Here is a 72089-nt window from a genome sequence, read left to right on the forward strand (position 1 = left end):
CAGTACCTTGGAATAGCAAAGTTTTCAGAGCTTTCTAGAATTGTAGATTATTTACTACAGCTCTAAGGCCAGAGGGCAGCCCATTCCATAGTCTACTGGCAGCATGTGAAAATGACCACCCTGCTACATGGGCCCGGCGAACCTTTGGGACAACCACTAAGTTGGCATCTCTGGAACGCAGCGGCCATCCTGGAACATATGGGAGAAATGTGTTCTGCAGATATTCAGGTCCCTGCTTAAAAAAGGCACAGTGTACTAAGCATAGGGCCTTGGAATTTAACCTTGTGTCCACTGGAAGCCAGTGGAGTGCCCGAAGTACCAGACTTAAATGAGCTTCATAGGGAGAGTTGGTTGCCACCCAAGCATCCAAGTTCTGCAACAGCTGTAGGCGGTGTAACAACCCAAGAGGTTGCCCCAGATAAAGTGCATTACAATAGTCGATCCGACTAGTGATCAGGGAGGACACCACTAAGGGCCGCAGACATTCAGGAAGAAAAGGCAGGACTCTGTGCAAAACCCTGAGCAAGAATTGACCAGTCTTACAGACCACACTGCCCTGCAGTGTTATTGATAGATCAGATGACAGTAAGACCCCTAAATTCCTAACCACCTTCACCGGAGGGGAAAAGTCACCCAAAGTTGAAGGCCAAAAAGAACCAGACCATTCAGCAGAAGCCAAAGAAGAACCCACCACCAAAAATTTGGTCTTGTCCCCGTTCAGCTTCAGCCAATTCACACTCATCCAATTTCCCACTGCTGACAGACATTCCAGAAATTCAAGGACCACTGTGCCCAGATCCTGATCCAAATGGACCAGGATCTGAGTATCGTCGGCATAGGAAAGTAGCAAAAACCATAGGAATGGATGAGACAAATCAGCGGCTGAATTTAGACATTAAAAGGCATAGGGGACAAGGCCGATCATCAGGTAAGTAAAGTCTATGAGCCTGGCGCCTATGGCGCCAGGACTGATTTCTATGATGAGCCTGGCGCCTAAGGCGCCAGGACTGGACCCAGACAGCCCCTAGCCGGGGCTGCTGAGGTTTAAACAAATGTCTGGATGCCTGCTCCCGGAGCTGAGGGCCTTGGTCCTGATGCCCGGGGGTAGGCATCATGACAACTCCATCCTATGAGCTGATCGACAAGACGGCCAAGGAGGAGGAGTTGCCAGAGTCTCCCAGTCTATGAACTCTTACTTATCAAGATTTAATCTTTCCACCAAACCACCATCAACATAATACTCCTATACCACCGGCCTTCCCATACTGGTTCACCTGACACTGACACTGATTTCAATCTAGGCTCCAAAGACCCTGCCGAACAGAAGGTCACCACCATCACTACAACCCTCGAAGAGATGAACCTTACCCAAATGGTCTTCTCCCCGACGCACAACAAAGGAAGGATCTTTGACTGGAAAACTCTCATGTAGCACAACTCTCCAAGTTGCCTCCATTGTCCCCCTCCCATGGACAGATCATTCACTAATCTGTTTCACTCTAGCCACCATCACCAAAACCTCACCTACTACTGAGGACCCCCCGGCATCACCGCCAGACACACACGCAAACTCACTGCTGAACAACTAGCCCCTTCTATCCTAGCCTCACCTTGAAGTCACCACATATGTGTTCTGATCCTAGTCTGACTATTTTCTCTTTTCTTAAATAGAAAATAGTCAGTCTAGGATCAGGAACATACGTGATGTAATTGAAACACTGTGGTAATTGCCCTGACTAAATAAGGTTAATGGTTGTACATGTACATATATGCATCTTGGCTGAATCCCTATTATTAAATTCACTTCTGTTTTCAAAGATTTATTTTGCAAATAAAAAGTTTGTTTGCCACACCTCTAAATAGACTCCACTGAAGAAATCCTCGCACAGTTTACACAGCTTAGACAGCAGACCACCTCTGCTCCACTGCTCCCCTCCGCATTCTGAAGTGGAAGGGGGTTGTAAAACGCCCGCCAGAAGCGCAACTTTTTTGCCACACCTCTTCACAGGTGCCATTGAAGAAATCCTCACGCAGCTTACACAGCTTAGACAGCAGACCACCTCTGCTCCACCTCTCCGCTCCGCGTTCCAAAGTGGAAGGGGGTTTTAGAAGGCACGCCGGAAGACTAACATTCTTGCCACACCTCTTCACAGGTGGCACTTGAGAAATCCTTGCAAAGCTTACACAGCTTAGACAGCAGACCACCTCTGCTCCACCTCTCTGAAGAAAAGTATTGATCATCCATTCTGTGCACAGATAAAATTAGATCTACAATCAGGCATTTCATCTGCAACGTACCTATTAACCTGTTTGTCTGCATGCCAATACTACATGACTATAGAGAGAATTCATTAAAATATGTATTCATCCTAATAGCTATTGCTAGCGCTCTTTCTGTGCCTAAGTAGAGTGATATTGATCCTCCATTCTGAGCACAGATCAAATTAGATCTACAATCTGATAGAAGTAAATGTGTGTGGATGTGCCAGAGATTAGTTGACTATTGTTTTAATGACCCTGTTCAAGAATATTAGATCTTGCAGAGGGATTGTTGCTCTTTCTCTGCCAACTGGCACTATGAAAATCTCTGTTTTCATTCTCTATAACAATATATTTTATATTATTGTTTAAACTCTTTATCAGTCAGTCAAAGCACTTTATTCAGCAATATGCCTTAAAAGTATGCCTCACAAATAGCCAAAACGATACAAATAAAGAAATACATCATTAAAGCATAACGCAGTAAAATATTCAATTTTGAAGTATGAGAAAGTACATTGTATAAGCATTTCATAAATTAAAATTCCTCTACTCAACCATAACTACCAGAGTACATTCCATTAAAAGGATAATAACATCAACAACCGCACAAGTTCAAATGCAAACACGGGAAAGAAATTTGGGCCTCATTAAAAGTTTGATGGTATCACGGTGGTAGATCCATCAAGATAACACCATACTGTATTACTGTTACCACCACTTGGTCCAGCGGTATTACTGCCGATTACAAGTATTACTGCTGATTACAAGTGGCGGTAGGCGGTGTTAGTCCTGAGGTACTGCCACATTTTACCTCCACCACCCAACTAGTAATGATTCCATTCATGTAGATTCAGCTTCATTAGAAATATATTTAATAAAGAATTAATACATTTAATACAACTAATACATAATGGCACAATAAGTGGTCCATATTAAAATGTTTAACAAGGGGGAAAAATTAAGAATCAAAGGTGTATTCAGGCTGTTTTATAGGTGAATATTTAAAGTGAGAGTTTTCTCTTTTTTTTGCTTTTCTTTGAGTAACATTTGAATGAAAGTATACCATCAATAATCTCTAATACTCAAGTTTTGCCACTGCACAGTCAGCTTATGCTATGGGTCCTGGTATGGGTAGAGAAAAAGGGCACCCTTAGTTTAGCCCATTTAGTGTTTCCTGGGGGTAACTAGCAGCTGATGTTGCCCTTATTCAGGCCCATGTGTCAGTGTTTAGTAGAATAATGCAATCAAGAAGATCTCTTGGGTTTCACCATTTCTAATGTGCTGCCCATAGTTTGTTATTATTCTCGCCAGTAATGTAAGAGGTAGTAATTTGTCATGCATTTCCAAAGACAAGGCTGATGCTTTCTTATATTATGTTTTGAGTTCCCATATTCTGCTATAATTAGACATGTTTTGATTTTGTATTCTACCTTTTAGTTTGTGTACACATCTAATAATATTGACTTAGTGTTTATCTTTGGAAAGGGCAATCGGAGAGTTGAGCGTCATCCACTTGCATTTCATTTAGAGATGTTCATGCCATGCAGATCTGATGATCATGCCATCTACTATTTAGATTTAAATACTATGGCACTCTAGATCCAATGGAGCTACCAACAAAGAACAATCCCTAAGCGATTTCAGTACTATTTACTCAAAGTTCAAAATATTGTATTACATATATTTTGATGTAATCGGCCAATTGCACTCCTGTCCTCTGCCTTCTATGTGGAGTGGACAGGATGTAGGAAGACACATCCTACCGTCATCTGTCAAAAAACAGGCCCAGTTATGTGGCATGAATTCCTGCCCCAGGCAACTGGTTAAAACTCATTCAAAGCAGTAGTATTTTGATAATTGATAATAGTTGGATCATCTTATCCTGTTGTTCAGTTTTCCATGTAACAATGCTTGTATTTTTGTCTGACACCTTCACCTTAACCAAAATTTCATGGTGTGAGCTAAGCAATCTGTGGTCAGCATCCTTATTTGCAGCACAGTCAGGTAACTTGCAGATATCAAACAACTCTTCAGGACTCAGCAAATAGTCCAGTAGGAATTGACTTTTTGAGTCAACAAGCTTCTGATTCAAATCCTCAATTGGTGCATCTTGAGTTATTCTCCTGGTGCATCTTGAGTTATTCTCCTGATGCATCTTGAGTTATTCTCATAGTTCATCTTAAATTATTCTCGTGGTGTATCTTGAGTTATTCTCATGGGGCATCTTGATTTATTCTCGGGGTGCATCTTGAGTTATTCTCGTGGTGTATCTTGAGATTTTCTCGTGGTGCATCTTGAGTTATTCTCATTTTAATTTGTAAGTCTATTATGAGATGCCCATATCCCAGTAATATGTGTCATAAATAATTGTCATTGGTGTATTAATGACCTGTGGCACTAATATCGACACCTCTCTATTGGGCCTTTCTTTGATCACATTAGTTGCCTGTAGATAAACCATATTGTATTGGTGCAGTGTATCCACCACAAGTTTATTTAGCCATTCCCAATCCTCAACACTATATTTAAGAACACAATTGTTACATCAGCATTTATAACCGTCCTGATTAGTAATATACCTACTTTTATATGTTTTAAAAAAAAAGACTTCCTTGATCCCATATTTTTCCTTGATATCATATATTTCACTTCCATTATCTCCAGAGAAAAACTATTGGCCACATGTTACAGAGGAAGAAAGCAGTGTCACACAGGAGGCCCTTGGGGCATACCAGAGGGATAGATAGGCAAAGAACTATTTAAAATTTGAATTGTGTTGTCAATGCAACCAGCCCCGATGTGAAGCTAGTTCCTGGAGCATGAAGACAATCTATTTACACTAGTGATTGGGGACCATACCTACAATGGTGCATGGAAATGGGAAAAACCTATGAAATGCTAAGCCTAGGAAAGACCAAGTGTCTTATTATGATGAAAAGGTACAGACAACAATAGGTCACATTGGCTTTACCTGGAAATCATACAATTGCTACAAACAAGGGTGGTTTAGACCTTTCCTATTGACTAGAAGCATATGGCATATCCACACTGCCTTCAACACGTGCCATAGACAGGATTATAACCACGCTGTTGTTGATCAGCTAGTTAGCTATCATTAGCTTATTTAAGCTTCAAAAGAAATGCCAGCTGGTGCATTCCTGTTGAACTTTTATACAGGAGCATAACAGGAAAGGGAATAAATTGTATGTTAGGTGAGAGGAAAGTTTTGGGGGTATCCCCTGTTACAAAATACATCAGCAATGCCATGCCCAGCATTTAGATATAGGGCCAATTAATAACCTCTTGAGAGTGTAGGCCACTAGACAGTTCCTACTTTTTTTGAACAAGGGGTAGAACAGATTGATCTAAGCTTGTATATCCAAATATGGGCAAATGCCCAGATGGCAATAATGTGGGAATGATTTGAAATGGAGATGGTTTTCAATTTTATATAATTTCGTTATAGAATGTAATATCTATTAGTACCCAGCAGGGGGGTGGGTGGCCTCCCAGCCAACAAGGAGGTCAGAATGGGCTCTTTACCTCATGGTAAAGCACCCCACTCCAAGCCACATCGGAGGCTGGAGGCCACAATCTTCATCACTGAAATTGAGGTAAGTATGCCCCAAAGGGTTTCCTGCTGCTTCCCCTCCTTCCCCCCAATACCTGTCCCCAAATTAAACATCCCTCACCAAACCCCACCGCCCTCTCCGCCCACTTACCTTGTGCTCCTTTGTCCTCTGCTGGTGCTGGGAACACTCAGTGTTCCCGACGCTTCTCGTTCACGGCAATGACCACTATGGAAAAGGAGAAGGGAGTACGTGTAGTTTCCTTCTCCCTAATCGGCATCAGTGTCGTTTCTCAACTTAAAAATACCACCTATTAGGATCTGAGTAAACATGCCGTGTTGCTAATAGCAACACATATATGTCCACAAGGCCCAAAAGCTGATACTCTACAGAATAACAAAAGCATCATATTGAATTTTATGTTTAAAGGTTTTTACTTGTTTTTCTTTCACGATATAAAAAACATTTAAGCATCTGTGTCCTCTTCAACAAGTGAAATATTTGTTGTTTGTGTTTTAAATTTCAGACTGTCTTCACAGTTCCACAGTTTCTAGTTCCTCTTTTTGTGACTTTTCTACTGGTTTACCTAATTACAGTAGCTGGGAACATTCTGATAATGACAGTCATTTACACCAGCCCTCGTCTGTACACCCCCATGTACCTCTTCCTCACAAATTTGTCATTTATCGACATCAGCTTCATCTCACTCATCTTCCCACAGATGCTGGCCCACTTCTTTATGGAAGGTGAACAAGTTTGTCTCGCTGAATGTCTGGTGCAGGTGTACTTCTTTATGCTTTTGGTGACCGCAGAATTCCTTCTCCTGACAGCCATGGCTTATGATCGCTATGTGGCCATCTGCAATCCCTTGCGTTACCTGACCATTGGAGTATTACCCTTTGCATTAATAATAATGTCTTATGTCAAGATCCTCTCGGCGATCCTGAGACTCCAATCTACACAGGGGAGGCGGAAGGCTTTCTCCACCTGTGCCTCCCACCTCATTTTGGTTATTTTGTTCTGCCTCTCGATATGTTCTACATGCCGGTCAAGTGGCACAGCGAGTAGAGCGCTCGCTTTGACACCCGTGCAGAGCCTGTTAACGCAGGTTCGAATCCCGGCGGGGCCAAACTCAGCCTTTCATCCTTCCGAGGTCGATAAATGAGCACCACACACCGTGGGTAATAATAAGCAGCGCTCAGATACCTGAGGGTTTGTAGCGCTATATAAATGCCTAATTATTATTATTATTATTATTATTATTATTATTATTATTATTATTATTATTATATATGCAACCAGCATCAGCACATCCAGTGAAAGGCAGCAAGATATTTGCTTTGTCGTACACAGCAATTACTCCACTTTGCAACCCCATTATATACAGTCTGAAAAACACAGAGATTAAAAATGCTCTAAAGAAGAAAAAGAATGCAAAATAGACTACGGGAACAAACAAAAACTATTATTCTTAGGGTGCAACATTCTAACTTTAAAAGTACAAGCACAACTCTTTCAAGCATTGTGTGTGGCCTAACACCCATCGTACACATTACAGGATTTGTCAGCATTATTTGTATGGTTGACATTTTACCGCTATAGAGCCCAACCTATTAAGAGTGTGACACTACGAATCCAATAACAGCCCATAGGGGTCGTAAACTCAATTGGGATTAAATTGAAGAGTACAGAAGACGGCAAAGGTGAAATGGCAGGAGGGCAAGAGATGGCAAGGTGAACTTGGCAAGTTGGGCCACTGAGTTACGCATGTTTCTGGTGTCCAGAATGATACATCCAGGCAGCTGTTTCTTGCCGACAGTCTCCCGGCAAGCATCACATAGGACCATTATACATGTCAGACATGTCACATACATTGGACATATGAGTCACATAACTCTATGTGATTTCATCCCCAAAAATGTGAAAGGGTTACATTTTATCCAAATAAGTTTCATCATAACGTTTGATGTTTCTTTTAATGGGTGAGTGTCTCCACTTCCCCCCACATTCCCACTCTTTTGCCCATCCCCTCCCCCACCTTTTCCCAACAATGAATAGCTCTTCTCACTCTCGAACCACATATGAATCTAATTTACCGCCACAATGAAATCTACAGGGATGAAACCTATCACTTTATAGTTTTTGAGGATCAAACCATTGAATATGAAATGGTATCTATTATATAAAGAGGTCACATCCTCCAATGTGGTCTTCTTTATCACATGCTTTGCTCTACAGCATAACATGTCTGACATTCACTGTGGGGTTGGCTGCCTGGGAGACAGCTTAACTTTCATTACTCTCACCCACCCCTTGCTACACAACTAATTGTCCTGGGGAATTTGAGCCACAGCAGCATTTCTTTAAACCGGTTCTTCTGATTGTCCTCCTGATGCAGGGCCTGCTTGTAGAAATAGCGGTAGAACCTGCCACATGCGCAAGTTATTGTATAGCTCAAAGTTCAATCTGTGGTACATTGCGCTCTCTTAGCTCTGCATCAGTCAGACCATGTTCCATCTATCCATTTCCTTTATTTTCAGATCATATTTCCAATATTTAGGGATCAATTTGATTCCCACAGCAAGAAGAATCTTTACTAATTAGGACCTCAGTCCAGGACCAATTTCTGGGATTGCCACACCACCGGCAGGTACAATAAAACTGGAGAGGAGGACCTCAATATTCTGAACTTTGCAAATAACTGTCCAAATAGTACTCCAACAGAATTGTAAGCGGATGCAAGAGTGCAACATGATGTAGGGTGCCTGATGCATTAGAACAGAACCAGGATAAGCCTTCTGCTGCAGTTAATTTGCATTTAATCAGCTTCCTGAGATGGGGTCCACATGGCCATGGACCTCACTCAAAACAAAAGGTTTGCATGAGCGCAGATAATGTGCTAATAGACTGCCAGCTATTCGAGAACTTTCCCCATCTATGAGGGTGAGCCTCAATTCCTCAATCAGGCTCCCATGTTTACTCCAGAGAGGATGTTGCTGGTGCCTTATCTGAAGTTCAACAACTGCACCAGTGGAATGCCTTGAGAGGAGAGTTGGACACATTGCTCAGGGGAGGGAGTTAGATTTAAATTTTTGTTAAGGCTTTTTGCCTGGCACACCTCAGTTGCACATACTGCAGAAACATCCCATCAGTTCTCATCCCATTGAAGGATTTGATCTTCTGAGACTGTTAATATGCACTGAATAACATACAATACGCCCTTTCCTACCAAGGAGAGCTAGCAATATCTGTTCCTCCTACTTCAATGATTGTATTATGCTATAGGAATGCCTGAGAATACTGAAGGCACCAACTGCACAGCGGAACACTTTATTCTGAAGAAGGGCCCAGGATAAGAACGAAAATATACAGGCTTTTGGCGGGTGTGAGTGGCCAAAGTCTACTTCACTATTTAGTATGGGGGCTGCACTGAGGAGCAGGGTCCAATGTACATCTGGCTGCCAGGCATAGAGAAACGCTGACTGATAGACTGGGGAATTGGAGACTGTCTTGTCTCTTATCCATCTGGAGTTGTGTATGTTTTCGCCCAGGTTTGTGCCCAGCCCACAGGAACCTGGACAGGACTTTGTTGGGGGACTAAGATGACAGCCTCGTGCTGTTATGCGTGAAACCCTTAATATATACTGCTTGTTGGGAAGTAGTAACGTCTCGATGGAGTCAAGGCGACCGCACCGCCAGATGTGAATGAAGGGTCACGTGTAAATCAGGGATTCAGTCTGTTCAGCATTATGAGCAACATTTAGGGTAATTGCCTCCTCAGTAGTTGGAGAAATTGGTACCCTTAAATATTTGATCTACTTATTTTTCCAAGTGACAGGCAACACATATTTAAAGTGAGGGCATCTGTAATATCCCAAATAGGCTTGGAGAAATGGAGCTGTAATCCTGGATAGCTCCAGAATCAAAGCTACAGGGTCCATTATATAAACAAGTGTGTCCAGAGAGAATGCTGAGATTGTATGATGATGCTCTTTTAGGAGAAAAACCTGGGTATCAGATGACCCTCTTAACTTCATCAGAAGGGTCTCCATGGTGAATACAAAGAGGACCAGCGATAAGGACACGTTCAGTGTCCAGCTAAAATTAGGAAAAAACCCTGGGTATCAGATGACCCTCTTAACTTCATCAGAAGGGTCTCCAAGGTGAATAGAAAGAGGACCAGAGGTAAGGGACACATTCCCCAGTAAAGCAGAAGTACTGAGGGGAGGGGCCATTGCCCTACAAGGAGCAGCTAGGATTAGAGTACAGGCCTTCCACCTTTCCTCATGATCTGGAACCAATTCCCCCAAAAGCAACATTTGCATTATGAAACTCAGTTGTATGATGATGTGTTCATGGGTAAACGTATTTGTTGATGGTATTAAATAAAAAGGCAAATGTTGTGATACATTTCCAGTTGATAATGTGGCATTTTGGGAGTATCAAAATGTAATCATTCAGAACCAGTAGCCATTAAGAGGGATATGAGGCTGATGGGGAGCAATTGGGTGCTAAAGGGTTAACTGACAGACTGAGTATCGGAGGGGGAATTACTCCTGGTGGGAATTTTTTGCGGGCAATTTGCCATCATCATTAACAAATGTACAGTGTGTTGACAGCTTTACACAAAGCAACCATGTGTACTCTCCTTTAATTGGAAACATCAATAAAAGTACAAGATAAAAAATAAATGTAAGGTAAGAAAAAAAAAACTTCATGAAATACCAATTAACATGTGAGTCATACTTGTAACATTCTGATTGGTGACACATATGATCATTATTAAAGCTATAATGGTCAGTTTTGTGAGTTCAGTTCAACATAAGTTATTTTGGACATTGTCGATAAAAACATGTCAATAAAAGTAGCAATAGCAAATCGTCCATAGAGCAGGACATATGCAAAGGGCCCCTCTGAATGCACTTTCTTTGCATGAGGTACGAACCCAATGCAGTAGTCAATTCAGCACTCCCAGTAGTGTGGCCTACAATTCCCTACCTGGCGGGTAACATTATGGTGCTGTTTCCACCAGGGCCATTTCGTCATATATACCATGGGCAATTGTTGCTGGACAACAGCCCTCTTTCCAAGAGCCTTAAAGCAACATCCCTCACCAGAAACCCAAATAAGCAAAAGTAAAGTTATTAAACTAAACATCACACAAAACCCATTTGGAATTGTGTGAGGTAATGTCTAGAGGTTCCCCATGTATCGAGATGGGAACATCTCTGAATTGAGCAGGGGTTTCTCTTGTCAGTAAGAGTTGAAAGAGTCTGACCACCATTTGCCTAAGCAGTTACACCTCATGCGCTTCAGCAGGAAGAACCACTGGCCTGGTTGGAAGGTGTTGGAGGGTGCAGTTGGACTCTGTGCACGGCTTCATACACATACTTATAGACAGAGCAAACAGTTTTAATTAAACCCTTACAGTATTCAAGAACAGTGGCATCCACCAACTGCACCTTGCCCGCCCTGAGAATCACTGGCAGAGTCTCCAGCAAATGCACATGTCTACCTGCGAGCCCTGTTACCCAGCTGGAAGTTCCCCTAATATTCATTAGAGGTAAGGGTAGTGCGTCCGTCCACCTCAAACTGGTGTCTGTACATATCTTGGCTATTTTCCATGAAGGGTACCATTTTGGCATTCTGCTAGCCCTGCTGATTGTCGGTGGTATGAACAGGGGAGTTTCTGTTCTATATTCAGTAGTTTTCACAGTTCTTGAATGCGTTTTCTCATAATATGGGCCCCTCTATCAGTTGATGCTCACTAGCCCCCAAACTCTAGGAATTATATTGCCAACCAATTCTTTAGGAACTGCATGTGTATCTGCATTGCTAGTGGGGTATGCTGCCACCCATTTAGAAAAGGTGTCTACTATAACCAATACCAACTCGGGCACGCCTCTTTCAGGAACTGAATAAAGTCACACCTGATTTCCATAAAAGGGGACAATGGTTCAGGGTGTGCTCCTTGTTAAAGTCACACCGGATTTGCATAAAAGGGGGCAATGGGGCAGGGGGTGCCCCTTGTTATACAGTTGATGATGATCCTGTAGGCTTATTCTGGCTTATGAAGTATTTATGAATCAACTGTTCTACAATTCTGTTTAACGTACCCCCATTTGAAATGTGTGCTACACCATGGAGCATTCATGTGAAATATGTTTGTAATGCTTTTGGAGCAACTAATTGTCATTCAGAATGCCTCTACTTCCCACTGTGAAAAGAACGTCCTGTTTGTTATGGAGGTTTTCTGACCTCACTTGCTGTTGTGTCGTTACACTTTCAATAGGGGAAGGGCAGTTCCTCTCCCTGTCTCGTCAGTGAGCGCATTTCCTTTGCTGACGTCATCTTGTAATGGCAGGTGGGCAGTGCATTTCATGAGCAGCGCTTCCTTTAGGGTTTTATCAATTCTGAGAATGTACATAGAAGCAATTTGCAATGGGTTTTCCGAATACAGTACAATACCTCAGCTGTTTCCACAAGTGACCGGAATTGCGCAGCATTCCAAAGGCATAGCGAGAATCAGTGTACATATGAACAAGCTTATGTAAAAAAGGAGCTGAGTAACATTGGCCAGGCACCCTGATTTATACGCAACTGAACTGGATTCCAAGAAATCATAAGATCTTCTTCAATGATAAAAATGTCTTCTTACAATAAACACAGAGGGAAGAGCTCTTTTTGGAGAAATACACCATAAGATGATGTCTCTTTCTAAAGACCACATTTTCACGTGCACTTCTAACCACATTTAGTTTTAACACTTTGCCATTAAAAGATGTCATAAGAATGTGGGAACATGGCTTGATAGAATGAGCCTCATCCACTTCCATTTTGGCTATGCCTGAGGACTTAATGGGCCTCATTACAACTGTGCCCATACGGAAATAGCGTTGCCGGTAGATCCGTACTGGCACCTTTTTCTGGACCTGCATAGTCTGAGTTGTGATGCCGGTAAAACCAGCACCGCAAGTGACCCACCGCATCCAGCAACACCGTTGCCGAAATCTGCAGAGAGACTCTGCAGCCGTGCCTGAGTTACCGGCATGGCATTAGTAAGTGCACATTCTGAGCTGCATGGACACGCAATTACTGGCATGTAAATTCTGGTAGCTACGTGAAAATGGTCCCGGAAACACCAGCATCATGGACCAGGCATTAAGTAGATTCAAGTGTGCAGAAACATGCCCTAGTTGGTCCCAATGAGCAGTGCTACAGCACAAAAGGACTACTCGCAAACCCCACACCCCTTACACTACCATGCTAGCAGTAGCAGTGCTGGACCTGGAGGCCGTGCCTGCAGGCCTACTACTTGAAGAGGCAGGGAGGCAGAGGATGCAGCGGAGGCGATGGCGGTGAAGGAGGCCATCAATGCCCAGCAAAACCCCAATATCCACCAGGTTGCATCCCGCAGGCAGCAACCAATTCCATGCTTAAGGGACACACGTTTCAACATGAGCCAACACCATGACCATGACAATTTAGTCAGCCTCATAAATATCCACACAGACATTCCACCTTGCTCAATGTAGTGCCTGTGCTACACCTCCTAGCCCCAGGCACATACCAACATACTGCGGGTGAGCTTGTTAGGCAGAATCATATGCAGTACCCTTTGGGAACACCACACACAATGAAGACAGTACAATTTCACATTTGGTACAAGCCTATACTACACAGTTATAGTGGTAGCGATGGCTGAGAAGCCAGACTTATCTCAAGAGTAAAGTGAGGATTATCAATAGTTACACAAAGGACAGCAATTTACTATTGTTCAAGCAAACACTGACTCAAGGTTTCTAAGTAAAGAATATACATTTATTTACATATCATTTGTAAAACAATTCACTAAAGTAAAGCATCAGAAAATCACACTCTTAATATACTACACACCACCCAATAGATTCTGGACAAGTTAAGCTCAAAATTAACTGTGAGCAAAATGGCACTCCATTAATTTAAACTGGAGGGAAAGACAAGATTAGACAAACACTAAGCAGCACCAACAAATAAGTAAGCAGGGCATTCTAAAAAAGGCAACTACGGTGAGGAAATCAAAGCAAGGGGCCTGAGCCAAAGTCAATGGACCAGAGTCTTTGCAGAGGATCACACAGTGCAGAGTAGTTTGTGGTTAAGTCTTTGCCAAGAGTTTGAAACGAAGTTGGTCAGAAGAAAAGTTGCACAGCAGGGTGGCTGTCCTGGCAGGACAGTCACCGCAGCCAATCATACAGAGTGCGACATGGGTCTTCAATGAGACCCTGTGCAGGGAGTCTCAAACCCCTCCCTCACATCCTCTCCTCCTCAGACACACAGGCGCCTAAGGAGGGCTTCTGTGCAGAAGCCTGCCAAAGGACGGCGAACAAAGAAACCAAACCTCGTGTGACGCACAGAGTAAAACACGAGAAAGGCCTTTACAAAAGGAAATGGCGAATAAACTCAGCCGGAACCGAAATAAAATAAAAGGGGTCCAGCGGGTTTTAGTTTGAGGCTATTAACTTAGCCTAAAACAGTACCAAGGCTATTTTCATAGACCGCTGTAGGGAAAAAATTATAGATACCATTGCCACCAGCCAAATCTTAAAGAAAGGGGAATGGCATAATGCTCCATCAAAAACAGACAAAAAGGGATAACTATTAACCCTTTCCAGTACTCTATGTAAGATAGTTTGTACCTGGCCTGTGAATTTAAAATGACTAATAAAGTCAATGGCAACTTTACATGTTCTGGGAGACAGGAGTCAGTCCCAGAAAATGGAGTTCAGAGTGGGAAGTCTGAAAAAGACAACCCTGTTTCACTGCACTAAAGGTGCTGTGTGACACACAGTAAATCAATGATGCCTGTGAAGTAGGTGAAGCTCCACAGTCCATGAACACATAACAATGTGAACACATAGCCAAAAACACATGTAAGAATGGGAAAAAGCAGGCTCACACTCTTACCAGGTGAAAAAATAAATCCTAGAAATCCAGCAAAGCTGCTGAGGGACTCAGTAGGTAAGGGAAATTCTGGAGAATTCTCCCTAACACTGCATAGGATATTGCAACGCTGTTTTTCGCGTGTCCTGTTCCAGGTCATTGATGCACGCCTGCGTCACCTTGGAGGCCACAAGGTGGCGCATGCATGGAAGGCACAAAATAGCCTTCCATGCATGTGCAGGCCTGCCAAACGTCATTGGTACTTTGGACTGCACACATGTGGAGCTGTTGGCCAGGCGTGCTGTGAAGACAGTGTACCGCAACAGAAAATGTTATTATTCACTGAACGTGCAGATGGTGTGTGAGAAATAACATAACTTACCTGGCTGCTGGGTGAGTCTAACTAGAAGGGCATGTGCACTGTTAGATTATGGGCACGCATAACACCCATCAGCAATGGCTGTGCGCAGTGAATGCATCACTTCAGGATTTCCCCTACTTTAATGCACTCATACAATTACAAAAACACCATGAAAGCGCACAGAGGCCAGATAGGGTGTTTAGAGGGGAAGGTAGACCATGAATAAGAGCAGGGATCTGTAATTGCGACACTGGTACAACAAGTACAAATAAAACATGTAAGGGGAGGCAAACCTACTTTGTGTTGTGAGTGCATTATAGGTGCAACTGTACAGGTTTTATGCAAGGTGCAACACAGTAACAGCATGCCTGAGTGCAAGGCCTTGACAGGCATTTCTCAATTTAAGAAAATGATCCAGTGCATGCATAACAACAATTCTGTACAGCAATAAAAAAATAAAAGAACTACATGTACCAGAATGCTCCACACCAAAGTGACAAAAAGAAGCACAAACACAGTCAAACAAACCAACAACACCTGATGCACAGACAGAGAATACGTATCCTCCCACCCACATAACACCATTGGCCTGCACACCAATTAGCCAGGTCCCCTGCCTGTTAGAAGTGCACAATCACACATGCGTCTGATTTGAAATCTAAATGTTTTCTAGTACATATCTCAGATGTTGTGTCATGGACATTGGTATTATTGCATTGGAACACAATGATGACACATACACCAGTTCCATTTGTGTTAGTTGTACTAATAGCGTCAGAGGTCATGTTGGTTGTGAATGGACCATGTCAGGGAACCTGCACACCACACACCCAACACGCTTTCTCAAAATGTGCATTTCAGGTACCCGAAATAGGACAAATGCTATCTAAACTGTATTTTGCATGTGCATTTTTGTCTTCTCAAGTTAACACTATACATCCTGTACCAACATGATATGGGAAGAAGTGTGATATTGTACACTTTTGGTAGCCTGCGGGCAGGTGAGGCTGGACATCCCCTGATGCCATGGTTGGTGACCCCCGTAAGGCAACCACACATTCACAAGAAGGCATTCAACCATGCCCTTGTACGTACTCGGTGCACAATTGAACATACATTTGGCAAGTTAAAGACGAAGTTCGGTTGCCTGAGCAGATCGGGGGGGTGTGGGAGCCCTAATGTACATCCATGTAAAGATGGAAAAGATAGTGCTTGCCTGTGCCATGTTGCACAACATGTGTATCGGGCGCAACGTCGCACTGCCCCCGACATGAACATGCACCCACCAGAGACAGAGGAGGAGAGTGATGAGGAGCTGCCAATTGCACAGCGCTGTGATAGCATGAATGGAAGTGTCGCACAAAATGAACTTATACACCACTACTTCTAATCACCTGTCCCACACGTGGCACAGGCCAGCTAGCGCACTGGGCACTGGGCACTGCACATAAATAATATCACTCACTTACACTGAAAAATCAATGTCCAGTCATGATTTCTTTGCAACACCAACTGTAATTTGTGGTAAGAAAATATATACAAATGTGAAAAGGCTGGGGGGCGCTGTTGCGCCGAAACAAGATGGCCGCCTGAGTGTGAAGCTCTGGACTACGAGGGCACGTATTCGCAGATTTTACCTACAAAATACAGCTGTGCTGATTCATACTGCTGTAGCCGCGGCATAAACTTGCTCCCTGCGGCCATCCCGACTCTAGGGCTCAGAGACCTTCTACAAGCCGCGCTGTCGCTGTGGGAGACACGGCGCCGAGGACACCTATCCCGCCCCGTACGGGGTTCCGGGGATCACCGACTCACGCTGCCACCCGGCGACCCGGTGTGGGCGGCCTGCGTGGGGGAGGGGTGGCGGGATTCCAGTGGCGGGCGGAGCACCGAGCTGCCCTCCGGACCGGCCGACAGCCTGAGGATCGCCCTACACCGCTGCCTGCTGGCGGCGGGAGCCCGAGATTCGCGGGTCCCGTCGCTCTGGGCTGAATGCCCCAACGCCGCTGGAACCGCCGTGACCACCATGCCGGCGCACACACCCCCCTAACGGAGTGCTCCGGCGGAGATCCTGACGAGGTGAGGGGCTCGCTTGGCCGAGGGCGGATGGACACCCCCCCCCCTGGGTTGGCCCCCACTGCCGTTTCCTGGATCTCCCTCCCCCCTAATCTGTGGAATCCTGACGGGGCTTCGGCGGGGTTGTTCCACCCGATCGCCAGCGCCTGCGGCGCCCTGAGAGGGGACCCCGCTGTGGTCTAGTGTTTCCCTCTTCGACCCCAATACACCCTACAGTGCACAGGGCTCCTCCAGGTGCGCCGGTGAGAGCGCCCGTGGGTTGGGGAGGCCACGGGGTGCCCAGACGGAACATCGCATCCGTCGATCCGGAGATCGCCCCCCCCATACCAACTAATCACGTCGGCTGAGGAGCCCTCCCTTCCTCCTTTTATATGACAGTACCTGCTGGGAGGTAGCGAATGCAACATAATCACTGTCCTGAATCCAAATTGACCACCGACGCCTCACCCAGCTAGCCCACCCAGTGAGCCTGGGACAGCACCGTATTCCATACCCACCATACTTACCACATGGGCACGGGAGGTGAGGAGAACCCGGCCCTGAACTCTTGGGCCTGCTTTACACGCTCCCGGTCTCGGGGCCGTGGCACCGACAGTTGCATTCCACGGGCATTAACACTGACCCACAGACTCAGGAGCCACACGCCTGCCTCCCGGGTACCCCTGAACTCCACTGTCTTAATTTATCTGCTTTCCTCCAAGATCCTGGTCCCCTGACCCAGCTTCCGGCATGACAAAAGGAGCCGGCACCGGGAAAAAACAAAGTTCGCTGAACATGTTCGCAAAAACGCCGTCCAAACCTCCCCCAGATGACCCTGAGGAGCCTTTGCCCGTCTCTGCCCCATCAACTTCCGACGACTCACAGAAGATGCTTGAATATATACGGGATGCTTTACCACACTTCACACTAAACTGGACGACATGAATGGGACCATCTCCTCCATAAAAGCCCACATTGAGAAAACAGATGGGCGAGTCGCGGAAGTCGAGACTCGACTGGGGGCTGCAGAGGATGACCTGGGCTCTTTACGTGCTGCTGTCTCTTCGCTCACCAAGCGAGTATCGGTGGTGGAGAAGAAGAATGATGACCTCGAATCCCGATTGAGGCAAAATAATCTGCGCATTGTCGGAATACCGGAGGACAACATTACAGAACCCATGGAGGACTACATCGAAAGGATCCTCATGACACTCCTGGATTCCCCTAAACTCTCCCCACAGTTTGCTATCGAGAGAGCACACCAATCCTTAACCGCGAAACCCAGACCAGGCGCACCCCCTCGGCCCATTATAGCCAGGATCTTAAACTTTCGGGACCGTGATGCACTCCTTCGAGCGGCCAGGATCAAGGGTGAACTTATACTTGGAGCAGTCAGAATCCACATATATCCAGACTATTCTGTGGCTGTGCAACGGGAATGCCAAACGTTTGCGGCTGTGAAAAAAAGACTCCGAGACTTGGGAGTCAAGTACTCCATGCTGTTCCCTGCAAAATTGTGCATTGAACACTCTAACAAAACCTTTTTTTTCACGATCCCAGAGGAAGCTTCTAAATTCCTCGATGAACACTCTCCTGGCTGATCGCTAGTCACCACTATTCTAGTCCGGAATGTTACCTATGAAGTGGGTCCAGGTTGAGGTGGGCCGTATTTTTGCCTTATTCACATTGGTTGTAGCTATTCAAAGTGTTATTGAATGTTTGTTTTGTTCCTTTTTATTATATTGATCCTTTTGGCTTTGACCCCATGGTTGGGTTATTGATACCCTATGGGTGTATTCAGATTCCAAAATACACACAGGCTTCCTGCCGGTTGCAGGGGCCGAGAAGGTTGTGACCACGGGGGGTTATGCTTGGTGCCTATGTAAATGCATTAATATGTAGTGGTGGCCCCCTCGCGTCAGGACCATGAATGTGCACGTGTACACTGTAAACTGAATACACTAGAGACTCCGGCTGTATTTACACTATCCTCACCCTCTTCAGTCCGTTGCGCCACTGCTCGGTTAGCCAACAGGCCCCCAGGCGCTGATGCCGAGAAGTTTGTTGTTGTTATGGACGGGTTTGGGATTCATTCCTCAAGTTAGGGGAGGGATGTGGGTGGGAACGGGCGGGAGGGGCAGTTATGTTAAAAAAGTCTTGGCAACCACAAGGGAGACCACACACGATGCGCTACTGCAACACAGAATTATGGATAGCATGGGACGCGGGCTTAGCTCGCAAAGGACTGGTCCATCTCAGACTCATATAGAAAAACCCAAACGACCCATCCACACTAATGGCGGATAGAAGCTTAACCTTTATGAGCTGGAATGTTAGGGGTCTGGGTAACCACAAAAAGATGCGGCAGATACAACTGTACGCAGAACGCCATGGTACACAAATCCTATGTTTACAAGAAACTCATGCATGCTCTAAACAGTGCGAAAGGTTCGCTAGACAGTGGGGACCCCAGAGGTATTATACAGCTTACTCTACTCAAAGCAGAGGTACCCTCACTTTAATTCACAGAAACATTAAGTTCAGCTGTTCCCAATCACTGGTGGACCCCTGTGGTAGATACGTACTTATTGTCGGTAAATTGCAGAATCAAGAGGTAGCTATCCTAAATATATATGGTCCTAATATTGACGACCCGGAATTCTATCTTCACCTAGCCTCGATCCTTGAGAGTTACCCTCAGATCCCAATAATATGGGGCAGCGATTTCAACACGATTCTAGACGTCACCCTAGATAGATCAGGCTGCAGACCTCGCCAGCTCTCAAGGGCAGCTCACACGATCCTTACAACTATCCCCCGACTGGCAGTGGTCGATGCCTGGCGTTTAATGTACCCCGACTCCCGCACTTATACCTTCTACTCCTCAGTCCACGACTCACACTCTAGGATAGATAGATGGTTGTTGTCTGACATACTAATTAGGTGCCTGTCCAATCTGGCGATTCTTCCCAGAACTTTGTCCGATCACTCCCCGGTGGTCATCTCCCTGAATTGGGGACATGATCTTGGAAAATCAAGGCAATGGAAAATGAGACCCCATGCCCTCCTAGACCATACCTTTGCCTCAGAGCTTGAGTTATCTATTGAGGAGTTCTTTGAGTTTAACACAGATTCAGTACCCTTTAGAGCCACCCTCTGGGAATCATTCAAAGCCTATATCAGGGGCATCGCCATGTCTAAAGGGAGTGGCATCCTAAAGAACATCCGGGATGATATCACTGACAGCGAGTCAACCCTTGTTAGCCTTGAGTCCCAATACTCTAACGATCACTCCCCTGACATACTGGCGTCACTGAGTCATGAATTGGCCAGATTCCGTAATCTTGCTGAGCGAGAATTTAAATTCCTTGAGGACCCCCGGGCAGTTAGACGTTACAGGGAGGGGGAGCGGTCAGGCCGTGTGTTGGCCAGGCTACTTCGTCATGAGTTTGGAGCCCCCAACATTCCGGCGATAGAGAGACCGGACGGCACGTTAGCTACTTCACCGCATGACATCAACACAGAGTTTTTCACATTCTATTCGTCCCTATACTTGAAGGTTGATGAGCCCCATGTTTCAGAAATTGATGCCTATTTGGAAGGACTCCCTCTCACAGCCCTTTCCATTGATGCCACTGCATCTCTAGACAGGCCCTTCACCTCTGAGGAGCTGACTGAGGCCATCGATGCACTCGCTGCAGGAAAGGCCCCCGGTCCAGATGGTCTGCCTATGGACTTTTATAAGCGTTACAAATCTATTTTGATCCCACAATTACTCGCATTATGGGAGGAGGCATGTGAAAGGGGCACGCTTCCCCCCTCGCTCCACGAGGCCATGATAACAGTTCTTCTCAAGCCTGGTAAACCTCCCACCCAGTGTGGCTCATACCGCCCCCTATCGTTAATAAATTGTGATGTTAAAATATTTGCTAAACTGTTGGCTAACCGCCTGGCCTCATTCATGCCTGATATCATACACCCCGATCAGGCGGGATTCGTCCCGGGCAGATCCACAGCCCTAAACCTTAGACGATATTTTAATGTGGCTAGTAGGATTAATCCCAAAACACAGGCGGTAGCGGCCACCCTGGACATGCAGAAGGCATTCGACTCAGTGTCTTGGGAGTATCTGTGGCGAGTCATGGAAAAATGTAAGTTTGGCCCCAACTTTCGGTCCTGGGTCAGACTACTTTACACCGACCCAGTGGCAAGAGTCTGCACCGAAGACAGATGCTCCACCCTTTTTCCGATAACCAGAGGAACGCGGCAGGGGTGCCCCTTTTCCCCGTTAATCTTTGCAATAGCAATTGAACCCTTTGCAGACATGATGCGCCAATCACACTCTCATAGAGGCCTTCGCTCAGCCGGATAGGCGGATATCGTCTCCTTGTAAGCTGATGATGCCTTGCTCTACATCCGTTCTCCAGAAATAAACCTCGCTCCAATCCTTAACGACGTCACTCACTTTGGGCACATATCTGGTCTTAAGGTTAACTGCTCTAAATCGACCTTATTCCCACTTACTGACAATACACCACCACCCCCTGACCTGATGGGTTTTACTTGGTCCCAATCCACCTTCACCTACCTGGGAATAACGGTCTCCCGTCAAGTTGAGAAACTACGCAACGATAACTATCAAAATTATCTAGCCACTCTGACCACCAAAGCTGCAAGTTGGACCAGACTCCCCATTTCCCTAGCTGGTAGAATAGGAATATTGAAGATGGTTGTACTGCCCCAACTCCTATACCGCTTTGCAAACATTCCACTCTGGCCAGGTGACGGATTCTTTAAGACACTATGCAGTATTACTAACAAATTCCTCTGGCACTCCGGTGCAGTTCGACTCAAACTGAATACTCTCACTGCCCCCAAGGAGCTGGGAGGGTTTGGGGCCCTCGACTTTCTTAGATATTGGATGGTTGCACAATCCCAATTTGCCTCCTACTGGTTTAGTACAACGAACCCCCCTCCTCATGTCCGGCTTGAAAAATTAAAGGTTAGCGAGCGAACGATTGGGTCCCTCATCCTCAAACCAGCCCCGCTAGACCCCGATTCCCCTGACCCAGTGATGAGCACATCGCTTGCTCTTAGCAAAATATGGACAGAGGTTGCAACCCCTAATCCTTTTCACGGTGACCTCCCACTCTGGAATTTTCTTCCTGAAGTACCGTATATTCCCCAATCCATTGTTGCCCGATGGACGGGGGCAGGCTTTGTATCTATCCGGGATATCTTTGTCCGTGGCAATTTCCTGGAGTGGTCGGACCTCCCCCCTGACCTTAGGCGTAAACCATCAGCATGGTTACAATTCTCCTCACTTCGGAAAGATCTAAAGACCAAATTCCCGGAATTTCCTACAGCTCCGCCAGATGACCCTATAATAGCTGAACTCTGCAACTCCGATTCCTTCAGGGGGAAAATATCTAGACTTTATAATCTACTGCAGACCAGAGCCGCCCCCTCTTTCGTTAAACTCAGAGCTAAATGGGAGGAAGATCTTGGGGTCGAGATTGCGGACGAACATTGGGCCCGAATGTGTGCTCGAACCCACAAAGTCTCTTACAACTCAAGGTTCAAACTACTACAATTTAAGGTACTACACAGGTACCATCACACACCAACTAAACTGCATCGTATGTTTCATGAGACCTCGCCTAGTTGTCCCAGATGTGGCGCCGACCAAGCTAATTACATTCATATGCTCTGGGATTGCCCACACCTGACACAATACTGGCGGGACATATGCTCCACTGTATCAGACATACTAGACTGCACTATAGACCCTTCCCCAATGCGATGCCTCTTTCACGACCTTCCAGGACTGAAGTGCGATTCTAGGAAATTGGCAGGTTTCTGTATGATGCTGGCAGTCCGCGGTATACTGTGCTGGCTTCGCCCCTATGCACCTACGCACGCACAATGGCTCCGAGCAGTTACCTGGGCACACGACACTGAGAAGGCATGGGGGGCTACACAACACCCCCACTCAAGGCCAAGGGATATCTGGTGCAGATTCCGTGACTACCTGTCTGCCCGTCCCTCAGACTCGGAGGCCTCATCTCCGACCCACACCCCTCATTGAACCTGTGTGGGATGTATGTTCTCTTCCACTCGGATTGTAATGCTTTCTTTATTATAAGCCTTCTAAGTTCTGTGTTTTAATACTGCATTGTACAGTGAAACCTTTGTATCTGTGATTCGCAAATCAATGTAACGATGTGCATTTGCTGACCTGTGCGTCTTTGTGTGTTGCCAAGCCGAATAAACAAAGTTTAAAAAAAAAAAATGTGAAAAGGCTTAGCTCCCGAAACTGTACACACCAACTATCCCTCCCCACTGCCCCTCCCCAACTATCGCTGCCCACTCACCCTCCCCTTCACCCCTCCCCAACTGTCTCCAGGCAACTCCTGTTATGTTTTGCAATGTTCATTAGCACAAGTCACACAAAGGGCATGTATGCGTCCATTGCCTATTTTCATCCCCTTTTTGGCTCCGGTGTGCGGCTGTGTGCCGAGTGGGACAGCCGCAATTCAACGAAGCCTTGGGCTGCTCTGCTAGAACTACTAAGTGTCGTGTTTGTTGATGGTGCGGGGGATAGTGCCATGAGCCGTCAGTCCAAGAAAGCCTGGAGTAACATGGCCATTGTTTCAGCGATGGACGACATCTATTTGAGCCCACACCTTACCCTCCATGACATCTGTACAATTCATGTGTGCAGCGACTAAGTGCACATGCATTAAGAAGTCCACTGGCCTGAACGCTCTTGTGCATGAGCTGGGCCTCCTGAAGGTGCTGCTGCACCAGGGAAGTCAGTGCATCCTGCCAGTGCTCCATCTTGGGGAGCTGTCCTTCAACATCCCTCATACTGGGGAAGGGGGGACGTTGTGGGCTACTTGGGCCCATGGGGCTGAAGAGCAGGGTATCCTCAATGCTGTGGTCTGTTGTGTCTCCAATTCCCACACCACCCTCATCCACTGTGTCGTCTACAAGGCATACTAGTGCACAACCTTGTGGCAGTGGTGGTGGTGGAGGCACTGCTGCATCTGGGGCTGTCAGGGTGGTGCAGCTTGTGGGGCCTGAGGTGGCATTGCAGGTGGCACCACGGGGGCCTAAGGTGGCAATGCAGGAGGCACCACATGGACCTAAGGTGGCAATGCAGGAGGCTCCACGGGGGCCTGAGGTGACAATGCAGGAAGCACCACTGGGGCCTGAGGTGGCAATGCAGAGGGCACTGGGCCTAAGCTGGCAATGCAGGAGGCTCCACGGGTGCCTGAGGTTGCTGGATGGATGCTGCTGGGGTTGCAGTTGCAGGTCTACCTGTTGAGGGTGTGGAGTCCTGGGTTTAGGTGGTGGTGGTCCTTTGTGTCCCTCGGCGTCGCCGCCTGGTGCCTCTTGATCTGCAGTGATGGGCATCCTCATTGCCAGATGATGTGCCTGAGGGAGTCAGAAAGGCATGTTGTCAGTAATGAATGTGGATTGATGAGGCAGACATTAATGCTTTTGCTTTTTGATGACAGTGCTGTGTCAGGGCCATGGTGGGGGACATAGCATGGTGCACACATGCTTGTGTCATGGATACTGTGCGGGTGGATGTGTGATGTACGTGCATGGTGTGTGGTATGCCAGAGATACTGTCGTGGTGTACTGGACATTTTGGGGTAGGGTGTTAGGGGTGTGGCATTTTGTGTTGGGGAGAGTTGTGCATGGATGGGGTCCACATGTGCCTGCTGCCTGGCAATTTCAGGGATCGATGGAAGTTTGTGCTCATGGGTCGGGCTGGTTGAGATGAGGGAGTCATATGTTTCCTTGGTGTGTGATGCTGGTCATTTGTGGGTGGTGTAGGTGCTTGGCACTGATGTGACTTTGTGCCTTGGCTATCACGGCAGAGACACACCAATTTTGCTGTGGCAGGATGTGTGAGTGGCAGCATGTGTGAGTGGCAGCATGTTATGTTGGTGATACAGGGTGCCTGTGCTATGTTCCATGTGTGATAGGGGTATGAGTGAGGTTTGGGGTGAAGGCGTATGTCGTTGTGTGAAACCAGGTTGCAGATATGGGAAGATTGGGGGGGGTTCCCACAGGGCTGTATTGGTGTTGTGCACAACGCAGTTGACATATTTTGCAGCTGTAGTGTGTGCAGATTGGACAGGGAGGTTGTTGTGACATTGGGGTTATGTGTACTCACCAGCCTCTCTGATGTCATGGCTCGAGCCTCAGCAGCACCGACACCTTCTATGGACTCTTGGTGCAGCGCACTGCTGCATGTCTCCTCCCAGGGTTGCAAGTGGATAGGGGATGCGCTGCCGCCACCTGTGGCCATCACCTGTCTGCACTGGGCCGACAGGAGGTTGCTCAACCTCAAGCGCATGTCATCACCCCTTTTGTGGCGTCATGCAGTGTGGGGGTTGTGTCAACTGCTGTCACTTTCTGGGAAACTTAGATGAGTACATTCTTTAATAGATTAAGTAGTTCACAATAGGTCTCACGATCACCTCTGACATCTTGTTACCACCAATATAAACACAACTACTTGTAGGGACTTTTCATCAAAATGTATTTCACAAATGATGTCATCAGTGATGTCAATCAAATGACATTTGTGGTGTCATCTTTGATGTCCTGGGTGTTAGTCTTAGCAGTGCATGGTGGTGGCGCGAGTTATGGTTGCTTAGCTTACCATAACTGGCAAATTTCAGGGGTTTTTCGGTTTTACTTGGAACCATAACGGCCCTTTAACAAAGTTTTTTCGGTGAATTTCAAAGGTTTTTATTAGTGCATCTTAACCATAATGTCCCCTTAACAAAGTATTTTCATTGAATCAGATATATAGACCAAATCATCCAAAATCATACCATAACATCATTTCAAGATCTCAGGAGATCATTCTCTTTGCCTCTGTCGGATCTGACTGTCTACAATAAATTGATTAATGCATGCCTTGATGGTCTTCAAGCTCATAATGACTCACCATCACTTCTGATATTAAAGCTGTCAAACTTTATAAATTATTCAATACTGCAGAATCATCTATCTTGAAATGGAGGCTCCAAACTCATTGGGAAAAAGACTATTGCACCAATTGTGATGACAATACATGGTCTATGTTATGGTCTAGAATTAGGAAAGTTTCTACTTCGGCCATTATCACCCAAAATCTTCTATTCTTCATTCATAGAGCCTTCATTACCCCCCTCAAACTTACAAAATCGAATGTCCATGCTGATGGAAATTGTTGCTCTTGTGGAAATTCCACGGGTTCATATAGGCACATGTTTTTTGACTGTCCCTATATTTTTTGGCTGTGGCAGGATGTTTGGAAATGCATGATGACCATTTTTAAAGTTCAGATTCCAATTTCTTTTACTAATGTTTTTCTTGGCAGCATCACAGTTAAAGGAATGATATTTCTCCCATCCTCCACTTTATATGATCTTCAGATTGCCATCATCGTCAAGCCCGTGACCACTAATTGGAAACAATTTCAAAATATCTCCTGCAAAAATTTGTGGAACAACGTCTGTCATATACACAGAATGGCACATTGCGTGGCTTCTTACTTGGATAAATTGCCTAATTATAACCTGAAATGGGCTCCTTTCATCAATTACGTAGATTATCACAATATGTGCACAATGTTTAATTCTACTATCATCTTACATTTCTAGCAGCATTTCATTTTCTCTATTCGCAAATTGATGAACTTAGAAACTTTTTATACCATTACTGTGCACTTCCCTACCCCATCTCCTCTTGTCTCTTCCCTGGTGTGTCCTGTGGTCTCATGTATGTCTCCCCTTTATGTCCCATGATTTTGTACATATATAACAGAAATGTACAGGTGACCTTCACTGACTACCTACCTGTGCCAACATTGACTTGAGTGTATTTATCTTACTACTTCTAATGCTCTGTATATATTATTTCCCTATGTATTTCATAGTTATTGAATCAATTGTATTCAGAGTCATTGTAATCTTCAGTTTGCTGTTATGTTTATCTTTTGCTTAATAAAATAAATAAAAATAACTAAACTAAAATCTCCACTTTCCGCCTGTTTTCGGCGCTATTAGCGTGGCACTAATTGCGCCACCGTTAATAGCGCCGAAAAACCCCAATTGGTTCAATGGAGCCAATGGGGATTGGGGATTACTAACCACCTTACCACTTCTCGAGATCTGGCGAAAATTGCGCCGGACCAAGTAGCGGTAATGCTATTTGCGTTGACGGTATCCTGGAGCTATTGACGCCGGGATACCACCAACGGCTTGATGAGGCCCACTGCGTGATTTCTGATTGTGACAGGGGGTTACAAACTGTGGGAGCTGAAAAAAAGAAGTATGACAACCTCCTCCCATATTGTTTCAAATGGCTCATAGTTGTCTGGTGCTTTTGAATTCAAGAATCCTGAAATAATTCATATAAATTATTCATCAAATCTCCCTGACAGTGCGTACATTTCTGCTTTCAAGACCCCTGTACGCCTTTCTACACCACACAATGCTGAAATCAAGAAGGCAAGGATCAACTGTATGTCATCTGGCATTTATGATATGATAGGTTATTTATAGTGTGCTTAATACCCAGAGGTTTCCAAGCACTGACCCAGGATCGAACCTGTGTTGCTCCATGTCGTCTTGCTTCCAACACGAGCGTGTTGCTCCTGAGCTATCCTCTCAAGACATTTCATGATGAATGACTTGATGCATGATTTGTCCACGGGCTAGTGGCTGTGTTAGGATTAAGCAAACCTGCAGTTGTTAATATATTTAGCATTTATAGGCAAACATGTGTGGTAACCGCATAAAGAACAGGTGCAGCTCATATGTGACAATTATAAGGTGAGCTGTAAACCTTTGGTGAGAACATACTTCTGACATTTTAATTTGCAGCTGTGGTAAAACGCCTGCAGTATGCAAAGACTGCAACTGAGAACCATGACATTATGTTGATCTCGGTAACATGCAACATGTCATCATCATTCATGTTAAAATATCTTCAAGCACAATTATCCAGGGCGAAAAACAATATCCAACAGACCATTAGTACCCGGCACGCCGCGTGTTTACACTGTGGTATGGCTCGGAAATGAGCCAATCCACGTTTAGTGTTTCCCGTGGACGTAAGAAAGTCGTTCGCGTGCCGGGAACAGTTTTTAATTTTTTTCTTCAAGGCAACCTTGGAAAGGGAGAAGGGACTACACGTAGCCCCTTCTCTCTTTTCCAAGGTGGCCTTTTTTATTTTTATTGTTTTCCTATTCATTAGTACAGTGCAAGTTGGCCCAAAATGGCGCCCTGTTGCTCCTTACTAATGAAGCAGTACGTGCGTTCTAGTGTTCCTAGAACCAACGCGTACTGCAATAAAACCTTTTCAAATGGCAAAAGAAATGCTGCTTGAAAAGGTTTTGTCGGCCATTAGTGTTCCGAGGCTGAAAACTCGGGAAAAGGAGTATCCCGAGCCTGCAGACCCCGGAATATTAATGGCAATTACAGCCTCGCCGGTGGGCCATTACCACCTTATGGTAATGTCCCCAGGGCCACTGTTAAGGCCCTCGCTATGCTCAGGCCTGTAACTTCAGGCCCTGGGGGCATTACGATAGGTGGTAATGTCCCATCGCTGAGGCGGTTATTGCCACAGTGGAACCCTAACAATCTACAGGGCCAAAAGTAGGACCCAAACCACTCCAGAATGGAGTGCAGGTCTAGGGGCCATAGGGCTAAGTGCAGGATGGCATGCACAGCTAGATATCCACTATTTGCAGCATGATGAGAATATTGGCAAGACCAAGAAAAACCAAGTGTATCGCTGTGCCAATGCTAAGAGGGAATACACATGTATGCAAGCATGCCAGTCATAATGAATGAAAAGAAGGTCCTATGCTATTAAATCCACAGCCCCAGTTCTGGCTCAGAAACAGTTCAGCCACATGCATGCCTCACTGTGTACATTTCTGCTTTGCTCCGTGCTTGTCTGCATGCGTCATGATGTAATAATGAAGGCAAAGCTCCATACACATCTGGAACTTTACTTTCAAGTCAGGCACCTGTTGTGCAAAGTAGAAATAGCACTTGCAGACCCATGTGTGGGCATAAGGGGTGGCTGCTTTGGAATGACCGGTACACAATAGACTATATGCCTCAGTCAATGCAGGCCATTAACATTGCCAGTTATCATGCAAACCACACATTCTGCTGCTCAACACCCTTTCTCTTCTCTCTCTTCTCTGTTGATATTTTTTTCTGCCATATGTTCCATAAACAAAATCGCACACACCCAAATCAGGGTGTTAGCAGTGGTGGGAGCAGTATGGAGGGCAGGGTGTGAGCAGTGTGGTGGGCAGGGATGGAGCAGTGTGGAGGGCAGTTTGGGGGTAGTGTGGAGGGCAGGGTGTGAGCAGAGTGGAGGGCAGTGTGAGAGCAGTGTGGATGGCAGGGTGTGAGCAGTGTGAAGGGCAGAGTGTGTGCAGTGTGGAGGGCAGTGTGGGAGCAGTGTGGAGGGCAGGGTGTGAGCAGTGTGGAGGGCAGGGTTGGAGCAGTGTGGAGGGCAGGGCATGAACAGTGTGGAGGCAGTGTTGGAGAAGTGTGGATGGCAGTGTGGGAGCAGTGTGGAGGACAGGGCAGAGTAGTATGGGGCAGGGTGTGAGCAGTGTGGAGGGAAAGGTGCGGGCAGTGTGGAGGGCAGGATGTGAACAGAGTGGAGGGCACATTGTGAGCAGTGTGGAGGGCAGTGTGGGTGGGCAGTGTGGAGGGCAAGGTGCGAGCAGTGTGGAGGACAGGGTGTGAGCAGTGTGGAGAGCAGGTTGGGAGCAGTATGGAGGGCAGGGTGGGAGCAGTGTGGAAGGCAGGGTGGGGGCAGTGTGTGAGCAGTGTGGAGGGCAGAGTGTGAGCAGTGTGGAGGGCAGAGTGTGAGCAGTGTGGAGGGCAGTGTGGGAGATGTGTGGAGGGCAGAGTGGGAGCAGTGTGGAGGGCAGTGTGGGGGCAGTGTTGCGGGCAGGGCATGAGCAGTGTGGGGGGCAGGGTGTGAGCAGTGTGGAGGGAAGGGTGTGGGCAGTGTGGAGGGCAAGGTGTGAGCAGTGTGTAGGACAGGGTGTGAGCAGTGTGGAGGGCAGTGTGGGAGAAGTCTGGAGGGCAATGTGGGAGAAGTGTGGATGGCAGGGTAGGAGCAGTGTGAAGGGCAGTGTGGGAGACGTGTGGCGGGCATAACATGAGCACATGAGCAGTGAGGAGGGCAGGGTGTGAGTCGTGTGGAGGGCAGTGTGGGAGATGTGTGGAGGGCAGGGTGGGAGCAGTGTTGAGGGCAGTGTGGGGGCAGTGTTGAGGGCAGGGCGTGAGCAGCGTGGAGGGCAGAGTTTGAGCAGTGTGGAGGGCAGTGTGGGAGCAGTGTGGAGGACAGGGTGTGAGCAGTGTGGGGGGAAGGGTGTGAGCAGTGTGGAGGGCAGTGTGGGAGATGTGTGGAGGACAGGGCAGAGTAGTATGGGGGCAGGGTGTGAGCAGTGTGGAGGGAAAGGTGCGGGCAGTGTGGAGGGCAGGGGGTGAACAGAGTGGAGGGCACAGTGTGAGCAGTGTGGAGGGCAGTGTGGGTGGGCAGTGTGGAGGGCAAGGTATGAGAAGTGTGGAGAACAGGGTGTGAGCAGTGTGGAGAGCAGGGTGGGAGCAGTATGGAGGGCAGGGTGGGAGCAGTGTGGAGGGCAGAGTGTGAGCAGTGTGGAGGGCAGAGTGTGAGCAGTGTGGAGGGCAGTGTGGGAGATGTGTGGAGGGCAGGGTGGGAGCAGTGTGGAGGGCAGTGTGGGGGCAGTGTTGCGGGCAGGGCATGAGCAGTGTGGGGGGCAGGGTGTGAGCAGTGTGGAGGGAAGGGTGTGGGCAGTGTGGAGGGCAAGGTGTGAGCAGTGTGTAGGACAGGGTGTGAGCAGTGTGGAGGGCAGTGTGGGAGAAGTCTGGAGGGCAATGTGGGAGAAGTGTGGATGGCAGGGTAGGAGCAGTGTGAAGGGCAGTGTGGGAGACGTGTGGCGGGCATAACATGAGCACATGAGCAGTGAGGAGGGCAGGGTGTGAGTCGTATGGAGGGCAGTGTGGGAGATGTGTGGAGGGCAGGGTGGGAGCAGTGTGGAGGGCAGTGTGGGGGCAGTGTTGAGGGCAGGGCGTGAGCAGCGTGGAGGGCAGAGTTTGAGCAGTGTGGAGGGCAGTGTGGGAGCAGTGTGGAGGACAGGGTGTGAGCAGTGTGGGGGGAAGGGTGTGAGCAGTGTGGAGGGCAGTGTGGGAGGAGTGTGGGGGCAATGTGGGAGAAGTGTGGAGGGCAGAGTGGGAGCAGTGTGAAGGGCAGTGTGGGAGACGTGTGGTGGGCAGGACATGAGCAGTCTGGAGGGAAGGGTGTGAGTAATGTGGAGGGCAGTGTGGGAGATGTGTGGAGGACAGGGCAGAGTAGTATGGGGGCAGGGTGTGAGCAGTGTGGAGGGAAAGGTGCGGGCAGTGTGGAGGGCAGGGTGTGAACAGAGTGGAGGGCACAGTGTGAGCAGTGTGGAGGGCAGTGTGGGTGGGCAGTGTGGAGGGCAAGGTGTGAGAAGTGTGGAGAACAGGGTGTGAGCAGTGTGGAGAGCAGGGTGGGAGCAGTATGGAGGGCAGGGTGGGAGCAGTGTGGAAGGCAGTGTGGGGGCAGTGTGGAGGGCAGGGTGTGAGCAGTGTGGAGGGCAGAGTGTGACCAGTGTGGAGGGCGGTGTGGGAGCAGTGTGGAGGACAGGGTGTGAGCAGTGTGGGGGGCAGGGTGTGAGCAGTGTGGAGGGAAGGGTGTGGGCAGTGTGGAGGGCAAGGTGTGAGCAGTGTGGAGAACAGGGTGTGAGCAGTGTGGAGGGCAGTGTGGGAGAAGTCTGGAGGGCAATGTGGGAGAAGTGTGGATGGCAGGGTAGGAGCAGTGTGAAGGGCAGTGTGGGAGACGTGTGGTGGGCATAACATGAGCACATGAGCAGTGAGGAGGGCAGGGTGTGAGTAGTGTGGAGGGCAGTGTGGGAGATGTGTGGAGGGCAGGGTGGGAGCAGTGTGGAGGGCAGTGTGGGGGCAGTGTTGAGGGCAGGGTGTGAGCAGTGTGGAGGGCAGGGTTGGAGCAGTGTGGAGGGCAGGGCATGAACAGTGTGGAGGCAGTGTTGGAGAAGTGTGGATGGCAGTGTGGGAGCAGTGTGGAGGACAGGGCAGAGTAGTATGGGGCAGGGTGTGAGCAGTGTGGAGGGAAAGGTGCGGGCAGTGTGGAGGGCAGGGTGTGAACAGAGTGGAGGGCACAGTGTGAGCAGTGTGGAGGGCAGTGTGGGTGGGCAGTGTGGAGGGCAAGGTGCGAGCAGTGTGGAGGACAGGGTGTGAGCAGTGTGGAGAGCAGGGTGGGAGCAGTATGGAGGGCAGGGTGGGAGCAGTGTGGAGGGCAGAGTGTGAGCAGTGTGGAGGGCGGTGTGGGAGCAGTGTGGAGGACAGGGTGTAAGCAGTGTGGGGGGCAGGGTGTGAGCAGTGTGGAGGGAAGGGTGTGGGCAGTGTGGAGGGCAAGGTGTGAGCAGTGTGGAGGACAGGGTGTGAGCAGTGTGGAGGGCAGTGTAGGAGAAATCTGGAGGGCAATGTGGGAGAAGTGTGGATGGCAGGGTAGGAGCAGTGTGAAGGTCAGTGTGGGAGACGTGTGGCGGGCATAACATGAGCACATGAGCAGTGAGGAGGGCAGGGTGTGAGTCGTGTGGAGGGCAGTGTGGGAGATGTGTGGAGGGCAGGGTGGGAGCAGTGTGGAGGGCAGTGTGGGGACAGTGTTGAGGGCAGGGCGTGAGCAGCATGGAGGGCAGAGTTTGAGCAGTGTGGAGGGCAGTGTGGGAGCAGTGTGGAGGACAGGGTGTGAGCAGTGAGGGGGGAGAGTGTGAGCAGTGTCGAGGGCAGTGTGGGAGGAGTGGGGGCAATGTGGGAGAAGTGTGGAGGGCAGAGTGGGAGCAGTGTGAAGGGCAGTGTGGGAGACGTGTGGTGGGCAGGACATCAGCAGTCTGGAGGGAAGGGTGTGAGTAATGTGGTGGGCAATGTGGGAGATGTGTGGAGGACAGGGCAGAGTAGTATGGGGGCAGGGTGTGAGCAGTGTGGAGGGAAAGGTGCGGGCAGTGTGGAGGGCAGGGTGTGAACAGAGTGGAGGGCACAGTGTGAGCAGTGTGGAGGGCAGTGTGGGTGGGCAGTGTGGAGGGAAAGGTGTGAGAAGTGTGGAGAACAGGGTGTGAGCAGTGTGGAGAGCAGGGTGGGAGCAGTATGGAGGGCAGGATGGGAGCAGTGTGGAAGGCAGTGTGGGGGCAGTGTGGAGGGCAGGGTATGAGCAGTGTGGAGGGCAGAGTGTGACCAGTGTGGAGGGCGGTGTGGGAGCAGTGTGGAGGACAGGGTGTGAGCAGTGTGGGGGGCAGGGTGTGAGCAGTGTGGAGGGAAGGGTGTGGGCAGTGTGGAGGGCAAGGTGTGAGCAGTGTGGAGGACAGGGTATGAGCAGTGTGGAGGGCAGTGTGGGAAAAGTCTGGAGGGCAATGTGGGAGAAGTGTGGATGGCAGGGTAGGAGCAGTGTGAAGGGCAGTGTGGGAGACGTGTGGCAGGCAGAACATGAGCAGTGAGGAGGGCAGGGTGTGAGTAGTGTGGAGGGCAGTGTGGGAGATGTGTGGAGGGCAGGGTTGGAGCAGTTTGAAGGGCAGTGTGGGGGCAGTGTTGAGGGTAGGGTGTTAGCAATGTGGAGTCAAGGGTGTGCACAGTGTGGAGGGCAGTGTGGGAGAAGTGTGGAGGGCAGTGTGGGAGAAGTGTGAAGGGCAGGGTGGGAGCAATGTGGAAGGCAGGATGTGAGCAGTGTGAAGGGCAGGGTGGGAGCAGTGTGGAGGGAATGGTGGGAGAAATGTGGGGGGCAGGGCGTGAGCAGTGTGGAGGGCAGTGTGGGAGAAGTGTGGAGTTCAGGGTGTGAGCAGTATGGAGGGCAGTGTGGGAGACGTGTAGCAGGCAGGAAATGAGCAGTTTGGAGGGCAGGACATGAGCAGTGTGGAGGGCGGGGTGGGAGCAGTGTGGAGGGAATGGTGGGAGAAATGTGGAGGGCAGTGCGTGAGCAGTGTGGAGGGCGGGGTGGGAGAAGTGTGGAGGGAAAGGCATGAGCAGTGCGGAGGGCAGTGTGGGAGACATGTGGTGGGCAGGACATGAGCAGTGTGGAGGGCAGGACATGAGCAGTGTGGAGGGCAAGGTGTGAGTAATGTGGAGGGCAGTGTGGGAGACGTGTGGAGGGCAGGACATGAGCAGTGTGGAGGGCAGGACATGAGCAGTGTGGAGGGCAGGATGGGTGCAGTGTGAAGGGCAGGGCAGGAACAGTGTGGAGGGCAGTGTGAGAGAAGTGTGGAGGGCAGTGTGGAAGAAGTATGGAGGGCAGGGTGGTAGCAGTGGGGAGGGCAGGGTGTGAGCAGTGTAGAGGGCAGGGTTGGAGCAGTGTGGAGGGCAGGGTGTGAGCAGAGTTGATGGCAGAGTGTGAGCAGTGTGGCGGGCAGTGTGGGTGCAGTGTGAAGGACAGGGTGTGAGCAGTGTGGGGGGCAGGGTGTCAGCTGTGTGGAGGGAAGGGTGTGGGCAGTGTGGAGGTCAGGGTGCGAGCAGTGTGGAGGACAGGGTGTGAGCAGTGTGGAGGAAAGGGTGTGAGCTGTGTGGAGGGCAGAGTGGGAGCAGTGTGGAGGGCAGGGTGTGAGCAGTGTGGATAGCAGGGTGGGAGCAGTGTGGAGGGCAGTGTGGGAGAAGTGTGTTGGGCAGGGTAGGAGCAGTGTGGAGGGCAGGATGTGAGCTGTGTGGAGGGCAGGGTGTGAGCAGTGTGGAGGGCAGGGCATGATCAGTGTGGAGGGCAGTGTGGGAGATGTGTGGTGGGCACGTCATGAGCAGTGTGGAGGGTAGGACATGAGCAGTGTGGAGGGCAGGGTGGGAGACATGTGGCGGGCAGGACATGAGCAGTGTGGAGGGCAGGACATGAGCAGTTTGGAGGGTAGGGTGGAAGCAATGTGGAGGGCAGGGTAGGAGCAGTGTGGTGGGCAGGACATGAGCAGTGTGGAGGGCAGGACATGAGCAGTGTGAAGGGCAGTGTGAGATAAGTGTTGAGGGCAGGGTGGGAGCAGTGTGGAGGACAGGATGTGAGCAGTGTGGAGGGCAGGGTGGGAGCAGTGTGCAGGGCAGTGTGGGAGAAGTATGGAGGCCAGGTTTGGAGCAATGTGGAGGTCAGGGCGGGAGCAGTGTGGAGGGCATGGCATGAGCAGTGTGGAGGGAAGTGTGGGAGCAGTGTGGAGGTCAGGGCATGAGCAGTGTGGAGGACAGTGTGGGAGCCGTGTGGAGGGCAGGGTGTGAACAGAGTGGAGGGCACAGTGTGAGCAGTGTGGAGGGCAGTGTGGGTGGGCAGTGTGGAGGGCAAGGTGCGAGCAGTGTGGAGGACAGGGTGTGAGCAGTGTGGAGAGCATGGTGGGAGCAGTATGGAGGGCAGGGTGGGAGCAGTCTGGAAGGCAGGGTGGGGGCAGTGTGGAGGGCAGTGTGTGAGCAGTGTGGAGGGCAGAGTGTGAGCAGTGTGGAGGGCAGAGTGTGAGCAGTGTGGAGGGCAGTGTGGGAGATGTGTGGAGGGCAGGGTGGGAGCAGTGTGGAGGGCAGTGTGGGGGCAGTGTTGAGGGCAGGGCATGAGCAGTGTGGGGGGCAGGGTGTGAGCAGTGTGGAGGGAAGGGTGTGGGCAGTGTGGAGGGCAAGGTGTGAGCAGTGTGTAGGACAGGGTGTGAGCAGTGTGGAGGGCAGTGTGGGAGAAGTCTGGAGGGCAATGTGGGAGAAGTGTGGATGGCAGGGTAGGAGCAGTGTGAAGGGCAGTGTGGGAGACGTGTGGCGGGCATAACATGAGCACATGAGCAGTGAGGAGGGCAGGGTGTCAGTCGTGTGGAGGGCAGTGTGGGAGATGTGTGGAGGGCAGGGTGGGAGCAGTGTGGAGGGCAGTGTGGGGGCAGTGTTGAGGGCAGGGCGTGAGCAGCGTGGAGGGCAGAGTTTGAGCAGTGTGGAGGGCAGTGTGGGAGCAGTGTGGAGGACAGGGTGTGAGCAGTGTGGGGGGAAGGGTGTGAGCAGTGTGGAGGGCAGTGTGGGAGGAGTGTGGGGGCAATGTGGGAGATGTGTGGTGGGCACGTCATGAGCAGTGTGGAGGGTAGGACATGAGCAGTGTGGAGGGCAGGGAGGGAGACATGTGGCGGGCAGGACATGAGCAGTGTGGAGGGCAGGACATGAGCAGTTTGGAGGGTAGGGTGGAAGCAATGTGGAGGGCAGGGTGGGAGCAGTGTGGTGGGCAGGACATGAGCAGTGTGGAGGGCAGGACATGAGCAGTGTGAAGGGCAGTGTGAGATAAGTGTTGAGGGCAGGGTGGGAGCAGTGTGGAGGGCAGGATGTGAGCAGTGTGGAGGGCAGGGTGGGAGCAGTGTGCAGGGCAGTGTGGGAGAAGTATGGAGGCCAGGTTTGGAGCAGTGTGGAGGTCAGGGCGGGAGCAGTGTGGAGGGCATGGCATGAGCAGTGTGGAGGGAAGTGTGGGAGCAGTGTGGAGGTCAGGGCATGAGCAGTGTGGAGGACAGTGTGGGAGCCTTGTGGAGGGCAGGGTGTGAACAGAGTGGAGGGCACAGTGTGAGCAGTGTGGAGGGCAGTGTGGGTGGGCAGTGTGGAGGGCAAGGTGCGAGCAGTGTGGAGGACAGGGTGTGAGCAGTGTGGAGAGCATGGTGGGAGCAGTATGGAGGGCAGGGTGGGAGCAGTGTGGAAGGCAGGGTGGGGGCAGTGTGGAGGGCAGTGTGTGAGCAGTGTGGAGGGCAGAGTGTGAGCAGTGTGGAGGGCAGAGTGTGAGCAGTGTGGAGGGCAGTGTGGGAGATGTGTGGAGGGCAGGGTGGGAGCAATGTGGAGGGCAGTGTGGGGGCAGTGTTGAGGGCAGGGCATGAGCAGTGTGAGGGGCAGGGTGTGAGCAGTGTGGAGGGAAGGGTGTGGGCAGTGTGGAGGGCAAGGTGTGAGCAGTGTGTAGGACAGGGTGTGAGCAGTGTGGAGGGCAGTGTGGGAGAAGTCTGGAGGGCAATGTGGGAGAAGTGTGGATGGCAGGGTAGGAGCAGTGTGAAGGGCAGTGTGGGAGACGTGTGGCGGGCATAACATGAGCACATGAGCAGTGAGGAGGGCAGGGTGTCAGTCGTGTGGAGGGCAGTGTGGGAGATGTGTGGAGGGCAGGGTGGGAGCAGTGTGGAGGGCAGTGTGGGGGCAGTGTTGAGGGCAGGGCGTGAGCAGCGTGGAGGGCAGAGTTTGAGCAGTGTGGAGGGCAGTGTGGGAGCAGTGTGGAGGACAGGGTGTGAGCAGTGTGGGGGGAAGGGTGTGAGCAGTGTGGAGGGCAGTGTGGGAGGAGTGTGGGGGCAATGTGGGAGAAGTGTGGAGGGCAGAGTGGGAGCAGTGTGAAGGGCAGTGTGGGAGACGTGTGGTGGGCAGGACATGAGCAGTCTGGAGGGAAGGGTGTGAGTAATGTGGAGGGCAGTGTGGGAGATGTGTGGAGGACAGGGCAGAGTAGTATGGGGGCAGGGTGTGAGCAGTGTGGAGGGAAAGGTGCGGGCAGTGTGGAGGGCAGGGTGTGAACAGAGTGGAGGGCACAGTGTGAGCAGTGTGGAGGGCAGTGTGGGTGGGCAGTGTGGAGGGCAAGGTGTGAGAAGTGTGGAGAACAGGGTGTGAGCAGTGTGGCGAGCAGGGTGGGAGCAGTATGGAGGGCAGGGTGGGAGCAGTGTGGAAGGCAGTGTGGGGGCAGTGTGGAGGGCAGGGTGTGAGCAGTGTGGAGGGCAGAGTGTGACCAGTGTGGAGGGCGGTGTGGGAGCAGTGTGGAGGACAGGGTGTGAGCAGTGTGGGGGGCAGGGTGGGAGAAGTCTGGAGGGCAATGTGGGAGAGGTGTGGATGGCAGGGTAGGAGCAGTGTGAAGGGCAGTGTGGGAGACGTGTGGTGGGCATAACATGAGCACATGAGCAGTGAGGAGGGCAGGGTGTGAGTAGTGTGGAGGGCAGTGTGGGAGATGTGTGGAGGGCAGGGTGGGAGCAGTGTGGAAGGCAGTGTGGGGGCAGTGTGGAGGGCAGGGTGTGAGCAGTGTGGAGGGCAGAGTGTGACCAGTGTGGAGTGCGGTGTGGGAGCAGTGTGGAGGACAGGGTGTGAGCAGTGTGGGGGGCAGGGTGTGAGCAGTGTGGAGGGAAGGGTGTGGGCAGTGTAGAGGGCAAGGTGTGAGCAGTGTGGAGGACAGGGTGTGAGCAGTGTGGAGGGCAGTGTGGGAGAAGTCTGGAGGGCAATGTGGGAGAAGTGTGGATGGCAGGGTAGGAGCAGTGTGAAGGGCAGTGTGGGAGACGTGTGGTGGGCATAACATGAGCACATGAGCAGTGAGGAGGGCAGGGTGTGAGTAGTGTGGAGGGCAGTGTGGGAGATGTGTGGAGGGCAGGGTGGGAGCAGTGTGGAGGGCAGTGTGGGGGCAGTGTTGAGGGCAGGGTGTGAGCAGTGTGGAGGGCAGGGTTGGAGCAGTGTGGAGGGCAGGGCATGAACAGTGTGGAGGCAGTGTTGGAGAAGTGTGGATGGCAGTGTGGGAGCAGTGTGGAGGACAGGGCAGAGTAGTATGGGGCAGGGTGTGAGCAGTGTGGAGGGAAAGGTGCGGGCAATGTGGAGGGCAGGGTGTGAACAGAGTGGAGGGCACAGTGTGAGCAGTGTGGAGGGCAGTGTGGGTGGGCAGTGTGGAGGGCAAGGTGCGAGCAGTGTGGAGGACAGGGTGTGAGCAGTGTGGAGAGCAGGGTGGGAGCAGTATGGAGGGCAGGGTGGGAGCAGTGTGGAGGGCAGTGTGTGAGCAGTGTGGAGGGCAGAGTGTGAGCAGTGTGGAGGGCGGTGTGGGAGCAGTGTGGAGGACAGGGTGTAAGCAGTGTGGGGGCAGGGTGTGAGCAGTGTGGAGGGAAGGGTGTGGGCAGTGTGGAGGGCAAGGTGTGAGCAGTGTGGAGGACAGGGTGTGAGCAGTGTGGAGGGCAGTGTAGGAGAAGTCTGGAGGGCAATGTGGGATAAGTGTGGATGGCAGTGTAGGAGCAGTGTGAAGGGCAGTGTGGGAGACGTGTGGTGGGCATAACATGAGCACATGAGCAGTGAGAAGGCAGGGTGTGAGTAGTGTGGAGGGCAGTGTGGGAGATGTGTGGAGGGCAGGGTGGGAGCAGTGTGGAGGGCAGTGTGGGGGCAGTGTTGAGGGCAGGGCGTGAGCAGTGTGGAGGGCAGAGTTTGAACAGTGTGGAGGGCAGTGTGGGAGCAGTGTGGAGGACAGGGTGTGAGCAGTGAGGGGGGAGAGTGTGAGCAGTGTCGAGGGCAGTGTGGGAGGAGTGGGGGCAATGTGGGAGAAGTGTGGAGGGCAGGGTGGGAGCAGTGTGAAGGGCAGTGTGGGAGACGTGTGGTGGGCAGGACATGAGCAGTCTGGAGGGAAGGGTGTGAGTAATGTGGAGGGCAATGTGGGAGATGTGTGGAGGACAGGGCAGAGTAGTATGGGGGCAGGGTGTGAGCAGTGTGGAGGGAAAGGTGCGGGCAGTGTGGAGGGCAGGGTGTGAACAGAGTGGAGGGCACAGTGTGAGCAGTGTGGAGGGCAGTGTGGGTGGGCAGTGTGGAGGGCAAGGTGTGAGAAGTGTGGAGAACAGGGTGTGAGCAGTGTGGAGAGCAGGGTGGGAGCAGTATGGAGGGCAGGGTGGGAGCAGTGTGGAAGGCAGTGTGGGGGCAGTGTGGAGGGCAGGGTATGAGCAGTGTGGAGGGCAGAGTGTGACCAGTGTGGAGGGCGGTGTGGGAGCAGTGTGGAGGACAGGGTGTGAGCAGTGTGGGGGGCAGGGTGTGAGCAGTGTGGAGGGAAGGGTGTGGGCAGTGTGGAGGGCAAGGTGTGAGCAGTGTGGAGGACAGGGTATGAGCAGTGTGGAGGGCAGTGTGGGAAAAGTCTGGAGGGCAATGTGGGAGAAGTGTGGATGGCAGGGTAGGAGCAGTGTGAAGGGCAGTGTGGGAGACGTGTGGCAGGCAGAACATGAGCAGTGAGGAGGGCAGGGTGTGAGTAGTGTGGAGGGCAGTGTGGGAGATGTGTGGAGGGCAGGGTTGGAGCAGTTTGAAGGGCAGTGTGGGGGCAGTGTTGAGGGCAGGGTGTTAGCAATGTGGAGTCAAGGGTGTGCACAGTGTGGAGGGCAGTGTGGGAGAAGTGTGGAGGGCAGTGTGGGAGAAGTGTGAAGGGCAGGGTGGGAGCAATGTGGAAGGCAGGATGTGAGCAGTGTGAAGGGCAGGGTGGGAGCAGTGTGGAGGGAATGGTGGGAGAAATGTGGGGGGCAGGGCGTGAGCAGTGTGGAGGGCAGTGTGGGAGAAGTGTGGAGTTCAGGGTGTGAGCAGTATGGAGGGCAGTGTGGGAGACGTGTGGCAGGCAGGACATGAGCAGTTTGGAGGGCAGGACATGAGCAGTGTGGAGGGCGGGGTGGGAGCAGTGTGGAGGGAATGGTGGGAGAAATGTGGAGGGCAGTGCGTGAGCAGTGTGGAGGGCAGTGTGGGAGAAGTGTGGAGGGAAGGGCATGAGCAGTGCGGAGGGCAGTGTGGGAGACATGTGGTGGGCAGGACATGAGCAGTGTGGAGGGCAGGACATGAGCAGTGTGGAGGGCAAGGTGTGAGTAATGTGGAGGGCAGTGTGGGAGACGTGTGGAGGGCAGGACATGAGCAGTGTGGAGGGCAGGACATGAGCAGTGTGGAGGGCAGGATGGGTGCAGTGTGAAGGGCAGGGCATGAACAGTGTGGAGGGCAGTGTGAGAGAAGTGTGGAGGGCAGTGTGGAAGAAGTATGGAGGGCAGGGTGGGAGCAGTGGGGAGGGCAGGGTGTGAGCAGTGTAGAGGGCAGGGTTGGAGCAGTGTGGAGGGCAGGGTGTGAGCAGAGTTGATGGCAGAGTGTGAGCAGTGTGGTGGGCAGTGTGGGTGCAGTGTGAAGGACAGGGTGTGAGCAGTGTGGGGGGCAGGGTGTCAGCAGTGTGGAGGGAAGGGTGTGGGCAGTGTGGAGGTCAGGGTGCGAGCAGTGTGGAGGACAGGGTGTGAGCAGTGTGGAGGAAAGGGTGTGAGCTGTGTGGAGGGCAGAGTGGGAGCAGTGTGGAGGGCAGGGTGTGAGCAGTGTGGATAGCAGGGGGGAGCAGTGTGGAGGGCAGTGTGGGAGAAGTGTGTTGGGCAGGGTAGGTGCAGTGTGGAGGGCAGGATGTGAGCTGTGTGGAGGGCAGGGTGTGAGCAGTGTGGAGGGCAGGGCGTGATCAGTGTGGAGGGCAGTGTGGGAGATGTGTGGTGGGCACGTCATGAGCAGTGTGGAGGGTAGGACATGAGCAGTGTGGAGGGCAGGGTGGGAGACATGTGGCGGGCAGGACATGAGCAGTGTGGAGGGCAGGACATGAGCAGTTTGGAGGGTAGGGTGGAAGCAATGTGGAGGGCAGGGTGGGAGCAGTGTGGTGGGCAGGACATGAGCAGTGTGGAGGGCAGGACATGAGCAGTGTGAAGGGCAGTGTGAGAGAAGTGTTGAGGGCAGGGTGGGAGCAGTGTGGAGGGCAGGATGTGAGCAGTGTGGAGGGCAGGGTGGGAGCAGTGTGCAGGGCAGTGTGGGAGAAGTATGGAGGCCAGGTTTGGAGCAGTGTGGAGGTCAGGGCGGGAGCAGTGTGGAGGGCATGGCAGACATCACCCTGGTGCAAACATGTATTAGAACAATATATTTTCAGCATGTGGGAAATGTTTGCTCTAGTGCCACTGTCAACTTGCATGGTTGGGGAGTATCTGTGATAGAGCCCCCGTGTTTTATTAGTGTCGCTGTCATAAGGAATTTTGTTTCAGGGTACTTGAGCACCAATATTACATATTACTTCCTTTGTACTCATCATGTGGTCCTCAATTTATCGACTTGCAGGTCTAGTGGAGTTGAAGATCTGAGTTGGCCGGATTAGGGTATAACAGCCATGGTGCACTGCCCTGTTCCCATTGAAAGCACAGTGGGCTTCAGCTATCCTCCTGAGTGGGGTGTACTTGGCACAATGAAGGGAACCAGTTGGATTTTGGTTTATGACAGATCATTACTTCATTGTTGCTGTATTACAAAAGAACCCATACCCAACTACCAGGAGACCCTACGAACACTATGACAACAAATATAAGGTGGCCATATTCAATGTAAAAACCATCCACTACCTCCAAGAACTCCAATCACCACCAATCACACACAGAGACCTTTTCACACCATCAGGTTACACTACAAACCACCATCCCCCCACCATGCCACCATCCACCTCAGTATGCAACTCCCTTATGAACTTCTTCATCTATAAATGCATAACATCAGACAACTTCCACACCTACACTCTAAACTTCCAACACATGGGGCACACTCTACTACATTTCCCAAGGCACCCTCATCACTCTCACACCTGAAATGAAACCACCCCTTAACCCCACACTTCCTGAAGACTACTGTCAGATCACCATCCAGCCATACCTCATAAGAATCATGGAACTCTTCATCACAAGCCAACTCCAACAATGCATCACCACAAACAAACTCCGGAACCCCTTCCAATCAGTCTTTTAAAAAAGCCACAGCACAAAGACTGCTACACTTCACATCCTGGGTGACCTCAATAACATCCCTGACAAATGACACACAGTCCTCCTCATACTCATGGACCTCTCTGCAGCCCTTCACCATCATCAACCACACCATTCTCCACAACCTCCGATCCCACTGGTCAAACCTCTTAGGCACTGTTCTCGATTTGTTCACCTCCTTCTTAACTGAGAGGAAAACCCTTTGTCTCCATGCCACCCTATAGAACTGATCCCACACCAGTCAAGTATAGGGTTCAGCAACACCCTTTCCTATCTCCCAACCTATATGTTGAATTCCTCTGACCAAAACTTAGCAATCACAATATCCATTTTCAAAAATAATGACACACAAAGAGACTTCCAAATCTTCTCCCCCTCACAACTCTACACTATCAGAAGCTCTTTCTCCTCCATCACCACCTGGATGGCTATCTACGTTCTCAACTTCCTCAAAGTAGTCGTCCTTTGCATGCATCCCATTTGAGTCTGAATCTAGTCACCTCTCCTGCTCCATTGTTGTTGTGTGTTTTCAGAAGTCTTTAAAGTCAAGTTGGTTCTGAATAACTTATAGGAAGAGTCTGAGAAGCTACATTCATGAATCTTAGGGGACAAGCCAGTTCTTAGGGGACACACAGATCTTCAGTACATTTTCTAATGGAATGAGGGGAAGTGTAACAATATGCCATGAGAGCATTGGGTATGGATGGGATATGCTCCAGAGAGGAAGGGGAATACCATGCCTTGTCTGATGGTGACTAACTACTCCTACGGAGGTTGTCTGCCTCCATGCGATCCTTCATCATATAGCCGTCCCAGGGTCAGGATTAGGTAGTGGCTGCCATCCCCTGGCCACATGAGGAAAGGGGACTGCCGGAAAAGAAGTGATGACATCTTCGGATTTATCACATACCCCTCCCCTTAGGACCTGGCTTCCCACCCAAGGGCTACCCTTTCTGTTTTGGCTTGTGGTGTCCCCACTGGAGGGACTTTCCTCTTCAATCTTGCAATCCCACCTCCACACAGGACTTTCAGGTATAAACCCATCTTTGTCCCAGGAATTAAGAGGGCAGTAAGAAAGGGAAGACTTATTCGTGTTTTTTTGTATGTTTTTAAAACTTGGAAAGTCTGCGCCAATTATGGTCTCTTCCGGAAATCCAGGAATGATGGCAGCATTTATTTGGATTAATTCCCTCTGGACTCAGATGGTAACTGGGGCTTTGTGATGCACCTCCTCATCCCCATTGATGCAAGTAATCTTTACAGGACTTCCCCTTCTTAACTCTCTGGTTGAGATTAAGTCAGCTCTTACCGCAGTCTATTTGATGCCTGCATCGATTAAGGCCTTAACTGGCACCCAATTCACAACTGCGGAGTCATGAGTTTTAAATGGCGTCGCTGCACAGAAGAAGTTGCTTGGTGTTTCAACAAATTACTCTTGGGGAAGGTTACATTCCTCCCTCTCCTTTCCTATCATATACTCAACTTCCATTCCTCTTTCTTCTTTAATGTCATGCCTTTCCTCAGGGAAAACACACAATGGAAGCTGTCTGGTTTCCTGTCTCTCATAGGTATTTTGTCTCCTGGGGGAAAAAGGGAAATGGGGAAAACCCTTTTGCCCCTTCTTAGTTTCTTCACCCCAGTGGATTATTTTTAAAGTGTCTGTTGGCTTTGGCAACATCTTGAGCTGGTTCTATAACCATTGCCAAACTAGATCTGTTTAAACTGAAGGACTGCCCTTTGTAGGTAGGGAGTTAAGGAGGTTATGTATTGCTTGATAGTTAGAGCTTCTATTACCTCAGGTAAGGTTTTCTCGCCAAGCCACAAAGAGATGGTATTTTGTACTTAGGTCCCCAATTCTATAGGTATTTTTTCTGGGGTTTAGCTTAATTTTTCTTTGTTTTTGTTTATAAAAGTTATCTGTTTGGCCCACCCTTAATAATAATCCTTGTTTTATTTCATTGAATGTGTTTGTTCCCAAAGTATTCAAAAGTTGGTACGAATGTGGTTCTCTCTTTAATAGCAGATCCAGAAAACACGTTTTTAAATCATCTCCTCAGTGCAATTGTTGTGCTAACCTTTCAAAGTGAAGATAAAATGAAGTAGGTCTTCCCTCTCTTTGTAAGGATGTAACACTCCATTGGGTAGTATGGGTCTCTATTGGGATGCAATAATGTGATCAAGCCCGGTTTGCAACCATATTTTGGATTGGATCAGGTGGTAGTTAACTGTGTCAACAGATTTTCTATTGTGACCAGTTCTCTGTGATGTTGGTGATCTCAGAAATATACTCTTCAGCAGTAAAGTTAATGTCTTTTTCAAAAGAGTATACATTAGGATCTTTAATACATTTTTCAACCTGATGGGTTGTAAAGGACAACACTTCTCGTTCTTCTTCTAGGGACAGATCTATTTCTATTGCGGTTTCTTGGTCGGGTATCTCCTTCTGCTTTCTTAGATTTTCTTCTCTGAAGAGGACCCTGGGAGATCTTCTAAGGCTGGGTTTTACTCTTAAAGTAGTTACTGGTAGCAAATCTAAAACGGTCTTAACCACAAGGTTTAAATTACTGTTGTGTTTAATTATATAGTCTGTCAGTCTCAAAGGATTTGGTAAGGGCCTATCCTTTTTTAGAATCCTGTTGTATCCTTCTCAGGACCCTGTTTGCATAATGTGGCTCCTATAAACTCTTCAATGTGTCCTTGCCTGGTGTGCTTTCCTGCCAGGGTTTTCTCAAATGCATTCACTTGTACCTTCCTGGTATACTCTCCTGTTAGGGCTTTCTGTAACTCACGTACTTGACACTGCCTGGTATACTCTGCTGCCAGGGTTTTCTCATATGCACTCTCTTGCAACTGCCTGGTTTACTCTACTGCCAGGGCTTTCTCTAATGCACTCTCTTGCAACTGTCTGTTATACTCCGCTTCCAGGACTTTTCTCGTGTGGGCTCTGCACCCACTCCCAAAGGTAAGATGTGCTTATGTTTGCTTTATCTGACACTGTATCTGCCTGGTGTATTATCTTGTCTGGTCTTTTCTCATTTGTGTATTACATATACTCATCACTTCAAATGTTCCTTGTATTAAAGTTTAAAAAAAAGGAAATTCATGAAAAGATCAGAATAACGATGGCCAGGCTTTGATTACAATCACCCATGTGGACCTGTGCAGCCCCATGTGGACAGTGGGGTGGATTAAATGGTTGGGAATGGGTTGAGGCTAGAATGCTGTCTGTCTTGCAAGAAAACCTTTACTTATTCATAACAAGAAATAAATACTATTGTTTTTGACATGCAACATGATACTGCAATGGACTGATGGGTGTCCTCCTATCGAAGACCCCACATGAACAATAAGTAAGATAGGTTAAGGGGTCCTAATTAAAAACTCCAAGGTTAGTTGTTGCTATGCATCCGTAGCCGCTCAGAGGAGCAGAAGGTTTTCCTATTGTGTCTAAGCAAAGGGGAGACTGGTTTAGGGGATACGCTAATATGGGTTGACAATTCTGGGTTGGGTATGGTATTCTGATATTTGTCTGTGCCTGTTTGTATGGTGAATTTAGTGATTGTGGTGTATTTCTTCTTTCTGGCAAAATAATAGGAATAATCAATTAGAATCGGCTGGATCTTTTCCAAATGCATTCCGATGTGGGTAAAAGCAGGCGTTCTAAGGACACTACTTTGTTATGGAAAATAAAACCAGAATAGGGAAAAAGAACCAGGATCCGTTTGGAATCATAATGCCCGATATAAATAGCCAGAGACTAATGTCTTCAGGTTGAGCGCCCCAGAGTCCTTTCAGGAGTGAAGTGAACGAATGTGAGGTACAGGGATTAGTGAACAAGGGGCATCTGAAAAATTATTATGAACAGGAAAATGGGCAGAGGGAAATCGAAGCAGGCATAATGCCCTTGAAAGCGTTTTCCAGAACACTCTATGTTCACTGACTTTAACAGTACCACTTGGGACATTCTAGACTCCTGGCACTAACTGACATGACTTAACAACCACACACACAGGCAGAATGTTCCATTTGGAAAAACTGGGAGCACTCAGGGGAGCCTTAGAAGCACATAAAATAGGGTAACCCCAGACAGTGGGGGGGGGGCATTTGTGACTTGGCTAGAAGAAGCTACAACTAGTTGCAAGGACTGCAAATTTTAGGGGGCTGTGAAAAATTAATTATAGGTTACAGGGACAGATAATATTTCTAAGGGCCAGAGGTTTGTAGACAAATCAAGAACATTCTTGCCCCCAGGTCATAGAAGAAAAGACAGACAGAGAGTAAGATGACCAGGATAATGAGACGCAAGTTATCGTACACATTTTCCCGAGCATTTGTTCCATATCTAGGGTCAGTCGAACATAGGTGGGGTTGGTGTGCAGAAGCGGGGAGCATACCACCCTCCTCCGACTGTGACACTAGAACCCATCAGACCCTTTGCACCAGTGCAGCCTGGTCCAAGCAATATGGGTGCCCAAGATGGGCCCCTGCGATCTGACTCACCTCACTCTTACACTCTGTCTCAGACAAAGAAAGGCACGGTGTACAGGAGTGACTCTAGAGTCCTCCAGGCAAACTGTAGACAAATGCTGACATGGAAGAAGGGCAACGGCAGCTCATTCTCTATATATATATATGTTCTGTGGACACCAGGTGACTTGTGAAGCCTGAATAAAGAATTCCTAAATAAGTAAGTGAGAAAGGATATGATGCCTCTAAAAAGAAGTTGCAATTGTGTAAGCAGACAGTTCATCATTTAGGGCATGACATTACTAAGGGCCCCCAATTCATAACCACTCTTGGAAAAAAACAGTACATGAAATTCCCAAACTTCAAACTATTACACAGATGTCAGCATTTTTAGATATTGTAGAGGATTGCCGAAAGTGGATTTTAGGATATAGCCCCTATAACAGTACACCCAAGTCAACATTACAGAGCTAATACAGTGGACCCTTGATGTTGAAGGAAGGACATGTCATCTAGCCAGTGCACCTGCATTGTGACCCCCTAACTATAAGAAAAGGTTTGCCCTATTCTGTAACTTGAGAGAGGGTTTTGCATTGGCATTATATACCCAGAAACATACTATTCATCATAAACCTATGGATTACTATAGCAAGGAAATAAACCCAGTGGCCACCAGGATAACACTATCCATAAAATCAGTTGCAGTAGCCACACTAGCGTTAGGGTGATGTGAACATCCATTATTCAGATACCCCTTAGAGGTTGCAGTACCACACTCAGTTGTCTTTTTTTTACTGAAGACAAAGACCCAGCTAAGGCCTGTATCACAGGCCAACAAATCCAAACTCTTTCTATTGAATTCATCCAACGTTACCCTGACCAAGTGCCAAGTACTGAACCCAGAATTTATGCTGTCCATTCCCCAGGATGACGAGCCGCACGATACTGAGTCCCATGACTATGTTGCCATCCATGATGTCTTGTTGACACCCCAAACTGATTTAAATGATGTACCCTTTGCTGAAGCAGGCCTGGTTTGCTTTGTTGATGGATCTTGTTATGTGGCTCAGAATGGAAAATTGGTTGCGGATTATGCAGTGTGTGCCCGAGGAGGTGGTATAAAATGGGAAGCTGCCCCAAGTTACCTCTGCACAAGTTGCAGAAGCCCCAGGTAGACACCTGGAGCATCCCATTTGTTCTGGTTGTTTGACCCTCCAAAATGAGATTTAAGGGCTGAACTAAAAACTGGACATTGTGATCGGAGAACTCTTCTCCCTTAAAACAAGCATACATTTCACAAAAAACTTAGGTAGGAAGGTTTCAAATAACACAGCTTCTATAATTTCCATATGAGTGGTCATAAATAAATATAACCAAAGAAAAGATGGTGTTATATCAAGTGAATCTAAAAAGTAAAACCGAGCTCCACCCAAATTCAAAGAGGGCAGGGAAAAAGTGCAATAAGATTGGTATGGAAATAAACAGAGCAATTAAATTAGCCATCAATTTTTAGGTAGAAAATAATCCACTGCAAACAAGGAAGGTAGAAAGTATTACAAACATATTGGCAGTAAAAAGGCAACTAAAAAAGAGCAGCGGATTGGAAAGCACTGGATAAGAAAATACAACTAACAACGCAGTTTATTAAGGAATGTTCCAACATTAATCCCTAGGACATAGGAACACAGGGATTCTCTTCTGAACAAGACCATCTATTGGCTGTGGAAAACTAAAGGTTGTTACACTATTGTGCTGAGTCATATTTCAGATGTTACAAGACAGAGGGACACTGCATCCCGGAAATACGATTATATGAAAATAATCCTTTGATAATTACATAGCGGAAGGGCTGCTGTCAATAGATTATATGATGCTGCTCCCATCAGATACAAACCTTCAAATAAGAAATGCACTGGCAAACGCACACATTAGCCAATCACTAAGTACAAAAAGTATGTCCAAACACCCCCACATCCTCATGAAATCACGAGAGTGGGGACCCCTACTAGAGAGAAGATGCATTAGAAATATGCATGAGGAGGTAATCCCACAGGTCAACAGATCAGAGAATTGACTTTTGGCCCCTACCACAGCCACACAATCTATTACACCCATGATCATGGAAGGAAGCATGATTGCTACGCAGGAACTATCAATTACTTCAAGAAATATCACAGGAGTAAAGAAACATCTGTACTCATGTTCATATCAGACTCATACGATAGTCATTCCCATACCATACACACACCATTCTCATATTATGCCAAATTCAAGCCATACTCATACATACTCATATTCACACCATATCATACTCATACCATACCAATATTGTACTCATGCTCATACCATACTCATTCTCAGACCATAGCAAAATGCCTTGAGGTCTGCAGGTGACATGGTGCGTTAATAAGAATTAAAATAAATAAAAAGAAACACCATTCTCATAGTATACTATATTCATGCCATACACATACATACTCCTATTCATACCATATCATAATCATAGCATACCCATACTGTATTCATGCTCATACCATACACACAACAGCTTCATATAATACCTTACTCATGCTCATACCATATGCATACCATATCATACTCATAGCATACCAATACTGTACTCATTCTCATACCATACTCACACCCTCTACTTCCATAGGAGCAGGAGCTCCTTTATCCCCTGCACTGCTGGAGAAGCAGCAAACACACACCTAGCACTCTAGGTTAGTGTGAAATGAGCACCGGAGCTAAGCCACGTGCTACCTTGAGTCTGTTACTCACTACCTTTTAATTTGCGCGTCTAAATGTGACTTTGCAGGCACCCACAAAACCACACTTATTACACCAATAAGAGCACCTTTTGCATCTGCTAAAATGTCCACCGATCTAGTATTATAGCAACCATATTGTTTGGGCTACCGGACCAGCTGACCCATCTCAACCACTGTGACTGTCCTGCACCAGTTCAACCTCTGCCAATCCTTGATGCTGGCAGTCGGAAGCCGTCTCTCCCTGCCAAGGCCCGATCGAGATGGCCCCTATCTGTGCCTGTCCGTGGCTGCACGAGCTGCGAGCCACACTACACTATGCCCAGGAGGATCATGTATGTAAATTGCAGTCAACCTTCTCTTTATCTGGATAACCCTACCCGACGGTCAAGCTACCCCACAAATGAGCCACACAAACTGCCAAGCATTACTATTGTATATCTGTCCACTGCATCCCCTTAAAGTGTTCCATTACAATATATGCACTCCCTGCCAACCGTCCTTGGAATTAACTGTAAACATCTTGCTTTGACGGGAAACTACACCGTTCTGGTCATGTATGCCTGACAGCCTACTGCAGTAGTCCGTTTGCCCCTGGCGCTGTCAGCGCAATACTAATGTCATTTGAGCCTATCCTTAATCACGTTGTCCTAACCAGATACGCTCTATTGGTAAAACACTATTGCATTTCACTGTAGTCCGCATTATGCATGATAAGTTCAATTGGTACAATATTACTGCATGTCATAATAGTTTACTGCCCTTCACTGTATTCACTGCACTTCATTGTAGTTTGCATTGTGTACGACAAGTTAATTGATACAATATTACAGCATTTCATAGTAGTTTAGTGCCCTTACTGCGCATGAAAGGTACACTGCCTGAGAGGCACTACATCACACAGGCAGACTCTCCTAGATGGACTCTCAAATAGTCGAGGCCAGCACGATCCCTTACCAAAATCAGGTCTGGCTCCTTACCAATCACATTGCCAAGTTAAAAATGGCGACCCACCTACCGGAGGCGCATACCATACTACCTACTCGCTTCCAACCCCTGCAACAGTATGCACATATCAAATCAACATACCCCCTAACATTGCCCATGATTCTAATAAAGGCAACGTTCCGACTCCTTCCATCAGAGTCACTACTCGACCATGTCTCTTGACACTCAGGAACTACAGACTAAGGTCTAGATTCGTAAACTTCCTACACCAGTTGGCAACTCGGCTAGCTAGTCAGCCCAAGACTGAATTCTCCCTAGACCTTTAGCCCCCCACCTGAACAACATCTACGATAGTCACACCCCACCACAAGTGGATCAGACTAATTCCACGAACCAACTGAGTCACCTTAAGATTACCCCCAGCTGCCACCCTAAAATGCTAGCCAGAATTTCACCATCAACATTACGGACACAACGACCCACCTCAGCTACACCTACCACTATTACCAACACACCCACAACACGCATGACCAACACTCAAAAGACTCTACTGGACAGAGTTAAACACAATACTGAAATGCCTCCATCAAGGGAGCACTCATTAATGCTAGATCAATCCTAGCCTATGCCCTAGATATTGCAAACCTCATCACATCAGAACACCTAGACTTCCTAGCGATTACTGAAACATGGCTCCACTCAGCCGCAAGACCTGCTCTCTCCCTGGCCATACCTGACAACTATACAAACTACAGGACCGACAGAACTGGTCTTAAGGGAGGTGGCCTATCCTTCATCACCAAAAACCAACTACAAATAAGAGAACTACCCACCCAATAGGTTCTCTCAGGGGAACTCCTCTCAATCAAGGTCTGTCAGCTAGTAGTACACTAACCACCCACCTCATATATAGACCCCCAGGCCCAACAACCTCCTTCGATGAAGACATCATACAGCTCCTCACATGTAACACCAAGCCAGGCTCCCCAATTATATGGATGGGTAACTTAAATCTAGGACTCAATGATCCCCTTGACGACAATGTCTCAGCCTTAGCCAACTCCAGCACAGCATTAGGCTTCCTGCATAGAATCAACAACCCTATCCATATCAAAGGGAGGACCTTGGATTGGCTGTCAGAGCTAAATTGCAACATCAAGGTCCTATGTAACACACCACGACCCTGGACAGACCATCATGTCTTTGTCTACTCCATCCAGCAAAACACCCTGACAGTCGCATTGCTCACCCTTGTTCCAGCCTCTCTCACTAGAAATAGACAAAATATCACTGCTGAGAAACTATTGCCCCTCCTCCACCCCATCATAGACTACCCTCACAACTCTAGCCTAGACCCAGCACCTATGGTTGAGGCATACAACCAAACACTATTAATGGCCATCGACAATGTAACTCCACTGAGCATGCGTAAAGCCAAGCCTCTCAACCACCTCAACTCATGGTGTACATCGAACCTTAAAACCATGCAATACTAAATGAACAGCCGAGACAACTTGTAGAAAAAAAACTCAATATCCAACAAAGAGTGCTTTGCCATAGCGTCTAAAAAATACAAACAAACCATCCTCCTAACCAAAAGTGAGACCTACAATGACAGAATCACTAAAGCTAACTCGAGCTACCATCCTATGAGAGTTAGAATCACCAGTGCTGCTTAAAGAATCCTGGAATAAAGACACCACCTGGTGCACACATATCCAAAAAGCACTTCTGGACAAAATTACACTATTACAATCCAAAATTGAATGAAAAAAGGTACCTTAACGTCCAACAATTACAATCAAAAGTGCTACGCTACTCCTGCAAACCCTTACAAACTATTCGAATTTACTTCCTTATCCATCCCTGAAGTAACTAAAATCATCAAGAGTCTCAAACCATCCAGATGCTATGGGGATATCTGCTCGGCCACAGTGATGAAAGAGGCAGCAACAGAACTTGCTCCCTTCATCACGTCACTAATAATTGCCTCATTCGAATCTACCTCTGTCCCCTCCAACCTTAAAGACGCATGGGTCTTACCACTGCTCACAAAACCGACATTAGATCCCAACATCCCCACTAACTATCGCTCCATAACCGCTGTACTGTTCCTGTTAAAAATAATGGACCGGGCAGCCTACCTGCAAATTCAAAACCACCTAGAATCGGACAACCTTCTGGGTCTCTGCCAGTCAGGCTACAGGCCTGGCCATGGAACGGAATCAGCCTTAGTCGATTTAAAAATTCTAATTAATGAGATTAAAGATAATGGTAACCTAGCGCTCCTTTATATATTAGACCTCTCATCGGCGTTCAGCCTTTGTCAACCACAATATTCTCTGTGAACATCTGGCATCAGCAGCTCACTTCTTCGCCAAAGCTGTACAATGGACTCAATCCTTCCTCTCCGACAGAACCATGAGAGTATTTGCCCCGTCAGCAGCAGCAGAGCCTGCCCCAGTCTCTTGTGGAGTCCCACAAAGTTCCTGCGTCTCCCCCACACTCCACAACTTTTTCACAAAACCACTGTTCAACCATTTGGATGACCTGGGGGTCACATATACCAACTATGCTGACGACAACCAATACCCATCACAGGTAACCATAACACAGATGAAAAATTCCTAAATAAAATCTTCCAAACCATCCAGGCCTGGATGGCAACTCATGGCCTCTGCCTAAACGACGATAAAACGGAACTACACGCAAAACTGACTCAGTAAAATAAATGACCACTTTAAATCATTCACCATTGACAATGTCAGGATCAAAGTATCTAAATAAGTGAAAACGTTAGGCGTCTACCTAGACGTTGCCCTCACTCTCACTAAACAAGTCAATGCTACGGCATGCAGCAGCCTATACCTCTAAACTCATCAACGCTTGCAGACCATTCCTCTCACCAGATAGTTGCATCACCTTGGCTAGAGCCCTCATCCTATCGAGGCTAGACTACTGCAATGCCCTGTATGCAGGCACGAACAGTAGCAACCTCAAAAGATTGCAAGTATTCTAAAGTAATGAGCTAAGAGTGGCACTCAACATCCACAGGAAAAAAAACATCAGCAATTCAAGACGGAATGCCCCTGGCTGCCAGTGAAAGAGCATATATCCTTCAAAACCCTCTCCTTGACACACAGATACCTATCCAACTCTGCCACTCTCAAAACCTCAATCTACCAGACCGACACGCTCCACCCAAGTGCACTTACTATCTATCCCGAGGTTCAAACGACAGAAAGCTGGAGGCAGCAGCTTCCCAGTGGTAGCTGCTACATTTTGGAACACTTTACCATTATCCTTAGGGGTCGAACACTCATTCTGGACCTTTAGAAAAAGTCTGAAAACGTGGCTCTTTACACAGTAATGCATTCTCAATCTCACATGAGAAACATCCAATTGCGGATACCCACCAGCTTAAAGTATTCTGTGCTGTTTACCTAACTGTATGTGTATTAGCCTTTTGCTCAACCTGCTATCTACTCAACTGTGTTTCTTATACCCTGCTGAGTATCCTTCATTAATTGCTAAGAAATGTGCCCAGATGCTCGAGGACTAGGTGTGCTATACAAATGTACAAAGAAATAAATAAATACTCATACCATACTCATTCTCAGACCATACACACACCATTCTCATATTATACCATATTCATGCCATGCTTATACTGTACTCAAAGTCACACCATATCATACGCATAGCATCCTAATACTGTACTCATACTTATACCATACTCACTGTCATACCATACACACACCATTCTCACAGTATTCCATAATCATACATACTCATATTTACACAATATCATACTCATAGCATACCAATACTGTACTCATGCTCATACCATACTCATTCTCAGACCATAGACACACCACCTCATATAATACCATACTCATGAGCATACCTTATTCATACCATATCATACTCATAGCATACCAATACTGTACTCATGCTCATACCATACTCATACCATACTCATTCTCATACCATACACACATCATTCTCATAGTATACCATACTCATACCATACTCATTCTCAGACCATAGACACACCACCTCATATAATACCATACTCATGAGCATACCTTATTCATACCATATCATACTCATAGCATACCAATACTGTACTCATGCTCATACCATACTCATACCATACTCATTCTCATACCATACACACATCATTCTCATAGTATACCATACTCATGCCATACTTATACATACTCATATTCACACAATACCATACTCATAGCATACCAATACTGCACTCATGCTCATACCATACTCATACCATACTCATTCTCAGACCATAGACACACCATCCTCATATAATACCATACTCATGCTAATACCTTATTCATACCATATCATACTCATAGCATACCAATACTGTACTCATGCTCATACCATACTCATACCATACTCATTCCATACAATACACACACCATCCTCATAGTGTACCATATGCATACCATACTCATGCTCATACCATATTCATACCATATCATACTCATAGCATACCAATACTGTACTCATGCTCATACCATACTCATACTACAGTCATACCATTTGAAAATGCCTATATTTTCTAATTGAATTGATTGTCCGTGTGTTTTAGTCATGTAGCAGTTGCGCTGGGAGGAGGGGAAAGCTACGGGGCTCATGATATGTGATAGTTACTATCCTTGAGGTGCCAGCAAGGGTTTCACATGGAACAAGCTTACCCAAGGCCACTGCCTTTGATACTCATGTTAGTATTTTGTTGCTTAGGATTGGCAAAGACGTTAGGTTGCCTGTTACCTTTCAGGTGAGGCGCTTCCAATGCCTTCTGGCGCACAGGTCATTTAATACGCGTTAACTGCAGGTGTATCGCACCAGACATCGTTGCTGTGAATGCCAGTTGTTTTGTGTATGTGCACACGTATCAAACACATAAGCACGAGGGTGCAGATATGCCTGGATTCTTCTCAAGTAGGTCAATAATGAACCCACAGGGTGCTTTACTGCCAGTGTCCAGGGTAATAACCAGGCCTAAGGCAGGAAGCAATCCTGTCCCAATGCCTGTTCGACCATGATGCATCATTTGACCCTTAACCTCTTCTACTTGGGCATTTCCTGTCATGCCATTCCTGCGAACAGTGGCCTCGCACAGCCACCAGTGCCCTGGAGGCTTCACTCTGGAGAAAAGCACGGTCAGCATTTCCATTCACTTAAGCAAATTCAGAACCAGAGAGACCTGCAGAACTGTAGCCACCAAGCCCTTTTAATGATGAACTCATTAACTAATGACGCCCTAACCTTTAATGACTTTACCTGTGGCCAACATTGTCACATCGAGCTTTGGGGATCATGTCTCGGGGGAGGGCCATGGTTGCAAGCCAGGCTTATATAATCCACCTGCAAAGACCCTGCATCCCCACTTCACACCTGATGGCTCGCTTTGCTTCATGCGCTCACCCCCTCCCCTCTTCTCTGCTTCTCTTTCCTTTGTGGAGCCTATTCCTCCTCTCTTCTGGAGGCCTTGCTTCAGCCTCAGGTGTTCCTCCCATCATCTCAAGTGTGGAAAGCAGTAGCTGGGATCTGCCCAATATCACCGGTGTCTACTCAAAACGCAGGGACTTATAGTCCTGTGCTGTAATACTATAATTAGAGCACACACAGACAGTGACAGTGCAGCAGAGCGTGTGGGGTGCGTTACAAAGAAAGGGGGTTCTTGTCCCCTTTCACACCCCCATGAGAATCTCTACAAAGTGGGGTACACGAAACCTGCAACGAAGGTCCCTTATAATAGCTAAATATCCATCCTAGTGGGCTGTAGTGTTGATAAGCAAGACAACACGGAACACCACAGATTCCATCCCCGGGTCCGCGTTTAGAAACCTCTGCGTTATAAATAACCTTTTATATCATGATGTACTAAACATAATAAATATAAGCATATTTACTATTAACAATACTGCACTACTAATGTTGCGACCTTTCTTGGTGTGTTGTGTGCATGAGACACGTGAGCATGTGCCAATGTTACCAATTACTAAAAGGATGACGGATTCTGTGCAGTTTCGGCAGAGGTGATAACATGATATGATATTTTATTTCTATCGCGCTCATACACAAGTGTTTCAGAGCGCGACAAGGCAAGGGAAGGGGAACAGGGGAGAACACAGCAACGATCTTACTAGGCCCAGTGACATCGAGAACGCGCAAGTGCATAGGAGAGAGGGAGGGGAAAAGTGCATGGAAGGGAGAGAGTGGAGAGTGCGGAGCAAACGAGAAACAGATAAATATCAATAAATAAAAATAAACAGATAATGGAGGCAATAAACAGGGGGAGTGAAGCCAGCAAGTGGCAAGTGCTGTGTTTACGGCAGTAGCCCGTGTAGGTCTGATAAGTGCACAAAAAGAAGAAAATGGGGGTTGGGGACTGTATGGGTAGAGATAAAGTCCCTGGTGCAAGAGATGGCCCAGAGGCAGTGTGGGAGGGTGGCAGGGTGAGCAGGTACCTGGTCATGGAGGACAGAGGGTGGCCAGGTGCAGGTGCCAAGAGAGAACAGATCAGCAGGGGAGAGGGGGAGCGAAGGCAGAAGAAAAGAGGAAGGTCTTCAGTTGCTTCCGGAACCGGAGATGGTTCTCCTCAAGTTTTAGAGTGGCAGGGAGGCTGTTTCAGAGGGAGGCCCCAGCCGAAGACGAGATCTACCCACAAAAAACGACAGACCCTGAGGGAGTTAGAGGTAGAGGAGCAAAGAGCTTGAGAGGGGAGGTATTTGCAGAGGGATAGCGGAAGGTATTTTGCACCCAGGCCCCAGAAAGCCTTGTGGACAATGCAGAGGGTTTTAAATTTAATCCTTGCATCCACTGGGAGCCAATGGAGAGATTTCTGGGCCGGAGAGATACGATCCCAGGGCTTGAGGCCAAGGACAAGTCTCGCAGTCCTGTTCTGGATTAGTTGCAGCTCTGATTTAACGTTACACTCTTTACACATTGCTTTAATACAGATCAGACAAATGTTTTGCATGTCGTATTTGGATAGCATTATTGTTCTTGTATATTTGTAGGTTAACATTGCTGATTCAAGTAATCCCCTGATCCCGAGGTCAACGAAGGACAAGGTCTACATGACCCTAACATGTAGCCTGAAGGCAGGTTGGACATTAACCCTCCTACAGAGGTTGAAGAGGTTAAGGCAAGAACAAGAGCACACGAGACGGCCATTTTTAGACTACAGGGTGACTTTGTACAATAAGCTAAAATGGTGGCTCTAACCTAAAATGGAGGCTTGATTCACTTGAGGTCACGACCTTGTAATACGGATTTCCTCGCAAAGCGACTGGGCATAGGCCAACATTTACAATGAGGACGAAACAATATTATATCAGTTCTAACAAACCCTCCTTTTGGCCTATTCCACGCGCTAAACTACCTTCAATCACTTTGCGACTAACTCCACATTTCAACATCTATACATCCCGAATCATTGTCTGACATATCTATTGCCATTAGATAAGACACCAGAGTTTCTTTTAACACATACTCTTTGGAAACCTCTGGGGCGTATATTTGATGCCCTAATACACTTGTTGCTTGCGTGCAACATCCCCCTAATACTGATCATATACCAGGGAGACACTGTATACAACAACAAAGAAACAGAAAACTTCCCAAGATAATCAGCAGAGCCGAAAACAACTTCCCTCCCCATGACCGTAGGAGGTCCCAAAAACATGCACTAAGTTCCCAGTTTCCCTCAGGAACATGTACTTCTGAACTAAGAACATGTAGATTTTGGATAGCCCTAAAGATCGTCGGAGAGGAGTCTGGTATGTAAAACCATCAAGCGGACTCCACTAATTCACATACTCCTCCACGCTCGGCCAGAATGACATCTAATGCCATCCGGTTCTGAAGAGCCACTAATCTTATCGCTTTCTGTTCTAACCTCATATTATATATAGAGTATGTCAGTGGTCTGATTCATGGTTCTCTCCAATACTCTCGCTAGTCCCCTGATATCTTCTGAATTCGTAATTTGCCCAAAAAATGGCACAAAGGATTTCATGATATCTCCTAGAGTTTGCGGTGGAGTATCCCCTTTCACACCTCGTCGTGGACGAGTTTTCGAAATATCTGCAGTACTGGCAATAAATACCCCAGGTAGTAGAATCCCTAAATAGCAGGTTCCTTACCAATCCTTGGGCAACCATGGAAATGCTACATCACCACAAACAAAATAGACAGGTTCTCCTACGTACAGAGGTCTGTTCTCACTAGTCAAATTTGCAACGTTGGCGCACTTTCTAAAATTACCCATTGACCGTCTTCCATTCCTCTGTATGCCGAAGGATACTGAATCTTGGCTATGGTTAACAGAATAAGATGGAGGCGTGGCATCCTTATTGCCTATAGGAGACATTTTGAAAGAGATTAAAGACTGAAAAGGACGAGACAATCTATCAGAGTGCCTAACAGAAGCAACGTTTGGCTTACTTTTATTTGCAAAAAGCGAGCATCCCAGGGGCATCAAAACATGTCTTTCAAAACTATTTAAATTTGTACCATCAAAGTTCCCTGAGATGCTGACATTCCATCAGCCAAAGAATAGTGCTCTAAGAGAAGCGTAACAGGCAGTTGTCAAAGGTAAAGGATGAATATACCAACCTAGCCCCTTATCCCCATATTGCGGTAGATGTGAGCAGATCCAGCAATTGGTCTTATTTAAAATTGCATGAGTGGTATTCATAATTAACAAAAGGGTATTATTCTAATAGTTCCGTCTATGCGAAGAATCTCTAGGCGATAAAGTATGCAATTGCACGGAAGGAGTGGGATAACAGATACATTTTCAATAGGTAAAAAGTCCTCTAGCGGATATGCTTCCTCCAGATACCATAACCCAAAACCAACAGTTACTAAAAATCCAGTTATTATCACAAAAAGGCAACAATACACTTTGGGGTCCCCTTAGATGTTTGATCATTGTCTCTGCTAGTCACATGTTTATCTAAAAGTTTGGTACGAGCGGTAGCGGGTGCAGGCATTGTAATCTTCAACCGAAAAACACCAATTGTTCGTTTGCTGGTGACTCCAGTTGCGCGTCTTCTTAATGTCTTTCCCACAACCCTTAGCCAACAGAATCTTTCCGTACAGTCGGGCCAAAAGACAAGCCCACAAATGATTTTTTCTCTCAATCACACAGTCAGACAATGTTGTACGTTTACTTCCTTGGACGCAAATTATATTTCACTGTTTCTTGTGAGGACAAAGTTGTCGTCACTTCCTCCTGGAGGTGGCGAGTGAACGGAAATGGGATCAGAAAAGGATTGATCCGGAAGTTCCACTGTTGGGGAGTGTGGAGACAAGATGGCCATTTTGTCTGGCCTTGCGGATTCTGGAGCGGTCTCCGATTCTCCCTTGTTGGTTGTTGCTGTTTCAGGCACGCTAGTTACAACAGTGGGAAGGGATTCTGTATCTTCTGTATCGTATGGCACGGGCTGTGGGATCCGTTTGGTGTGCGTCGCATGGATCCAGTTCTTACGACCCGCTACCTGCACAGCAGTCTGAATGACTAGCAGGACTTGGTAGGGACCCCTCCACCGAGGTGCAAGGCAAGATGACCTCTCAAAAACCTTTGTGAGGATCCAGTCCCCTGGTCGTAGACTGTGACCGGGACCCTCGTAACGTACAGGTAATGCCTCTCGCACCTAGTGATAAATTGAAAACAGATTTTTAGTCAACTGGTTACAGTAATCTGAAAGAAGCACATTTTCTATATCCCGTAAAGAACTGCTTTTTGGCAAACCCCAAATATTAGCAGGTCTCCCCATTACCACCTCAAAGGGAGAGAGCCCAGTCTTAGTTTGATGGGTTGTTCTCATCGACAGTAACACGATCGGTAAGGCATCCAGCCATTTTAGCTTGGTGCCAGCTCACGTTTTAGCGAGCTTGTTCTTTTTAATGCCGTTATGCCTTTCCACTAATCTGGCACTTTCGCATGTCTGGCCAAATGGAACCATTAATCAATCTGTAATCCTTTGCAAATTTGTAGGATTACAGTATCGATAAAGTGTGGCTCATTATCTGACAGATGACTCTCGGCAGCCCGAACCTAGGAAAAAACTCTTTCAACAGAGTTTTTGCCATGGTTATGGCCGTTGCATCTCTAACCGGGAAGGCCTCAACCCACTTACTAAAGGCACAAATGACACCCAAAACATATTTAAGATTGTTACAACATTCCATTTCAATAAAATCAAAGTGAATAACCTCAAACGGGACAGAAGGTGGAGCGAAACTTCCTCTAGGAGTCGAGGTACCTTTTCCTACATTGTGCTGCAAGCAGACCATGCACCCTTGGACAAAACGCTCCACAGTTTTGAAAATCTTATCATTGGCCCATACACTGTGTAGCATTTTACGCGCACAAACATGTGTCAGACCGTGAGCCATAATAACCATCATTGTAATTTAGGTGTCAGGGAGTAACCATTTTTCTTCAATATTGTCCACCCAACACCCATCATCATCCAGTCTCCCTGCACCCTCGATCCATCTCTTAGTTTCCTCTATGGTAGCATCTGCTTGAATGTCTTTTACAGCATCGATACTTTCACCCAAAGTGCAAATATTTGCAGTTTCTCTTACAGCATACATTTCTGAACTGGAATCAGTGGTAGTTTGTTTAGCTATCTGATCAGCGAAAGCATTCCCTTTTCCTACATCATCTGTAACCTTTTGATGTGCTGAACATTGTATAATAGCTAACTGAACAGGGAGTGCGAGTGCTTAAAGTAATCGCACTATTAAAGTGCCATGCTGAATTTTCATTCCGTGCGAGGTCAAGAAACCTCGTTCTTTCCAAAGTCTACCGAAGTTATGGACCACCCCAAAAGCATACTGACTATCGGTATATATATTTACTGTAAGCCCTTCAGAAAGTTCACAAGCTCGAGTTAACGCTATCATTTCTGCGGCCTGCCGGAATTATGCATAATTCTTTTGGTTTCCACAATCGTGCTTAAAGTACTGACGGCGTAAGCAGCCGTGGTTGTACCGTTCGGAAGTTTAAAACAAGAGCCATCACAAAATAGCTCTCCTTGTGGGCTATTCAAAGGCGTGTCTTTCAGATCGATTCTGCCTTTAGTCTCTTGTTCTGTCACATAAAGGCAATCGTGTGACATTTCGTCACCATCAACAGTGTCTTGCGGGACAGGTACAAGTTCAGTTGGATTTAATACACAACACCCCTGAATTTGAATGTGGGGGGCAAACAAGATTAGTTCATATCTTGTCAATCGTGCAGAAGTGAGGTGTTGCGTTTGAGTTCTATTTAATAAAATATCTACAGAGTGAGGTACCATTAGGGTTAAGGCATGACCCAGGACCATTTCCTCACTCTGTTTTACAGACACAGCAGCAGCAGCAACAGCTCTCAAACATCTCGGCAAAGCGCATACAACAGGATCAAGGACGGATGAGAAATAGCCGCATGGCCTGTACTTCCCTCCATGTTCCTGCGTTAACACAGCCAAAGCACATCCATCACGTTCATGCAAATACAACACAAAGGCCTTGTCATAATTTGGAGTTCCTAAAACCGGCGCTGAACACAGCACGGATTTGAGCAAATCAAATGCAGTCTGGTGTTCCAAAGTCCATGGCAATGGCAAAGAAATGCCCTTCTTTGTCAAAGCCAGTATTGGTTTAATCATTAACGAAAAGTTAGGGATCCACAATCTACAGTAAGAAGCCATACCTATCAGGGCTCTAACTTCCTTCTGCGTATTTGGGACAGAAAAGCCAGAAATAGTCTTTATTCGTTCAGGTGTCAACCGGCTTCCCTCCTTTGACGGGAGGTAGCCTAAATAGGCGACCTCCTGACAACAATATTGGAATTCTTTAAGTGAAGCTTTGTGGCCATGTTTCGCTAGATGACAAAGCAACAACACGGTGCCTTCTTTACAGGCGCTCTCAGAATCAGCAGCCAAGAGGAGATCATCTACATACTGTAGTAATGTGCAAGTAGTAGGCAACTCGAGAGTATCGAACTGCTCTTTCAATGCCTACTATAAATACTTGCACTCTCACTGTACCCTTGTGGTGCACGAGTGAATGTAAACGAGCGTCCACCTAGGGTAAACGCAAACAAATACCTGCTATCCTTGTGTATGGGAATACTGAAAAATGTGTTTTTAAGATCAACAACGCTAAAATGAGTGGCAGAAGCCGGAATCATGGTTAGTATCGTTGTAACATCAGGTGCAATAGGAAATTGAGGAGCCACAATTTTGTTAATAGCACGTAAATCAATTATAAAACGAATGGGAATCGCATTATCACCTTTTTTGTATATTTGCAAAATGGGGCTGTTACATAGGCTACCCGTAATTTCCTCAATTACTCAACGATGCACAAAATCAGAAACTATACACTTCAAAGCCTGCTCGCCTTCAACTGAGATTTTATATTGTGGGATGCGAGGCAATTTTACTCCATGTTTCAAAATAATTTTAACAGGTTCAATTTGAAGAATGCCCACATCATTATCATCAATTGCCCATAAGCATTCTGGAACATTACTGAATTCTGGCGGTAAAGGTCGAGTCAAAAACTGAGAGGCGAGTGATTGCTGAGGTGAAATTGTTAACCGAACTCTGTCCGGAGAACAATGTATTACTGCATGCAATGCCTTCAACAAATTTAGCCCCAGCAAGTTCTCCCCACAGTTTGTGGTAAGTAGAAATGTATAGAAATGTACACTGTTCCGTGAAGGGACCCAGTGTTATCGGTACCGGCAAAGAGACCGGACAAACTACAGGTGTGCCTGAAAACCTTACTGAAACTTTGGACTGCCCTGACAGGGGAATATTTGGAACCCGTGAATGATCAATGGAACATTTTTGTGCTCCCGTATCTACTAAAAATAGATGCTTCCTATTTCCCACCGCCATCTCAAAGTCGAGGCCTTTCTGATGAACGGGAATAGGCGTAGGTTCCAAATCCTGCTTCGGGCAATCCTAGCGAAACAGAATATTATCAAAAGGAAGCTCTTCAGAGAGGTACGCGGCAGAAGGGTGATCAAAAATGTTTCCATTATCCACATTCTAAACTTGCTTATTTGACCGAATTAGCACTTTTTAGTAGCAAGCAGCCAACTGGTTCATGCATTGTAAAGAATTGCAAACACCAAACTCCCTCCTATCTATTGAATTAACAAGGCTACTTCGCAGCACCAGCCCATCTTCACTTCTAGTGACCCTTTTGCTCCCCAAACTGTCACAGACTTAGTCTCAATCGTTTGCCCATATCTTCCTAGGTCCTTTAACCTCTCTCTCTCTGCTGGACTCATCCCTGACTCATTCGAATCTGCAACTGTCTTACCACTATTGAATAAACCGAATGCTGATGCAAACATCTGTAGCAAACTATTGCACCGGTTCCCTCTTTCGGCATTATTCATCGGCCATTGTTGGGGTTGTCTTAAACCAGGTGCGCTTCAATCTGGCTCACTTGTGTATGTCTCCAACTCTCTTTGATGCTCGTCTCTCCAAACTCTCTTCTATACTCCATTTGGATCTCTCTGCTGCTTTCGACACTGTTGCCCACTCCCTGCTCCTCCTCAGACTCCATGACCTTGGGTTTTGCAAATCTGCTCTTGCCTGGATGACCTCCTACATGGGGGCTTGGTTCTTTATAATTTCTTGGAACTCACATAACTCTGACCGTACCCTTCCCCCTGTTGGCGTCACCAAACATCAGTCCTTGGACCTCTGCCCTTCACACTCAATAGCTCTGCCCTAGTAAGACGTATCTAGTAATTTGGCTTGGACTATCACCTTTTTGCTGATGACACTCAAATATTATTTTCCCAAACTGTCTCAATGCAATTTGTCAATGGATGGGTCTATGCTGCCTCATGCTGATCCCTTCAAAAACAGAAGTTATCTTTCTCTCGGCTTCCATTGCCATCCCTACCATCTCTCCTCCTGCCTCCTTCCTGTCTGACCATCTTGCTCCCTCTCCCAAGTGGCACAATCTTGGGGTTCTGTTTGATAACCCCTGAATGCAACAAGTCATCACTTCCACTGCCTATGCTGCTCGTATTCACCTCCTCAACATTCAGAAAATGTGTCCTTTTCTTACTAACCACTCTACAAATTATCTGATCTCAAGTCTCATGCTCTGCACACTCAATACTGCTCATGCCTACTCCTTGGCATTCCTCTCTACTCCTTCCTCCCGCTAGCCAAAGTCCGCAATTTTGCAACCTGCACTCTCTACAACCTACCCAGATACTCCCCCACTTCTGCTTACAACCAAATGCTGGTTGGGCCCGGAGGATAGGTCAGGGGCAACATGCTGGCCTTGGAAGCAAGACAACACAGAGCAACACAGTTTCGATCCCCGGCTCCACGCTTAGAAACCTGTGGGTATTAAGTGCATTATAAACATCAAATTACAATAACAATTGGCTTTCTATGCAGAACAGCTCCCTTTCAAGTTCCTTCAAAGCTATCAATGGCCTTGCTCCCCAGTACCTGTCTGATTTTATCTTTATTGACTGGCCATCTCGTTCCCTCCGATTCTCCACTGCACTCAACCTCACTGTCCTATACTCTCTGTGTGCCACTCTACTGGAGCCTGCTGCCCATCACGGTCAAAGCCAGCCCCACCCTGGCCCTCATCACAACACGGCTTAAACTTCACCTACTTGCCAAAGAGGTAGCTTCGCCTGTCCTCTCTCCCATACCTGACCCCCTCACTGCCTCCAGTGACACTTAATAATGTAATGTTGTATATTTGTATAGTACTCCTCTTTAGTTTGAAGCAATTGCCCCATAGGTTAATCTTGCCTTTGTATGCCACCTGTGTTCTTATGTATATTGTTTTCTGTTTGTTTGTGTTGTCCCTTGTCTATGTCCCACTTTTTTACTCCTGCATAAAATGGCTCACCACTTGTTCTCATGTTTATGCTAATGGAAATGCACCCTTCATGATCGTGCCGCGGTCATCCGTCAATATGTTGCTGTCAGTCATTTATGGTAGAAATTGACATGCCTGTTTAAATTGAAATAAAGTGCTTCATGCCGGATTCTAGCCTCTGGGCGCAGTAATGCCACTGGGGACGGAACCCATGCTGTTCAGTGTAGTCAAGACCAGGGCATTGCCCCTGAGCTATCCTTCCCGGTCCTTGTCCTTCAAATAAATACAATATAACAACTGAGAAATATGGGATATATTTAAAGAGTACATGTTACCACAAAACATATGAGAGTCTTTGCAATTGTGGAAGGGCACTTAGCCACATATTTCTTTAAAATACTGCATTTCTCTCTAACACTACGTTCTTGAAATGCCCGAGTACAGGACCACAGACACCCCTTCGCCCTTCCATGTTTTGGTATGATCATGAATCAGGGAGGAAGAGTAGGTGGAATCTCATTGGCTAACGAATGATCGGCTGGACCCAATCGGAGTGCATGTGCTTGTTTAATGACAATGCTGTTCCTATAACTTGCCTTTTCATAATATTTGCCATGCCAGCAGACACACACACACACGTGCCCCATGCCATGCACCGTCATGATACCATACATGAATTCACTGATGACATCACAAATGGCTTTACCAGTAAAATGAGGCACAAAGTTTGCATAGCCCCTAACCCCACCCCAAAAGTTTGCAAACTTGGGAGCTACATTTAATGCTCTTTCCTCTCAACATACATATTCCATCTCTTTAAGGGGTGCCCCTGGCCCCTTAGATCAGGACACACCCCAGGAGGCTGATGTATGTCTATTTTGCAGCGTGAAGTTTACAAAGTTGGACCTGAGTTTTACAAACCGGAATTGCTGCCGAACTCAAACATTTCAGTGCACCGCCAGACCCACTGATTCTGGGTTGAAGTTGGGATTTTTATTTATATTTTTTAAATAATGAATAGATTTACACCAAACCAAGTGAAGTTTTTGGGTCTGCCCAGATGTCAACTGCGAATCTGCATTATTTATTTATTTATTTATTTATTTATCTATCTATATAGCGTTTGGTGTAAATCCAGCATTTGTTGTGCTACACGAGAGAACACACTCTCTGAGGACGTTCGAAGGGGGTTTGGTATTTTTGGAAACCCCTTTATAACTTAGGACAACTAGAATTACGCTTAATGAAACGTGGCAACACATTTTAGAGTGGGTCTTACATTTTCTTTTCAAAGTTGTGTGCAGCAGCTGCCAATGTTGACGTGATAGTCATCTTTTTAACAGAAAGATCAATTTACCCAGAATAACTAGAGGGCGATGTGCATGTTTGACCTTCATTGCAGGGGTAGCATCTCAAACGTTTAGCGCTGTACATTGGAGAGGGGTGATTGTAGGGGTCTGACAGACCAGGTTTTAGAATACAACCGTGCATGGGGAGGTGGAGACCTGTGTCGCGCGATGCACGAGATAGCAGAGAGTGCATTTGTTTAGAATTTGTTTAGAGCAAGGTGTAGCCAAGTGGTCTTTTGGTCGGTTTTGCTGAGCAATCTACTTACTGTGGGTGATTATGGTGCGGTTCATTGCGCATCCATTTCTTCTATTCTTGAAGTCTGTCTCCAATCTCTGAGTCTGTCTTCACCTTCCGCTCCATTGGGAGGAGCCAGCTGCAGTCTGCGAATGCAGCATGCATAAAGTTTCAGTGCTGTACGGAGTGCGCGTGGAGCACACGTGGAGCCAAGCGGTCTTGTGGGCGAATGAGGCATGCCGTGCCTACGCTATTCTGCCATCATCTGCACGGTAAGCACGTTGCTGTTTGACTATTGTGTGGTGTCAGTGTCAGTGTTCTCACAACTATGCCCATCCCAAAGGTGCAGAATAGGAGACTGCTAATTACCGAGAAGGGTTTAGCCGCCCTTAAAGGAAGGGAGACAGGGAAGGCACTGGCCGTTTTAGGGGGCAGTACACCACCCAGTGGGGTGTTATCCCACGCAGTTCTAGTGAGCGAGTGAGAGGACGCTTGTTAGGACAGTTTTTCTGAAGTCCAACTAAGTACTTATTAAAACCATTCACTGAGGCAGTACAAGACTCCACTCTTAGTATAAGGCTGTACGACCTGAGTACATGGCAGCATAGGCAGAGCAGCCAGGCTCCTTTTAGGAGGGAGAGAGGGCAGTAGATACAGTACAAGTGAAATTGTCATACAAATGATCCAAAGAAACACTGAAACACTATGTATTGTAAAACTACAGGTAGGCCCAGATACATCTAGGGATTAAGTACTAGCACATTATATGAAATCACAGTATAAAAAACACAACACTATACTTGAAAGCATACAGACCCAAGTATAAACCTTATTTGGAACACCTAACAGTAGTTCTAGGGAAGTCAAAACCTTTTCATACACATTCAGTATAGGTCAAGCCTATTCTTGGGGAGTAAAAACCAATAGTTACTTTTTACAATTACATTCAGTAATGCAAGGGCAGAAGACCCTTCCATTCGTATAATGAGTCTTAGTAACAAATCTCATAAGCAGTCAACTGGACAATATACTTATGAGAATAGTGAAACACTTATTCCAGGTGCAGTAAAAACCAACTACTTTTGCCATAACACACTAGGTGAGTAAAACCTAAGGATGTAATATACAATTACAGGTGCTTTTGAATCAGGGAACCCCAGATTGAGGTAACAACTCATTGAGCAGCAACTCTTTTAACTTATTTGGGATGGCACACAGCTACCACCAGGTAACTAAAACCCACATACTTTGTTTAACCTCACAATGGAGGAGGAAAGTAAAACCCAATGTCACACTTTACTGAATGACTCAAAGTTATTCTAGGTAGGCAACAACTTAATACAGACTTATTAAGGACAGGCTAGCAGCAAGTCAGGGGAAGCAAGACCCAGTTGGGGGACACTAATACAATTACCCTGCAGGAATAATCTGGTGAAACCAACACTTTACTTTTGGGAAGAGGCACAACCTAATCACAGGAGAGTAAAATACCTTGATATCTACTTTCTATTATACTGGCAAAACAGTGGCTAAGGAAGAAAATATGTTAACCATACTTTTAAGACTAGTGTATCACACATTCAAGATCAGTAATAACCTTTGTAACTGTTCACTCTTAGAATTACAGTTACCAACCATATCTTTACAAGTAAGTACATTTTAAACACTTATTTTCTTTTCTAGGCAAAGTCCCAATCCCTTCAAAGTCTTTCCCTTATTCTTGGAGCATGAGTGTTCTCAGTGGCAGAAGGGGGTCACTAGGACTAGTGACCAACAGGCAGTGTCAGAATAGGTTCTTTAGTAGCAAAAGTCAGAGTTCCATAGAAAAACTGGGGAAACAGGTGAGTACATCACTTTAGAGTTAGAGGAGGGTCCATGGGCTTCACAGAGGACACCCTAGCAGCATTCTAGCAGTGGGACTGGGTTTACGGGACGAGGGACCCACACCTATACAGAAATCCTAACAGGCTTAAGGTAAGTATATACTCAAGCCAAATGCCCCGTCAGTGGATTCCTTGTCATGGAGACTGATAACAAGACCTCATAAGGGACTTTGCAGCACGGCTCGATGAAGGAGGCTCTACGCAAGGGTTCCCTTGCGGCTAAATGTGGTTCTGCGGATTTGGCGACTTTTCAAGGAGCAAAGAAGACAGAACATTGCGGTTGAATTCTCGTCATTACAAAGGTTCAGCACTCTAGTGAGGGGAGTTTCCAGACTCCATTCATGTCTCTGGAGATACACTTGGATGCCCACGAAGTTCAGCGAGATTCAGAATTCAGAAGACATTGCACCGCACAATGGCTTGAGCAATGCAAGGTTACAGCAATGCATGGGATGGCTCCGAATGCAGGTCTACTTGAGTCTAGTGGGTATCAATAGGCTATGTGCCAGGGTCATCATTTTCGGAGTCCTCAGGTTGATAGGAAGAAGGGCTCCAGCAGGCTCCGGTTACACAGCAAGCTCTTCAGTCGCTGGAAATCGCCTCAGCCGCTTTTCCTTCATGTTCCTCTTCAGTTTACATGCCAGCGGTTGATATATCTTCAGCTTCCAGGTTCGCAGTATTTATCAGGAATTACAGCACAACCTCAGCATTCTCTCCCCACATTTTACAAGAAGGGGCGGTCTGGTTGTCCAATAAGGACAGCCAGCCCCCCACTGGGATTTGTCCCCATTCAAGCAAGGCATAAGACAAAGGGCTGGGGAGTTTTGGACTCCTCCCTCACTTCCTGCCTTCACAGACAGATTGAAGCCTGGGCAGGGAGGCCAGGGGACTCCTGCTGAAGACAAAAAGCACACAAAGGAATTTCCCACTCTGGATGTCAGGGGAAGGAACATGAAATGACAGGAAGCACTAAAATAGCAAAAAAACAAGACACGGCCATTTTGGTAAAATGGACACCCTTAGGTCCTCTTAGGCAGAATCATACGCAGTACCCTTTGGGAACACCACACACAATTAAGACTACAAGTGTAAGTACAAATTCACCTTTGGTACAAGCCTGTACTACACAGTAAAGTGGTAGCGATGGCTGAGCAGGCGGACTTATCTCAAGAGTAAAGTGAGCAGTATCAGAAGTTACACAAAGGACAGTAATTACTATGGTTCAAACAAACACTGACTCAAGGTTTCTGAGTAAGTAAAAGAATATACATTTATTTACACCATCATTTGTAAAACAGTTCACTAGTATAAAGTAGCAGAAAATTAGAATCTTAATACACTACACAACACCCAATCAATTCTGAACAAGTTAAACTCAAAATGAAGTGTGAGCAAAATGGCACTCCGGCAATTTAAAAAGGGAGGGAAAGACAAGGTTATACAAAATTAGGCAGCACCAACAAGTAAGTTGGCAGGCCAATCTAGAAAAGGCTTACTACAGTGAGGATTCAAATCAATAGGCTTGGGCAAATGTTAATGGTTCAGAGTCTTTGCTGAGGATCACACAGTTCAGAGTAGTTTGTGGTTAAGACTTTGCCAAGATTCCAAACGAAGATGGTCGAATGAAAAGTTATTTAAAAGAGTAGAGAAGGACAAAACCTCAGATTGGCGATAGATTTAAAACACTTTCACTGCAGTCGGACGAAACAAACAACTGGGTTTGAACAGTACCTTAGAAGAAGAAGAATGCTATGGCTGAGGCAGAAGCTCCTGACAGATTCTGCAGGCTCACGGTTCCTGAAGCTACTGTCAGACTTACACAAAGGAGGAAGACTGGAGGGTCCTGCACTGCCCAGGAAGAAACCAGCAGCAGAGAAAAGCAACAAATAAAAGGTGCGCTCCTTAAAACCCAAACAGGATCCGGTCCTCCTGGCTATCCGGTTCACCGCACCGGTGCACAGCAAATTCGACCAGGGGAGGGAGGCCTTGCTTGGTGTTTGACGAACTGGTTGGTCCCACCAGTTTGAGGGAAGAAGCTTCCTTGCAGATTTTCTCTGTCGTCGAAGTTTAGGAGATTCGGAGGGCTTCACCGGGAGGTTCAGTAGTTGGAGCAGTCCTCTTCTTCCAGCTTCTATTCGGTTTTCTCAATCCAGTGGTGACTCTGCCTTCCTGTCAAGATACCTTTTAGTGTGCAGAGTGAAGTGTCTGGGAGAGAGCGTTGGGTAAATACCTGAAAACTCTTGGAGTTGTGTCTAGTACCCCCAGGCCGCCCTGTAAAAGGAAACAGGAACTCAATAGGACTGCAAGGGAGAGGACCTTGAGAGGCTCTCCAGGGGAATTGATAGAGGCAACTATTACCCCCAACCCACAGGAATTGCTCACTTCTATTTCAGGAAAAGAAAGAGGCAAATGGGAAACCCAAAACCTCCAAGAAGAAAGCAGATAGCACCCCTGTGCTACCAATGAGGACATCCCCAAGATTGTCCAAAGTCACACCTGTGACTCTTCCACCTGCTGAGGCTGAGTGTGAGGTACAACCCTGTGTGGATCTGACCCGAGTCAGATCTGGAAGAAGACATGACTCTAGTTGGCGATCGGGATCCTGTTGACCATCCTGAGCTGCAGTCTTTACTGGCAGAAGGAGGACCCAACAGGGCAGACTTCAGCAGAGGACAAATAGATTGTCCTACTTTTGAAGGTCTTTGACAACAGGCAGCTTCTCAACTTGATGGGCATGAA

The sequence above is a fragment of the Ambystoma mexicanum genome, chromosome 3p (assembly GCF_040938575.1).
Source record: "Ambystoma mexicanum isolate Mex_15411 chromosome 3p, UKY_AmexF1_1, whole genome shotgun sequence".
Lineage (NCBI taxonomy): Eukaryota > Metazoa > Chordata > Amphibia > Caudata > Ambystomatidae > Ambystoma > Ambystoma mexicanum.